Below are 72089 nucleotides of genomic sequence, written 5' to 3'. Positions count from 1 at the left end.
TTAAAGGCCTGTAAGCAATGTGGACTCATCTCATCCCATCTTCTCTTCTCTGCTCCCCTTCTCTTCCCATCTCTTAACCCCTCTTTGTGTACATGTACTCTTCTCTCTCTCATCCATTTTACTGTCTTTTTAATCCGCCACACCACTGCCATCCTCTCTGTGCCTTCCTCCCTTCTTCAGATGCAGTATAATTATCTGGTCATCATTATCAGAATCATTCTGTTTCCTCATTATAAACCCATCTGCTCTGCTTTGCAATCCAACCAACACGACATAAACACACAGCGCAAGAGTGCACTCACACACACACACACACACACACACACACACACACACACACACACACACACGTATACATGCTATCTTCTCTCTTTCTCTCTCTCTCCGTCCCCACACTGTCTCATCACTGAAGCCACTTGAGTGACTGAATACATCAGTGTAACTGGTGTGAGGTAATTATGTTGAGAGTGAGGTAAAGATGTTGGACTAATCTACTGAGATCCACAGAGGAATAAACTCTTCCAAGCACCCTTTCTCTTTCTGTACTCTTTTAAAAAGGAAAAAATACTGTTTTCTGTGATATCTTTGAATTTATTAACTACAGTACCGTACAGTACTACAGCACATTCTGTTTTTACCATCTGCAAAATATCCATCTGATTAAAATATTTGAGAAATGACTAGAGAGTAGCATGATTAGTGGGGAAAACATTTGCTGATTTAAACCCTATGACACTCAAAGGCAATCAGAGTAACTCACCAACAACCATCAAACCAGATCAAGACAGCAGAAAACCCAGCGCCTCTCATTTAGCTGCCAAGAGGCCGTGATGGGAAATCATCTACGAGGCATGCCAGTCTGTCCTCACAAGAAAAACAATGGTACAGGTCTAAATTTCAGGGGGACAAAAAAGGCCTATAGTTATGTTTACACCATCTAGCAGCCATGGGGGAGGGACACAGTTCAGATGTCAGTATAAAGTGATTTGATGAGGTGATTTTTGCCTTGTTAGGAGGAGGTGGGTTATGTTGTGGACCCCCCACAACTGTACACAGCTGTGCAATTCCTGCCAAATGAAACACAATGTATTATTTCCCATGCATGTGTCTTTTACTGATTTTTGCCAGTCCCTTGTTATCAAAATGTCATATAGTGAGTGAAACAACACCTCTCTACTGTGTGTATTACAATCCTCTGTTCTGTCTGGAGATCAGTGAAATGCATTGCTTAACAGGGAACAGCTTTGCCTGGCTTCCTTTAGAGAGAAAAGTAAAAGTTTTAGCCAACAAGGTCAATTAATTTTTCATGATGATTGGGCAAACATCTATTTACAGCACCTTTGTATTGATAGTATGGGTTAGGGTTATTGTTGTCTTTATAGCATATTTCTGATACTGTATGATCCATTGAGTGTCTTAGTCATTGTTGTTTTGGAAAAGGTTCTATACATCATTTACATATTTCTAGGGAGCATAATCACTCGGTTGTCTTAATTACTTTGATATTGCACAGAAATGGCATTCACGCTCATCATTTGTGATCTACAGTGTGTGTACTAGTGCCAGCTATTGGGCTATTAGCTGTTTAAGCATTACAGCAACATTCCTCAGTGACATGGTGTTAATATCCAATTAATTGTAATTTTACACACAATTGGGTGTATCTAAAAACCTTCCTTTGTTCTATGATGATGAGTGTTTATTCATTCGATGATCAGAAGAAACTCACAGGCAGTCATGTTTTAGCCTGTATAGATAATGTGTGATCTGCATTGTTGTTTCTTGCTGTTTTCAATGCTATACGTTTAAAGATGTCTCCTTATAGTGGTATGAACATAATTCCTCTGTTACTAATAGCCAGTGCTTTCAGCTCCGAGAGGTTTGCACATGTTGTTGTACAGTAATTGAAGAGAGAAAATAAATGGCACCTTGTGTTGTTTTGTAGTCCACAGAAGCCTTAGAAATGCTACTGTTACTGACAAATGGGATATATGCGCGAATGAAAAGCATTACCACGGTAACAACACTCGTCCATTCTGGTTTGCGAAAACAATTAACTATGGTATATCCATGTGATCGCCATCGTACGCCTGACTCGCTTCCTCAGTCATATTTACCAGGCACTGCCAATGCAAATCACTGGAGTTGCTTTTCCCCTGAGAAATTAATTTAAAAACACTGACCTCATCACACCTAGTGTTTATCAAGAATAGATTTGATTAGGAATTTTAATCCCTTTGATTAGATAATTTAAGTTTTAGCAAGGTACATAAGCCTATTGAAGTAAAAAGAAAAAAGGTAAGCCGGTAGAGCTACTGTAGGGAAAGGTGGGACAGCAAACCAGTTAAATGAAGCATAATGAAATATATAGAAGAGGAACGTCAGTAGTGTAGAGTTAAACATTCCTAGAGCATGAAAGCTGCAACAATAATTCATGAATCTTAAGAAAATTATTTCTGAGTCCATTTTTCAAACCCATATGCATGAGTAAAGTGCTAGCAAAGTAAAGTATGTGCCAAATATAAAAATATGATTTAAACTAGAATACTGTGAATTTCTATGTAGATTAGTGAAGTGTAAAAATGTCTATCAAAGAGCATTTTACATGGTTAAATGTTGCTGTGATGACCTCTAAAAGCTCTGGTCTGACAGCCAAGCATTTTAGCACTACAAACACACTACAGTACCTTGCAGTGGCAGAAAGTTAAGTGCTTGTGTGTGTGTCGGTGTTTTTGTGTGTGTGTGTGTGTGTGTGTGTGTGTGTGTGTGTGTCGGTGTTTTTGTGTGTGTGTGTGTATACAGCAGGGCTCACTGTGATCTGGCCGCAGAGTAACATTTGATCTCCCACTCTGATGTTGTGTCATTGACCATGCTCACACATATGTGCCCAGTGCACTTAAGAACACTAACACTTGTACCTACAGTACAAGCACACACACATACATATGCACACACTGTCAAAAAATAGAAGCTTTCTGTTGCACTCTGACACATATAGAAACACTCAGCAGTTAAAGGAGGATTACAGCTATATGTGGCATGGATCAAATGGAAAAAAAAAGCGTGATTATCTTGGATATAGCGGTATCAGCATACCATGAAGATTGCTCAACCAAGACGACAATATTAACCCTCCTGTCGTCCTCCCGGGTCAAATTGACCCCGTCTCTTTTGACTGTTCCTTCTTTCCTTCCTTCCTCCCTCTTTAATTTTTCCTTCGTTCTTCCCCTCCTTCCCTCTTTCTTTGCTCCCTCCTCCTTCCATACTTCTTTCCTCACTTCCTTCCTTCTTTCCTCCCTTCTCTCCCTACTTCCTTCCTCTTTTCCTGTCTCCTTCCTTCCTTCCTTCCATCCTTCCTTCTCTTCCTTCCTCTCTTCCTCCCTCCCTCCTTACTCCTTTCCTTCCTTCTTTCCTTCCTCCCTTCCTTCTGTCCTTACTTCCTTCCTCTTTTCCTCCCTCTGTCCTTACTCCTTTCCTTCCTTCCTTCTTTCCTCCCTTCCTCCAATCCTTCCTTCTCTCCTTACTTCCTTCCTCTTTTCCTCCCCCCCTCCTTCCTTCATTCCTTCCTTCCTCCTGTCCTTCCTTGACCTGAGGACAACAGGAGGGTTAAGAAACCATTTATAACAGAAACTATCATTTTGAATGTGTTTTTAATGAAAAAAAAATAGCAGTATTTCTGCATCTTTTTCAAAACAAGTAAAACTATATACAAAGGTCATAATTTGAATATTGAACACAGAACAGATATATTACTATACTACTTATATATCTAATGTCATGATACATGTGTAGTTAGAAGCACTCCACTGCATTATTGTCAGGGGTGATCAGGGTCTAACTATCTGTAACATTTTGCTTTGGGGCCCAATGTTAACCACATAATGGATGGCTTCAATCATTTACCTTTTTAAAATACAACAAATACATTTAACTCTTATAATATACACTTATGAATTAGAGCTGACTCTGTTCTGTCTGAATTCCTCTTGCACTGCCTTTATTATTGTTTTGAATGACATTAACCCGGGTCTAAGAGATGATCACGCTCGTCTTTTAAAAAAAACTTTCTTAACTTTTCCCATTGTAAATAATTTATCCTGTACAATAATTTAACAGGACATTTTTGTAAAAGTTCACAATATAAACCTAGCTGCTACTGCTACATCATGTACCTTACACAATGGGTCATAGACAGACATAGACACATATCCACCAAAGACAAGATGGACATAACATGGCATGACATCACCCACTAGTTTGTACTGGAGCCAATTTGAAGCCCAGAGTAACTGCTTATGGTCAGTGTGTGTTAACATTAGCTCACTAATACAGCAGGTATCATTATCAAGTAACATTAAATGTACTGAAATATTGCAACAATAGTCTAACTCAGTGTAAGTCCTACTGTAGAGCCAGAGAGCAAGCTGTGAATCACAACTGTCAATCAACACCCACACAGCAGATGTCAAAGCTACTAATCATCTTTATATCTTATTAATGGAGCAATAATTTTCAAAATGGCCACCAGCACATTCATTAGAGAATTTAGAGATTAAAAACCAAAATGACTCACTGAAGAAACAAAAAAAAAATTGATTTAGTAATTAATGAGAGAAGTCTATTGGAGTCAGTGACTGTAGTCTGTATTACATTTTAAAGGAGTTGTTAATATCCACATGCAAATACAAACTGACGGAGACATACACACAGCTGAACACACACACAGACACCACACACCACACACACCACACACACACACACACACACACACACAGTGTCCCAGCTGTGCTAGGGATTAGAGATTAGGAGGGAGGAAGAGGATGAATCTATCTAAACACAACAGTCCATAGCATTACCCCACAAACATATCTCTCTACATTTATCCTAAATATCAGCAGAGATAAGCTGGCAATGCACACATTAGTTCATATCCATGTTCTCTTGAAGAATCCTCAGACTGCATGCCAGCAAATAAGCTTCTTACATCTTTGATAAACAATTGCAACACCATACACCATATGAGCCCACTGATAACGTCACCCATGTTTCCCAGTCTAGATACAGCACTGTAGCTTCAATCAGATCTCTCTCTCTCTCTCTCATTTTGTTTCATTTGCTCTCCCGCTTTGCTTTTGTGGTATTGTTTAAATAGAGCCACAGTGTAAAAGCGGTGGGATTAGGTGGTCTGTTTGATGTTTTAATTTACTCTGCTGTTTTCTGACTACTGTGTGATTCTGTAGATTGAATTACATTATAGGGAAATAAAATATAGGAGGAAAAAATGAATTATTCCTGATTGACAGAAGAAGTTCCAACACATTCTCATGACTAAACTGCCATATTTGACAAATTGGGAATAAAATCGTGTTGCAAAATTTCTAGATTTGTCCAAGTTTTGACTGTGGGAGGATTTTTTTTGCATGACAGTTGGGATTACTGTACTGAAATCATGATGTTATTTTATCTTATTAAAGTTACTACAAGCGATTTCATTTCGTCTTTACTTTAGTGACTCGTGTGGACAAAAGTGGTACTACCGGTCTTGTCTAGCGCATGCATTTGTTTTTGAAACGAGTAAAAGAAAGATGCTGCTAATTTTTAATACTATTTTTCTTTTTCGAACCCAGCTGTTCCAGGATGTATAACGATGATGTAACATATCTATTAGTGGCTATGTAAGATTAATAATTGCAGAAAATAATAAAAAATAAAGCTAACAACAAGTATAACTTCACTTTTAACATTATCAAAAGGAGAGAAATGTCCTCCCCCATGCTACAATGCTACAATGCTACATGCCAGTGGTTCTCAACCTGGGGTCCAGGTACCCCCAGGGGTTCTTGAGATGGTTCCATGGGGTTCCCAGAAAAAAAATGGGAAAAAATTAGCCCAATGAGATGATATATATTCTGTTCATAGGTTTCCCACTCTTTACTGTTAATCTGTCAATCTATAGTATAGACACTTATGGATTAACTACATCTTGTTGGATTAGGATCCTTAAGACTACATCTCATCAAAAACAGGTCAATTTGAGGATCCTTGACACCAAAAAGGTTGAGAACCATGGCTACATGCAATATAAACATAGGCTCTTCTGGTCTGTGTGCCATAAATGTGTCTGATTTTGCAGGAAATCCATCCCGGTGGCAGGGATTTACAATAACTCTACAGAAAAAGCCAATCTTCTCGCTGATAGTCTTGATTGCTTATGTAGGTCATATAGAGGCATCATGAGATTATTCCATAACCAGTTAAAAAAATCCTTCTAGTAACTTTAATGAATAGATGGAAATTACTCATTTATGAAACCTAGCCATCAGCCATCATATACTGTATGTAGCCTTTACTGAAAAGAACCGGTTGAATTGTGCATAATAGAGGATATAATTTTTTATTTAGCTGCAGAAGTAGAGAGACAAAGAAAGACAACAAAACAGAAGGAAGGTGATAAATGGAGGGTAGAAAGGAGTGAGGAAGGAGCTGATAAACAGACTTGGAAACACTAGAAAGAGACTTCTCTGTGCATAAATGATATATTGCCATTTTTATCTGTCTAGGGTCTCTTGGGGGTTCAGTGTCAACCAAGATGACTGTCTATGAGTCACTATGATAGATAGGAGCCAAACCTATTCTTGTTCCAAAGGAAGTGATCCCTAAAACACCTTTTGACTTAAAGCCCTCAAATGGAAACACTAAACAGCAGCATTGTATAGAACAGAACATTTAAGCACTTCCTCTTGTAGTTTTAATTTATAGGTAATTGTCCAACAAGGTCTTGGGTAAATTACCCTGCATGTAAACACACTGACAACGAGTGTGTGCAGGTGGTAATGTCTGGTGTATAATCGCTCAGTCCCACCTCAAGGCCAACTTTGACACATGGTTGATGATGACTGACAGCTGCCTTTCATGTCCTCTCCTCGCCTGTCCTTTCTTTGCCTTATCTTTTCCTTCTCATTCACATCTGTCTTTTTCCTCTCTAGCAGTCACTGGTGTCTGAATGAATGTGGAGGGAAAAAAAAGAAAGAAAGAAAAATGGAAATGGAGCCAAAGTCAAACTGGAACTTCTGTGTTCTGTCCCAGAAATTAGAAAACCTCATTTGAAACTGTAACTACACTAATAACAATAAACCCAGCCTTGGAAGAGAGCCTTACTCAACAGTATGCCATGTGGCTGCTTCATGTAGTTAGAGAAAGTATCTATTATCTCAATGTTTATTTAACAGTTATGTTTTCTAGCTCTTTTGTCTTTAGTGAACATTATTTCCCATAAGCCCTAGATGTTCGCCGACAGAGGAGATGCTTACATAAATGAGTCGACAGGTCACGGCTAGCTCATATCTTTGACAATAGAGATTACAACTAGTGGAAAAACATGATTTTAGAGGAACGTGTTGGTGAGTTTTATGGATGTCAATTAACCTTTGTGTCGTCCTCCCGGGTCAAATTGACCCTGTCTGTTATGACTGTTCCTTCCTTCCTTCCTTCCTTCTTTCCATCCATCCTTTCATCCATCCATCCATCCATCCATCCATCCATCCATGCTTCCTTCCATCCTTCCTTCCTTCCTTCCTTCCTTCCTTCCTCCTGTCCTTCTTTCCTTCTCTCCTTCCTCTCCTCCTTTCCTTCTTTCCTTCGCTCCTTCCTTCCTTCCTTCCTTCGTTCCTCCCTCCCTCCCTCCCTCCCTCCCTCCTTCCTTCCTTCTTCCCTCCCTCCTTCATTCCTACCTTCCTTCCTTCCTTCCTTCCTTCCTTCCTTTCCTCCCTCCCTCCTTCTCTCTTTCCTTCCTCCCTCCCTTCCCTCCCTCCATCCTTCCTTCCTTCCTCCTTCCCTCCTTCCTCTCCTTCCTTCTTTCTCCCTTCCTTCCTCTGTGCAGTGGATAAACAAGAAAGCGATTACACAGTGCGAAACAGAGTATGCCACTCGGAATAATTGTGTTTCCAGGCGGGATTTAAAGGTGGAGACAGAGTCAGAAGTGTGAAGGTCTGGTGGGAAAGAGTTCCAAAGGCGGGGGGCAAATCGGCTGAAAGCTCTTAACCCCATGGTAGTTAAGTTGGCAGATGGGGGCAAAGAGATGGATGGCAGCAGAGGATTGGAGAGTGCTGGAAAGTGTGTAGATGTGTGTGTGTGTGTGTATCTTCATGGTGCCAGGTTGTGAAGGATCTTGAAAGTGAGGAGCAGAATCTTAAAATCTCAAAGTCAATGCTCTTGATTGCTCCATATACTTAAAAAGGAAAACTCCTTTAATTTTACACTTCATGAGTATTACCCAACCTGTGAAAACAGCTGTGTGTTATCTACTGTTGCACTGGTGGAGCTCTGTGACATCTGCAAAAAAGAAATAAATAACCCTTCATGAAGTCTTTAGGGGCTGTCAGCAGGGAAAAGCCTGTGGTTGGGTTTAACAAAGAAATGAGGAGCTGCCTTTTGGGAAATATAGGATCAGTTTTTTAGCACTTGACCCACGGTAAAAACTCAACCTGATGATATCTGCATAGGTCTCTGCTGTATAAATGCTGATCAGCAGAGGTGCAATAAGTACCCCTTTACCTACAGTACAGTATTTGAGCCTGTACTTAAGCTTTTCATCAGTCTACCCTAAAATGAAATTCACATCAGATTTATTTGTGCTAATAATGGTAGCCAGTACATGACCTTGACTAAATCATCGGTAGCTTGTAGACCACATAAGTGATATGCTACACTTTCATTGGTGAAATGGATTCCATCTCCCCTGCAAAACATACACACGTACAGTCAAGAGTAGGATCTTGCACCAGCCTAACCCTCACTCTATCTCCCAACCACTTACAGCACCACTATTTCTCTCTATTTAGCCTGTCCACATCACCAGGGAGGGCTTTGTGTTGGGCATGCGTGTGTGTGCGCGTGTGTGTGTGTGTATGTGTTCTACCACAGTGAGTTGATAGGTTGTGATAGGTCTCAGGGAGAAAGCCAGACCACAGCAGTTAACACTGACCTCTCCATTGCTTTCTCTCCACCTCCCACACAACAACACCACCTGTCTCCCTCTTACTGTGTGTGTCTCTCTGTCTCTTTTTCACTGCCTGTCTCTCCCTCTCTCCTAAATTTCCTCTCTCTTCTTCACATCCTGCATCCTATATCTTTATTTTTTTTTACCACTATAACTGCTCTGTATATGTTCTCTGCACTACCCCTCTTTTTGTACCTGATCCTGGTCCATTCATTCCCTTCCTCCACCTCCTTCTCTTTTACCTTACATATAATGTGATAACAGCAATCTTGCAGGTTCATTGCATGTCACACTGAGATGGGTCTGATGAACACTATCACCGTGCGCTACGTAGTCATTTTGTAAGTTTCAAGCATGTATGACCTTGAGATATTAGGTCTGCTCCTTTCAAACTATGTCGCCCATTACTCTAACCCTCTTCTCTCCATCCTGTTAGCCCTTTCATTCAATTCAATATTCTGACACTTCTTCCATTTGGTCATCTCTCTCTCTCCTCTCTCCCTCCATCTGTTCCCCCCCTGCTCTACATCCGTCACTCTCTCACTCTATTTCCCTCATTTAATTGTCTCTCCATTTCCCCCGCTCATGTCTCTATTCACTACATCCTTGTTTTTTTGCATTCCACACTTTCTTATCTATGTGAATTCATCCTATAAATGACTGTCTAAATTTAAACTTAATTCAAATACGCTCCCTTTCCATGTCACCATTTCTTCATTGGCTTCCCTTTTTTTCTCTGTCTCTCTCTTCTTTTTTTTTTCTATTTACCCTCCCCCCATTTCTCATCCCTCCCATCCCTATTTCCTTCTGTGTCATCTCCTCTCCTCCTCTCCTCTATCTACCTGCTTCTCATTGCCTTCCTCCACTTCGCACTGGTCAGGGCTCACTCATTTGTTCATCCACCCTTTGCCAGTTGTATGTTAGTGAAGTGATAATGAGAGGGGCTGGCTGAGCTAAACTTGCAAATGACCTAATCAACCTTCACTAATGACAAAAAAAATAAAAACAACCTCCATTTATACACACATACACACATTTTGTAGCATTGAGCTATAGTCACTGTGACACATCATATATTCTGTGGCCCACTGCTCAACACTTGACTTTCCCCCGGACCCTCATTACTGTGCAAATTAAGGGGCACATTTGGTCTCTTACTATTTCATCCACTATCTTTGTTTTTAACACCCTTATCATTTTTTATCCTTGTGAGCTTAGCTTGTTTGTCTGTCCTATCTTTTTCTATCTCAACAAGTGTTTTGTGTGTTTTTTTTTATTATAAATCAGGTTATTATACTTGCAAAAGTGATTAGTGACAAAATTTCATTTATGTAAACCTTTTCGCAATTTATTGTCTGTCAGATACAAACAGAAAGTGTTGCTCATTATTATCCTTTTTCCTCTTACACAAATCTAATCCTCTGCCAAACCCTCTTTTATGTGATTATTCTTTCAGCAGCCTCTCTATCTCTATTTCTCTGTCGCTCTCTTTCTCTGTGCCCCCTTTTCAACTTTTAATTAATTCACTGAATGCTTCCTGGCATGACATGTAGAAAGTAGAAAATGAAGAGCATTCACTAAGGCTCATATTCAGGGTTGCGATAAGCACACATAATGGGGATTTATCTGCAAAATTGTGGGCGTTGGCATTCAGTCATAAGTGCTTGTGAGACACCTCTGAAGCTGCTACATGTGCTCGGCAGAGTTCCTCAAAAGACCGTCATTTACCCCAAAAATATCCACTATTTACAGCGTGATGTCTTCTTCGGAGACAAAAATGGCCTGAGGATAGTGGCCACTGTGCGATTTTGATTAGACTTCCATTCAATATCCACTATAAAGACAACAATTTAAATTAATTTATCCTAATTATAACATAACTATATTGTATTCAGCGCAGGCAACCTCTTACGCCTCGAGCCATTTTCAAATTAGAGCAGTGGATTATGCCATCCACTTAAGAGAAAACAGTGCATTGTTGGGATAATGAGTGAAGAAAACAGTGATGATGATGATGAAGCCATTACATACTGTACATACTGCACAAGCTATCAGGACTATTTTATGCATCTTTTTTAGACCGTCCGAGCTTATAGAAGTATATCAGAGGGAATGTCATTGGTCTACTGAGAGTGCCAGCTAATTTGGCACCTAGACAGGTGTACAGTAAGAAAGAGGTGGCCTGATTCAAATACTTGCAGATGCATTGCCAAAAGACAGTGCTACAAGTGAAACAGGGAATACCTTCTCATCTAGGGCGAGGGACATCGGCTCATGGGTTATATGCATCAACTCTAAACTGGTGCCAAAGAAATACCTTCATCATTATTTTAAAGTAGAGAGAGTGTGTGGAAATGTTTTCCAAAAATGTTTTTATTTGGAGCTTGAGACTAGTGAGGAAAGGATGCTGCAGTTCCAATGAAGATATTTACAAAGCCTTGATTTTTAATTTTTTTACAAAATGAAATGATTCATCCCCACCTCAATAATATCTGTGCAATCCCTAGGCAAATGATTTTGAATTTACACCCCATATTAGTTGGAGAAATTGTCAGTTTCCTGTGTAAAGTCGTGTTACAGCCTGTTTCAACTACTTCTATTCAATATTCATATCCTGCATTTTTTAAATCTGATGTATTTGATATTTTGGTCATGCAATGGGAATAGGAGTGCCTGTTTTAAAAGTTGTGAAATTTAGGTTCTTGGAAATGAAATGAAATAAAAATAAAGAGTCGCTAACTTTACACAGGGCTGCTTAAATTCCTGAATGTCACTTACGCAGCATTTCAGCTTCTCCCTTTTATTTTACTTTGTTAAATTTCCCATAAGTTAAATAAAAGAGTCTAGAGTGACTGTGACATTTCCTGGTCTATCCTGGAGGCTCAGCTCAAAATCCAGGGAGAGAGTCTGAATTACTTCCAAATCTTTTCACAGCCCACCTCTGAGACATACACTGAGCAGACAGAGCGGCTCCTGTAAGCAAGCAGAAGTAAGAACTGATTTATTTATGGTATTTATTTACTGTGTCTCAATCTGAAGTTAATCATTTCACAGATCTTTATTCATATATCCTTCTCAGGGAAATTAGTTTTTAAGCTCAGAGTCATGGTTGAAGATTTGTTCCAGATTTAGATCATCATTTTCATTTAGTTTTGTGAAAATGAGAAAAAAAGACAGACAACAATGTGAGGATGTCCCAAGCTGTTAAGGAGTTGGCAAACGTGTCCACAGAATTGATTTGATTCTTTTGACATTGCAAGGGGCAGGAGTGTGTAGATTACAGATGATTACTTGATCTATTTAACAGATAGTGATAAGTGGTTGCATCATGCCCATCATGAATTACCGCAACCAGGTCTTTTCATAGCCGTTAATTTCATTTTCACTGGCTGGATAGCTTGCTTCAGTTCACTTTAACCCTCCTGTTGTCCTCGAGTCAAGGAAGGAAAGGGAGGAAGAAGGAAGGAAAGGAGGAAGGAAGAAGGAGGGAAGGAAGGAAAGGAGGGAGGAACCCTTGTGTCGTCCTCCTGGGTCAAATTGACCCCATTCCTTCTTCCCCTCCACCCTTCTTTCTTTGCTCCCTCCTCCTTCCATCCTTCCTCCTTTCCTTCCTCCCTCCTTACTCCTTTCTTTCTTTCCTTCCTTCCTTCCTTCTCTCCTAAATTCCTTCCTCTTTTCGTCCTTACTCCTTTCCTTTCCTTCCCTTCCTTCCTTCCTTCCTTCCTCCCTTCTTACTCCATTCCTTCTTTCTTTCCTTCCTCCCTCCCTCCCTCCTTACTCATTTCCTTCCTTCCTTCCTTCCTTGTCTCTTTACTTCCTTCCTCTTTTCCTTAACAGGAGGGTTAAATGCATTTTGACAGAATCTACATGACACCATGCTATATCAGTGTTTAATTCCATCAATTTAACAGCAATAAATAAAATAATCCAAGATGCTACCTGCTCAGTCAAATTTATCTTCAGATTTTCAATCCAGTACATTTTTTTCTGGAGTTTAGATGTCATCATACTTGTAGTTCATGTACAACTGACACATAGAGTTATGCATCACTGATTCACTGTCAATCTAACAGTATGCATTGCCAGCTATATTACACATCACTCCCCCAAATTAGATTGAAGGTCTGTCAAAGAGTAATAGTTGAGAAGGAAATTTCCTTTTTTTTCATCAGTTAAAATATTTGCATTAATGTGTCTTCTACCAAGGTAGTCAGAGTTAAAGAGAAGTTGTCAGTGTGTGAATCAACCTCCACCCACCACCTGTAACCTTTTCCTTCCCACTGCATTATTTCAATGTTATACTGCTGCCTCACATTATTGATACATTGTCATACATCACTGCCTTACTTTTCATAACAATAATTACAAAGCCGACGTTACAGCAAACTGCATTTTTTTTTATGCTAAGGGCCCATTGTAGCTCTTCTTGACTGTTTTGTCTATTGACAGTTTGAAATATGAGTGTGCACTGAGTCAACTCGACAAGCAGCGAACCGCAGACAGTCGAGTGACCACTTTCAGCCGCAATAGTTCAAGTGTGAGTGATTGAGAGTGAAGTGGTTGGTGGATGGAGATTTAACTAGTCTGTTAAGCTGCAGCGGCGGGTAACAGGGCTATTCTAACACCAACCGATCCGTCTTTTAACTTCAGGGCTAAGTGGGGCCAGGGCTAACTTAGCAAGGTAAAACTTCAAAGCGGCGTTTGCTAGCAGGATTTTTGAGGTACAAAGGTGAACAAAAACTGCAGGTAGTTTGAACAGAGGAAGAGAAAGACAGCCACATAAACAAGGGCACAGGGATAAAAGAAGAAAGAGAGACAGTGTTGCATCACATGAGGCTGTTTAATGTCATCCTCAGGCCTCCCTAAGGGGATGTACACACGTGCAGACACATACACACACACACACACACACACACACACACACACACACACACACACACACACACACACACACACACACACACACACAAACATAAGACCACTGTTCTCCTTCTTACCCTTGTTCTCATTTTGCTGTCACCTTTCCAGCTATCCCTCATAACCTAATTCTTTGCCTTCCATTCCTGTTCCCTCTATCCTCCCTGTGTTCATCTCTGATTTTTACACTTATTTTTAAAGGATTTTCTCTTTTTCACTCTATCATTGGTATATTGTGACAATTTAATCTTGCAACCAGTGGCTCTACAATATTGGCACCCTCAAAAGTATGGGTGAGAGAGACAAAAAGCACACAGGGAAAGAGAGAGAGAGAGAGAGAGAGAGAGAGAGAGAGAGAGAGAGAGAGAGAGAGAGAGAGAGAGAGAGAGAGAGAGAGAGAGAGAGAGAGAGAGAGAGAGAGAGAGAGAGAGAGAGAGAGAGAGAGAGAGAATGTGCATGTGTTAGTGTGTTGACTGGATGCCAGTTGGCCTGTGGTGCAGCAAGCTGTCCTAATGAAGTGATCCTATACAACCCTCCAACTACTCTGAATTTGTTTTAAAACAGCAAGTGCACAGGGACCCGAAATAATCATTTTAACCCATAATAGGAAATAATCATGGGAATGATAAAAAAAAAAGGTGAGATTTGTAAGATGCTTACATCAAAACAAGAACAAAAACTAATAAGTTCTTTGGAAGTTCATATAACAAAGTGTATCTTGTTGTTATACTTGTAAAACAATAAACTACAGATAGTACATGGTGAGGAACTGGTGAGGCTTTGAAACTGTGGAACAATTTGTAGCAATCAAAGCTAGCGATTTCTCCAGGGTTTTTAGGGGACTATTTTATCTCCTCATAAAAAACTTTGAAGCTTGACCTAGACTATGAAAAAAAAAATGCTGTGCTGTCAAAATTGGTCCACAGGGGCCATTTAAAAAAGAAAGACATTGGAGCAAGGGAGTGTACTGACACACCAATGTTCAGTAATTTATTAAACATCAATGCAAATGCACATTTCTGCGTGGTATAGTTTATCATTTTGGATTTGTGCCAGTAGTTGAGTTCTTGATGATGACTTTCACATCCCCATCAATAAAATAACTTTATTGCTATAGTCTGGTGTTTGATTTCCTTTTTTACTGGGTTTCACTTTCATCACCCATAGTTACAAGAAATCAAACTCCGACTCATGACCCATATAAACAATTTACAATCATTAAATAAATGACAATAATAAGTATCAGATGCTAATGCTAGTATCAGATCAGCTAATAATTCATCTAATGCTTAGAGACTAATCAACTGACCTCTAACCAACTAATCCCAAGATCAATAATTTTACTGAGAAAGAAGACTTTATCCACTGAATGTTCATCTAGTGCTACCACCAGGTCAACATTTTAATTAGTTTTAATACCAGTTTTATGACCAACTTAATTACATTCCCATTAGCCTCAGCTGTGTTTAGAGCATGTTACAATATTAGCATTGTGAGCATGTAAGCATGATGATGTTAGCATGTGGCTCAAAGCACTGCTGTGCCTAAGTGGAGCCTTGCAGAGCTGCTAGCATGGCGCTTAATCTTGGTAGGACCTATCTCTAGAGCAGGTTCATTAAAATGGGGACTAAACTGTTTCTCTGTGAGGCCACTGGCAGTACAGAAAACTGAGTCAGCTATGCTTTGGCTAATAAGTGGCTTCCTTCTCAGACTAAAAGGCTGGTAAGTTAAACATGGATACAAAAACTACTCTCTTAGTGTGAGTTTGGTTTTTTGACATAAGCTTTGAGAAATCTGCCTAGTGGTGAGTGTGTATTTTTTGTGATGAAGGACTTAAATGTCATGTCTTTCGTGGCTTTTGGCCCGTAACTTCAATATTAAATTGTCACATTAGGTTGCAGCATAGAGGGCAATGTCTGTTTTACATTAAAACGTGGCAGGCACACATGAAAGAATTAGCTTACAGCTCGTTTCCAGAGTGTCAATGGCGAAAAACAGCAGAATCAGCTTAAATTTCAAGATCGTCATAATCACAAGACAGGCTTGGCTGTATGTCAGAGACTTAGGATCCCTCCTGTGACTATTTGTGTGAGCACTTCCACATAACTAAACATGTGATTGCATGGCAGAAATTGCTATGAGTGGTACTTGCTGCCAGCAGGCCCATTACACTGTATATGCATAATTGAGACTTTCTAGTGAAAAATAAATGGCTTAAAAAGTCATTGCAGAAAGGTGAAAAACATGCTTATTTTTCTCTTTTTTCTTTTTTTCTCCTTTCATGTGTGTGGGGGGTTGTGTTTGATATTCCTTGCATGAGAGGTAAACTTCAGTCAGACGATTATCTTTTCATTACAGCAGACTGTTGAGTCTGTGTATGGGTCAACACAGGTGCACAGATGTTCACAGATGTTCATGGGTTTAGTTACTGCAATACGCTTTTTTTTTTTTGTTTTAAACGTGCATGTAAACAGCTTAACAGGATCAGTTTTAACCTGAGTATGCAAACAGTGGATGTACTCTGAGAATCGCTGTCAGTGTCACACCTGGCTGACAGAGAGAGAGAGAGAGAAATCTGGTAGGAAGCAGGAGAAAAATCATTAGCCAGACAGTCAAGCTGTCAGCACTCCTGCTGAGCCTCCACTGCTAGTCATGTGTGTGTGTGTGTGTGTGTGTGTGTGTGTGTTTGTGTGTTTTAGAGAGTGAACACAGCTGCATGTGTGAGATGAAGCTGCCCAGCTAGAGTAGCTTCATCTAGCACTCTGCTCAGGAAACACACACCATCAGCACACTACATAAATAATAGATGGGCTTTACATGATATATTCACGATACACAGCCTCCACACACACACTGACTAAGAGATGTGCACAGCCTGCCACCCATGTAATACGTCTACACACACACACAACCTCCTGTGGTTGTTCAAAGAATTCAGTCAGTGAATAAGTTCAAAATGGATCTTCTTGAAGTTTGTGTTTATTAAGAAAGACCTGATATGCTTTCAGTTTACCCAGTGGTTCTGCAGGAGAAAAAGAAAAACTTCAATCCTAATGGTACTAATCTGATTCCTCTGCCATTTCACTCCCTAACACACAAATATTTTTTAACTCCACTACACTCCTGACTTCATTAAATAGCCTTCAATGTGCTACGGGCGGGACTGGCACTGTTTCAATATTATTCACCAAGTAATTGATTTGTTGCCAAAAGAATCTGGCAACAAGGACTGCCATTGTCCTTTGACATATCCCACAGGATTATGCTAACATGCCAAGTATAGTTTATATTGAGTAACAGAGTAAACAAGATGTGAATACTAAGATGCCTCCTCCTTTCCTTCCCCTCTTATCCATATCATTCTTTCTCTTCTGTCCTCTGGCTTTCTCTCTCTCTCTCTCTCTCCTTCCCTCGTATCCGTCTCCCACACTCAGGCCAGCCCATCTATTCAGAGAGAAGAATATCAAGTAATATGAGTTTAATCTCCAACAACTGAAAAGAAAATTACTTATTGACAAACACTTCTTCTCTCGTCACAATAAGATTATTTCAATCTTGAGTCACGGCCACCCCCACCACTCCATCAGGCTTACTGTGTTATCCCACTTGACTTCTACTGCAGTATTGCCAATCTGCCACCTGACTCTAAGCTGCTTTTCCCTGCCATTACACCAGCTACATGAGTAAAGTAAAATATGCAAGCAAAGCTACCTGCACACTGAAGACATGTAGTGTAAAAAAAAGGTAGGAAAATAAAGCCCCTTTTTTTATACACTGTTTCTCATCAAAGAATCTGAGAATTTGCTGCTGGAAGTGTTTGCTGCAAGTAATGTTGCCACTGCCCCCAGGCTCAAAGAATTCTAGTGAGACAAATGTTTCATTGCAGAGAAAGCAAAAACAAAGGTGAGTGTGCCGATATGCTGACTGGGGGTAATAGCTGAAAGCACATAAATACTAGAAAAATGAACAATAATGATAAAGAGATGAAAAAATGACAACAAGAAAAAATGAAAGATAGAAGGCAGTGTGTAAAACCATGTGAGCATTAGGGGCGGGTAAAATCATTGAATATGAAATATTTATATCAATATAAATAACATGATTGTCCGTATCATATTAGGGTGTAGCTACCACACTAAAAAAGGAAAAAAAATCAAATGTATATCCACAGTGAGTGCTTCAAATTAGAGCTCAGTCGATAAATAGTCGTAAAATATTTAATTGTGATTAATTGCATGATTGTCTTGAGTTAACTTGCGATTAACTACAAATCACACATTTTTATTTAATTTTATTTGTTCTAAATGTACTTTAAAGGAATATTTGTCAGGTTTTTTAATACTCTTATCAACATGGGAGAGGACACATATGCTTGCCTTAGGCTAATGTATGTTTATTATTACTGAAACAATCCAGAACAATGAAATGCTGAACCACACGCTCAAAAAAATCTGCTGAAAGCATAATATAACAAACCACTTGCTGGCGAAGCATACAGCTGATACAGAGAGCCCCCCTCCCACTCGCCTAAGGCAGACCAAACTAGATAGTTCGACATACTCCGGTGGTAACTCAATTCACAACGGCAATAAATGCAAATAACTTTGGCCTTGTGGATAGAACTTCTGGCAGGGCTTTGAAGCTGAATTTACCATTTATAAGACCTTTTTCTATCTCCATTTCTGCTTATTATCCAAAATGTTGCTGCTGCATCGTTTCCTCATTTCCCAAACTACTGGCTGGGCCAAGGGTCAAACAAATGTGCACATGTTAATCACACATAAACAAAATGAAATAACATTAATGCATTATTGATGTGTTAACTTTGACAACACTACTTTAAATACACCAAAACAAATATGGGTGAAAAAAATTAAACATCACCAAATGCTAGACACCAACTCTACACACTACACAAAGTAATTATACAATTCCTATGCTCCCTACCTTGCACTATGGCCTCAGGAAATCTAACCTCATCTTAAATCCATTAAATTGATGTAAGCTTAAGGTTAGTCATTTATTTGTTCCCACCTATTTACTAACAGGCAGGCGTGTAGTGTAGTGGAGGTGACTCTTAGCAGCGGTATAAAGAGTTCCTTGTGTACACAGCTGCTAATTAGCGCTGTAATTTCAGGCAGACCCAATGACAGTGCAATGAATGGGAGTTTAATAGGTTATTAGAAGCACTGTTATAATCTTGGTTTTCACCATGGAAGCCAGAAGAACAAAGAGAAAAAGAGAGAGAATGTCATGAATAAAAAAAAGGCTCGAAAAATTATCATCTGAAGGTTTTTTTTTATGTTCAGATGTTCAGACAGTTGTTTCATCTAGGAGCAGTGCAAGATCCAAAGTAATCTATTGGTTGTCAGTCTTAGAAATAACTCACAACTTAGCAGCGGCTGTCTCGCTCAGCTCAACACACACACACACACACACACACACACACACACACACACAAATACTTACAGAGCACATAACCATCATATCTTATACATTTCTCACACCTGCACTCACACATCCTTTCACTTCCCTACTCAACATGCAATATGAATAACTTCCTTGGTTAAAGGAAGGACACGGCTTTAATTTTAAAGCCAGCTTGTATGCTGGTATAGATCCCTAATGCTTTATATACAAGATATTAATGTAACCATGCTATCCATATATAGCTAGTTTTCCATCCTACTTAAGTGTGATTTATATTTTACTACCTGAACCCTACATCAACCCAACATTCCCGTCCATAGAAGAGGTCACTTACAAATGATTTGCACACATCAGATGCAAAAGGGGTTATGTTAGGGTTAATGGTACGGTTTCAATGAGTTTCAGAAGCAGAGAGAGAAAGATCAGACTTCTTCAATATGGTGCTAATGGATGACAACTGAGGGAGGTGGACTGATGACATGAGTTTTCTTTCAGATATACTTTTTTTTTTACAAAATTAGTATATGTTGAATGCCAGTAAACATATTTTTAAGCCTATAACAGAGGTGTCAAACTCATGTTCATTCAAGGGCCACATACAGCCAAATTTGATCTCATGTGGACCGGACCAATAAAAAGATGCAAGGGAGGAAGGAAACAAGGATGATAAGTGATAGGAAGGAAAGACAACAGGAAGGAAGGACGGAAGGGAGGAAGGAAGGAAGAAAGGAAAAGGGATTAGGAAGGAGGGAAGGAAAGACAAAAGGAAGGAAGGAAGGAAGGAAGGAAGGAAGGAAAAGGTATTAGGAAGGAAAGGAAGAAAGGAAAAGAAGACAAGAAAGGAAGGAAGCAAGGAAGGAAAGGAAGGAAAGCAAGAAAGGAAAAGAAGATGAAGGAAAGATGGAAGGAAGGAAGGACGGAGGGAAGGAAACAACGACGGAAAGAAGTAAGAAAGGGAGGAAGGAAAGAAGGACAGATGACAGGAGGGTATAGGAAGGAAAAGAAGACAGGAAGGAAAGTGGGCCGGATTGGATGCCTTGGCGGACCGGTTCTGGCCCACGGGCCGCATGTTTGACATCCCTGGCCTATAACATCTGGTCAGTATTTATGCATGGGTCGATGATACATTTCAAGTCACAGTTTTATTTGTGTGTGTGTGTGTGTGTAACAGCATGTGTGTTATACAACAGTATGTACACACACTACACATATCCCACTCACTTTAAGCAGCAGTAGTTAGAGCAATATGTGAGAGTAGCCTTGGGACAAAAACACAGTGAGCTTCAGTGTCTACCATTTGCAATCACATTGTTGTACAACCCTGCGCTGGAGGGCACCCATTTACCCACCAATGCAATCTAGCATCTCACTGTTAGTAAAGTGAATGCTATCACACTACTCGGTGAATGGAGGAGGAAGAAAGAAAGCACAGGCTGTAGGAAGAATCAGACAAAAAAGAAAGGCGGGAAAAATAGAAGAAGAAGAATAAATGAAGTTCACTGAGTTAAATTGAATAAAAATGACAGAACGAGAAGAGAAATGTGCTCTGAAACATCTCCTCCTTCTGCCCTATGTCTTTCCACCTCCTCATTTATATTCCTCATCTCCTGGTCTTACTGATCAGTTTCCGCTGGATATCGATTGCTGCTATAACTGCACAATACTCATCACATGCCCTCTGGAATCACTCTCACTCTCTCTCTGTTTCAAGCTTCCCTCTCTTCTCTTCACAGGCTCTGTTTATTTCCTTCTCAGCTGGTTTAGATTTCTGAGTGGATTATTTTATTTCTCACAAATAAAAAATAAAAAATCACCTATGACCTACCTAACTCTTCAACCTGTGCTATCCTTAGGGGCATAAAACCAGTAATGGACTTGTACTGTATATCTTTTATTACCAACTAATCAATATAATTGTAAGAGCCAAACTCTGTTTACTCATTTATTTGTACATTATGCTTTTTGCAGTGTAACTGTTTAGGGATTTTATATTGCCGACCACTCAGAATTTGCTGCTCCCAGCTGAATCCCAGTTGGTTTCCAGCTGGCTTCCATCCAGTTTCCAGTCCAGCCTATCCTCACCAGAAAAAAGACAGCAGATATCTAAAATTCAGGCCAACAAAAAGGACTTATAGTTATGTCATCTAGCAGCCATAGTAATTATCACTCATGGAAGTGACACAGTCCAGATGACATCAATATAAAAAGACTTGATTAGATCATATTGCCTTATTAGGATGAGGCAAGATTGGGTGAATGTCGAAATAGATGCCAAAATATGGACTTTGCTACAGGAGACCACTGTTTCCTATGTGTCAGGTTACCAACATTGTGGTCTTTACTATTGCCATTAAAATAAAGTTTGTGGAAGTATAATCCCTATCTCCAGTGATCATTTTAACCCGAACCATGACCTTTCCCTAACCCTAACCAAGTGGCTTTAGTCTAAACCTAAACAGACCTTACCCGGAGCGTCACACTGGGTCCTGCTTTGATCTGGAGCCATTTATTGGTAGGAGGCGAGCTCAGAGATTATTTTTAAACTTCGAGCAGAAAGCAACAGTGAGTGCTCAGTTTGTACACATGCTATTTTGACTGCCAACCTCACCCAGATATTTAGAATAACAACATAGACATTACAAATTCAAAATCAGCCAACATGGGCAAACAGGGTAAGTGTTTAATTTAGGGTATAATAAGGTTGAATGGACTTTTAGCTACTTAAAATAACCCGACAGCTCTGATGGAGCACATGATTTATCCGTAAGCCTGCTTTATTACACCCTGTTTCACTGTATAAACCTGGAATCTGTGTGGAACAGGTTACCTTTCGGATGAGTAGCAGAACACAGGACATTAATTATGTTGGCATGGTAATGAAGTTACTGCTGTTGTGCCACATGTGTAAATGTGCACATCACTCTCTCAGTTTAAAACAGACTTATACTGCTGTGTGGCACTCCAGCCAGGTGTGTACATTTGTGAAGTAAAAGGAAAGAAACTGACACACCGCCAGCTGTGGGCAACACAGAGAACATCAGTGCTGATGTCGCTATAACATCCCAGATACATCCAGTGACATCTGAATGACATTGATGTAAGATTCAGACGTTAATCTAAAATGTTTCAGATGTGAGTCACAAAAAAAGCTATATTCTGATGGACATTTGAACAGGTTTGATGTGAAATACTAGAGAAGTAAAAGCTAAAAAATGGCTGTTGGTTTGTGATGTTGACAAGCTCTGATGTTACAATACATCATAAAATTCACACTTTCTGCAGTTTACATTATGGACCAATCTCTGTGCTAAAATGTGGAGAAAAGCCTGAAAAACAGGAAACCGCTCTCCTCACTGTAAACAGTAACTCTTCTGCCTGTAATAGCCTACATCCATGGCCTGTATGCACCTTGTTATATTCATCCCCCTTTCTGTGACGTTCCATGTTAAGTTCCACTCTGTTAAATTACTGTAAAATACCAGTTTTGAGAAACAAAAGCAGTGTCAATCCTCCGGTCCTACAGGATGGAGACAAAGCTTTGGCACCATCCATAGCTATTGTGTTCACTGATGTTGTTGACATGAACACAAATGAGGCGCAGCAGGTTTTTTGTGAATGCCTCATTCCCTGTGGCGATTATGCGCCCGCATCATACACATCAAATATTATAAGAACAGCTGATTTCAGGCTCACAGCTGGGTCAATGAAAATGTCCAGCTGCACTGGGCGTAGTAATTGCTTCTCCTTGTGGATAGATAGAGCACTGCAACTGGTTTCCACGCAGGGTGTTTCGGGGGGGTTATGAGTTGGGGCTGCGTTCATTTTGCCATCAAGGAGGGGTCTCATTATAACCAAGTACTCAGCGGGGATCTGCCACAGATCCAGACGGGCCCTGTCAAGGACCTGTCATGGATCAGCCGGTAATTCTAAGTGGCTGCATCTGTATGGTTGAGACTAAACAAGGTTCAGGAGCCCTGTTTAAAATAAATACAGAAGGGCTCTTTGAGAACACAAGCTGACCGAAGGCTGGAGTACACTGCAGGAATGTAGCCTGTGGCCTTGAAACAGAATGGATTTTATTTGTCAATTTCATTTCAAAAGCACCAGCTCCACCTGAGCATTGAGTGATTACATAAAAGGAAGAGTCAGGATAACACACTAAGGCTGATTGTTTATGTATAACACAATAAGGCTTATTGTGGTCTCTTAAGACATCAGTTATAAACTTTGCATTGAAATTCTCATAAGTCATACGGTGAAACTAAATGATGATTTGATTACCAGTATGATAAACCATTCATTGTTGTCAAGTAACAATATAATAACAATACACTACAGCTTAACTTTTCATTTATCTGTTTCATATGTTTATAAGAGTAGCTTATAGAAACAATATTACAGAACAAGTATTTAAAAAGAAAGCATCAACTGAAACTTAAAATCTTTTTTAGTGGTGCAAAGGCCCAGCCAAACACCAGGGTCGCATGTCATACCCCTCTCTTTATGTTTCTTGTCTCTACACTTTCATCTATTAAAAAAAGGCAAAAATAATAATAAAAAAATAGTTTCAAGTCCCTAAAACCCTTTTCACACAGGTCAGTCATATTCGTCTGCATGTTCACACAGAATATATGATGCTAAAGGCTAGCATGCTAATAGCTAGCTACCTAAAAACACTTTTGCTAATAAAAAGTGCATAGAGTTTATTCAAGAAAAGTTCTGTATTTGTTTTAACATCAAATACTGTCTCACAACATTGTGTTCCTTTTTTTGTCATGTAGAGCGTGAGGAAGGGTAAATAACAGTGGATTGTGTAAGACAACAGATAAGCTCGGATAGTTTTCTCCATTTTATTCTCTTACACTGCATTTTCTCAAAGGTCAGCACTGTCAGGAGGATTTGCTATTGGTCACCAGAAAGATCTGGCAGGTCTAAGTTGAATTTTACTTTGACTTCTAATTAAATTTGATATGAAATGTTGGTGTGACCAAGTCTAAAAAATGTAGAAGTGCATATTTGATGTCAACAGAGTTAGATAACTTTTAATATAAGGTTACATTTTCTCTAGGAACATCTGGTGAAGCGGTTTGACATTTATTTTCCAATGCTCTTATTTTCTACCTGTATTTCCCTCCTTTCTCTGTTCCCTGCCAATTTCTCAGAAGGGTTCCTCCATTTCGTCATTCTGACTTCCATATCTCCCTGTCTTTCTCTGTTTCCTGTTTCTTAGCTTCATCCCCAGAGTGCTGCTTTTATCCATCTGTTCCATCTATGTTCTCTATACTGTAACTTCCTCTGTCTCGCTTTTTAGTTTCACATGTCTTTGCCTGGCTTAGAGTTATGACAATATTTATTTCAGCCTGCATGATAAAACCTGAAGAGTGAACCATGTAAGTTTATGAACAAAAACTTAGTTTGTATGGCACGTGTGTGTGACTTTATCTATTCAAGCTTTCAACCTAGTCTAGAACACATTTCCCTGGAAGGAGAGAAGGAAGTGCAGTGCAGGGAATAGATTTGAGCAGAAGAAAATCAGCTGGTAGAAGAGGAGAGGGGAGGAGGATCAAGAGAAGATGTGAAGATAGAGTAGGAAGAAAGAATAAGAAGATGAAAAAGCAGAGAGGAGGTTGAGAGGAGGGTGATGAGAAGAGGAGAAGAGTGAAAGATGGAAGATGGAAAGGAGGGGCAAATTGTACAAGGACCCCTGCTGGTCAAACAGGATCAGTCGCTATCAGGTTGATGAAACTTGTGTGTTGTCCCAGATGTGTATCTGTATGAATGTGAAGATGAACATCTGTCAGCGTCAAGTGCATTAAGTCTAGTTGAATGTGTGTGACTGTCAAGTTAATGAAATCTGTGTGTGTGTGTGCACAACAGTTACAGTATCTGTTATCTGAACAATCAAGAGCTTCAATTTCTTTCAGACAAGTTGTCACCACCTCTGCACATATAACACACACATGCATGCAAACACACTTGCAAAGCCCTTTGATATCCCTTCCACACGTTCCACACATAGAGATGCATACAGTAGATATAAAATATAGGAAAATAATGTTGAGATAAAAAGGGAAACATTTTGTGAAGGGAGATGGTAGGAGGGAAGTGTTTCAAGTTGATCCAAGTGATGGAGGAGGAGGAGGTACCAATGAAAGAGTATGAACGAGGCAGCAAGAGAGAGCAAAGAGAGACTTTGGAGTACAACACTCCATTGTAAATCACTTCTGATGTCTATTAACTGCAAACACAAGAGTGCAGAGCAGGAAGTGTGGGTACAGGACAGGTACAATTGTTAAGTCTCTTTAGTTTTAGGTATTTTACATCAAGACCCACAACAGGAACAAGATACCTAATCCAGTCACACAATAGGCTGATTGGTGGTGCAACTTTGGGTTCTCCCAGCTCTGATCTGAGGATCTGAAGCAGTCCCCTTGCAGCTCACAAACCGTTCCCTCTAATCTCTGAATTACCACTTACTATCAGGTTGTAATTCCACCTTATTTTCCCCTTGGCTTCCAAAAGCGATTGAGATATCATGGAAATGCAGCAGGACAATTTGGCTGTCCCTGTTCATAGGGTCCTCTGGGACACAACAGAAAGCCTCATCCAAAAGAAAATTCAGTCTGCCTCTCTATGTGATGCAGGAGAAAAGACACAGGAGGGGGGGTGGGTGTTGGGGGAAGGGTTTGAAGGGCATCAAAATAAAAAGTAAAAAAAATCCTTGCACATGGGTACACTGTTGCTTACGTTTGCCTGAAGCTGGCATTACGGCCCCATTAACACTTACATATGATGTGATCTGTACCTGGATACATTATCTGAAGCTAGGTGGCCTTTCAACTTCAACAACTGGGATGATTTCTTTTTCAAGAATGTGATCATGCTGTTTAGATTGCATTTAAACCTATCTGAGATTCAATCACAGTGTGAGTCCGACAACCTCCAAATGTGGTCTGATTGCATGATGATCACACATAACTGAGACGCATTAGGCCATTGCAGTGCGTTTGGCCCTTGTCGGCCACCATACTTAATGATTTGATGATCTAATTAAGGGCTTTGGATACTGACCCATGATCAGACCAAGATCACACACTATACAGTGTTAAGGCTACAATGCTCTGCTTGAAAATATGAGAGAGCGGTTAGATTTGCTTGATCTCTAAAGCCAGAAACAAATACCCCAATGACTATTAAGGGACCATTAAAATAAATAACAACAGCAAAAACACCTCCTATCTCTCACTATCCATCTCACCCTCACTTGTGAATGAGAATCGGACTTGAGGAAACAACATGATCCTTCACCAGAGGACCCAATTCACTTTTTTTTCCTTATAGATAACCAGACCTCAGATTTGTTGAATGCTCACCATTATACTCTCTGCTACACCCTCTCAAATGCTGGGGTTCACAGCTTAATGAAGTACAGTGTGTCATCTGTGAAAGGCAGAAGTTCAATTCAGGGTCTAATATGGACACTCTTCAGTCCTTGGCTGAATATGGAAATCACAAACACAACAAGTGACAAAGCTCAAACATGACTTTGATCGAAAGATTCAGATGCAGATCTTCTTGAGATGATGTAGAGATCAAATTACAAGTGTAACAGCAACAATGTCACCCCACTACTCTCACTCCAGTCCAAAAAGGCACGGTATCATTTGTTTTGCATATTTGTAGATGGCAATTATTTAATTGTGAGATTTTGATATTCAATAAATCAGACATCCTGCTTTTGTCCCGAATGGTGGTCAAGCCTAAATTTTAAACATTCTTATCAAACTTCAACTCTGGTCTAAAACTTAAATGTGGTCATGCTGGTGAGTACACAAACCTAATGCATAAGAATGTTACTATACCTTTTTAAAATGTTTAACCCAAAAATGTTGCTTCTGATGTGATTATAGGAGTGAAGGAGAACAATTTAAGGAAATCTAAGTGAGTCCTATAGTATTAAAATTCCCAGAACATCTTACATTTGATCTACTCTGACTTTCTTCCGTCATGATGGCAGTGAGCAATACTAAAAAGCTATGAATGTCATTTCATTGAAGCGTTCATTTCTGATATCAGTAGCGGAAGTTAAACAATACAACAATAGTTTGCATACATCCATTAGCCGTATTTGTGACTGAATATGAACTATAGGCCTACACCCAATTATCATAATACACGACCCATGCCATAATAGCAATATGCTCATTACCATGTTAAGATTTATGTAGTATTGAGTGTGCATATATGTGTGTCTGTGTGTGTGTGCCTCTAAAACACAGTCAGTGCAAGAGAGATAATTGGAAAAAAACAGTCTAAGCAGCATGCATTTTTAAACACATTTGGCGATATCACTGGAGACGTGAACGGCTTTCTATTATACAATCCATTAAATCATTAAAATGTGAAAGACAGAGTTAAGACAGAAATACAATTTTCTGTCATTGAGGTGGCATGGGACTTCAAATGAATCCATTATTTTTGACAGCAGTAAAGTTGTCAGGAGAAATCGAGGGACGGCTTCCACAGTTTTTGAATCGCATCAATTAAAATCATGCAAATAATTGTGTTGAGATTTCAGTGAATTTCATAGTTGCAGTAGATTGTTTTCTGTCTAATTACAAGAACCTTTTTATCCTGTTCTTCACATTGAAATTGAATGAATAGTTACACACACCATGAACACATATTCTTTGGGGAATATGGGAAATAACGATTAAGATTCTCCTGCATACCCCATCCCCAATGCACTTCCTCCTAATGGGAACTCCTGGCATCACTGCTTTCTTATTAAATAAAACACTGTTCAGCAACAGATGCATTTCTAGGTCAGAAGCAGGGATCAGAATTACACACACACACACACACACACACACACACACACACACACACACACAGTCCCTCACTAATATACATAATCACACAGTGTGCTTGTCACAAATGTATGTAGCAGGTAAGTACTAATGCGACAGTCAACAGTGAATTTCAGTGCATAATAAGACTGCCTGTGTACACTGTGGCCTGCCTTTAGCCTAAGGAGCTCACAGCAGACAGAGTAATTTAAATTGATTTTGCATTTTGCTACATAATTCTTTAGGGTGCCTTGAAATACAGTATATAAAAAAACAAAGCAACACCTGTTCTTTCTTATCTCAGTTTCCAAATTTGCTGTTGCCAGCTCTTGTGTCCTTGACTTTGGGGTGAGATTGTTAACTGTGCAAGCAGCATGGCTGTAAGCAATGTCAGTCTGTTGGTTGGTTCATTACAGTGATTACTATCTTGAGAATTATTGAATGAACAGCCATTAATCTCTGTATAGACATTCATGGTGCCCACAGCATTGGAGAAATACATCAGCATCTATTGGAGGGTATGCATTAGATCTTCTTGTATTTTTTTCAGTTTGAAAAGTCAAAGTCCCCCAAATGAACTAGCTGCATCTCTTCTACAGTTGAACTGCCTATTTTTTCTGGAGGTCATGAAAAATATTGAGAAGATTTTCTTGGATTTTGACTCTGCTCCAACAATAATGGTGACAGAAATAAACAACAACAAAAAAAAGCATAGCATTATCTTTTATGATGTATTTTCAGTACTGTCAGTTTGTGCAATCTCAACAATCATTAAAACAAGAGGGTGTTTTTGTCATATATGTTCAATAGCAAATCCTGTTTCTTTAATATACGTTGACAGGTGCATCTTTCAGGCCAGTTTAAAACTACCTTGCTTGTTGCAAACAGTCAGGTAATTATATGTACAATTCATGATTTTAAAAGAAAAGCTCTTGTGATGGAGCAAGTCTCTAAGGAGAAATGAGGATGTCCCATATTTCTCTGCACTACTGTAAGTAAAAATGTGGAGAGAATTAATATCCAATGTAATGTCTGGATAGTCTTAACTTATTATATGGTATGCTTTTGTTTGCCATCCTACACAAAGCTACTATTAACTATAACCTATATGTGTGTACTGTATGTGTATGTGTGTGTGTGTGTGTGTGTGTGTGTGTGTGTGTGTGTGTGAGTGAGTATAAAAAAGCAAAGATTATCCAATTGTATCACTCCATGAAAGCCTGGTAATTACAAAGTATTTCAATCCATGAGTATAATTAAAACAGAGACGGCCAAAATACCCTAAAGGCATGTTTGGATAACTGATAACAATTTAGACCAGTTCATTTATCTTACTTTGTGTTCTTTTTTTTCTCCTAGAAAATCTCTGTCTATCAAAAATTTTAGTTGTTAATGCCAAGAAAGCAAGTCCCTTCAGTCACAGGATTTGATGACTACTGTTAACTCCTTGTAGGCGCGACATTTTCTGAAAAGGTTAACATTGCCCCTGGAGATGAAGTGGGAAAAATTTGGGTCTTCTTCAGTTAGCAAATTTTGGAACTATTATAAAATATGATTCATACTTTGAATAAGTTAATTTAGTTCAATGATTATGTGCAACAGTCTATGATCATTTATCAGTGCAGCTTCCAAGAAATACAAGATTTTGGTAGTTGACAAATGATATATTTAAACCCACCTTCACTGAACGTCATACACACCACACATGAATAAACACTGAGGGGCTATCTGGACTGTGAAAGCTTTACTGACATTACTCAGCTGCAGGGCAAAAGACCCCCAAACTCAGCAGGGACATAAAGATGAAATATGTGGGTATATGGAGCAGATTTCATAACCACAAATAAATCACATTGGATGTCTGATCTCTCTCCACCCACTGTCACCCTCCTATCTGTCTCCCCTCCCTTCCTTAACATCTTTTTCTGTCCCTTGATGTCTGCAGGCAGCTCTGAGACACATGTATCTCTGGCAAAGCTATTAATGAACCACACAAAGAAACACAAAGACATGCACACACACACACACACACACACACACACACACACACACACACACACACACACACACACACACACACACACACACACACACACACACACACACACACACACACACACACACACACACACACACACACACACACACACACAGGTTTTTCTTACTCCTGGTCTCTTTATTCCTACACATAGGCAATACCTCTGCACTTTTTTCTTTGTCTCACTTACACATGTACTGTGCACATGCAGATGAGGCTAAAGGCCTTTCTATCTAGGGTCCAGACCATGTTAGTCCCAGACCATGTTAGTCCCAGACCATGTTAGTCCCAGACCATGTTAGTCCCAGACCATGTTAGCTTTGGAGCAATGTCAGAATGTGACACCACTTACATAAGCTAAGAGCTCCATCTCCCTCTCTGTGCATCTAAGCTCCCACTAAACAACAGACTGTAGTTTCAATCTATAAAAGAATATTATGTACAACACAATATTTCTCTGAATTCATAAGCAATAAAACAAACGTTCCCAATACCATGTACTAAGGGGTTTTACTGCTGATTGTTGTTTTGCTGGCTATGTTAGTCAGCCATTGCTAAGAAGTGACTTTCATCTTTAACCTTCCTGTCGTCCTCCCGGGTCAAATTGACCCCGTCTGTTTTTGCTGTTCCTTCTTTCCTCCCTTCCTTCTTTCCTTCCTCCTTTCCTTCCTTCCTTCCTTCCTTCTGTCCTCCTCCCTTCCTTCTTTCCTTCCTCCATCCCCTTCCTTCTTTCCTTCCTCCATCCCCTTCCTTCTTTCCTACCTTCCTTCCTTCCTTTCGTCCATCTGTCCTTCCTCCCTCCTTCTCTCTTTCTTTCCTTCCTCCCTTCTTTCTTTTCTTCCTCCATCCTCCTTCCTTCCTTCCTTCCTTCCTTCCTTCCTTGACTCGAGGACAACAGGAGGGTTAAAGACATTTAATCAAGAAACAACTTGGGAAATTGAGAGGGCATTAATGAGTCATTACACTGAGTAGGCTACTCACTGCTCAACCTTTAAAACTAAACTGTTTGGTTTGATTTTTTGCTTAAATATTAAACATACTATGCATAGTTGATATATTTTTCAAAATGATGTTATCATACATACTCTTTTTCTACAAATAAGAGACGTTGTTTTTTAAGACACAAGTAGTTTTAAATTACCTCTAACTTTGCCACAGAGAGATAATTTGTTTATAATGGTGCAGAAACCCACAGTCACAGTATTAGGTTGTGGAATGCAATATGGCTGGTTTGTGACGCACTCACAAGAAGCCAAATAAAACCACTTGCATTACATCACAGCCCTTTGCAAAATAATTATTTGGACTACGTTTTTCCTGTAGTGATGAATAACAGGGATGGGCAGATGGATGGGTAGATAAATTAATTATAGCAGCAGTGATTCATTTATCAAATAAAATATATTACAAACTGTCAAACCAAAAACTGGCTTTAATGCTGCATACTACATTTACAGCAAATGTATAATATTTACTTGTCTCAGTACTTGTCTCAGCTTTGATTATTTTCTTATAAAACATTAAACAGCATTATACTAATGGAGTGTATGGCGAGAGAGCAAGAGAGAGAGAGATGATAGCTTAAAAGCCCACTTTAATGCATCACTTATCAGTGCCCATGTTCTGTATATGCCTGCGACCGTCTTGATCACTTATAAATCCACTTACATTTACACAGCAGCATAACATTGGGTGATGTGTTTTCTGTGTATGTAGCCTATGTGTGTGTGCATGTGATGTGTGTAATAGGCTCTCCTAGAAGTCTTTGCTAAGCCTGAGAGTATTGAGAGCTGACACTTTGGAATAAATCTACGTCTACTCTACGTCACAATATAAATGCTTAAGGAGCAAACAACAGTCTAAGAGAATAGGAGAGAACATACTAGATGAAATCTCCCAGTGTTTAGGCTTTCATGGAAATAAAACATATGTGATATTAAATATTGAGAGAGCCCATTACCTTAAATTACAGTGAGATTAACACAGAGCTTACAGCCCCGCAGCTTTATAAGCTCCTATAATTTATATGATGAACCCACTGCTTTAAAGCCTTTGAAGCTCAGTGAATACTCCAGTCTTAGGATGAATATGTAATTCTTGGACACACCGTATTAGAATAAAACACATATATGTCATTTGAAGAACTTAATGGTATATTAAAAGAAGATTTTCAGTGGTTATCATACTGTATGTAGATCAAGTTTGAATATAGTTTTAAGAAGCCTAGAGGTTAAAGGTCATCAGTCAACTGAATAGCTAAGGTGGTAAATCCCAGCAAAAGTCTGTTAATCCTATTTCTTCAGTCTTCATGTTATGAGTGATCTGTAACAGTTGAGGTATTTTGCATTATTTGATATTGCTTGGCGGACATATTTTCAACTATTATAATTTAAATGTTTAAATGCGTGTATGCTAGCTCGTCTCTGTTCCACTGGCTGAAGACAATTTCTGGGTTTAGACTTCAATTATCTTCTGACAAAGACACAATGATTTATTCCTGTGACAGGATGTGTCTTTTATATGCTGGTTTTAGCCGTCCACTTAAATGTAATTAATGTGTGTGAATTTTGTGCCAGGTCAGATCAGATCAATTCAGTTAACCTTGTTTTGTTCACCTTGGCTCTTGGGAAGCGAAATGTTCAGCAAAGTGAAAGTTCGAGTTAAAGTGAAAAGTTGAATTGAGAGAGCACACTGTATCTGTATCTGTTGATGATCAGTGTACATACAGTATGAGGAGTGTGATGATTCAGTCATTAACCTTCGTGTCGTCCTCCCGGGTCAAGTTGACTCCGTCTGTTTTGACTGTTGCTTTTTTCCTGCCTTCTTTCCTTCCTTCTTTCCTTCCTTCCTTCCTTTCCTCCCTCCCTCCTCTCTTTTCCTCCCTTCCTTCTTTTCCTTCCTTCATCCCCCTTCTATCCTTTCTTTCTTTCTTCCTTCCTTCCTTCCCTTCTTCCTCTCTTCCTTCCATCCTTCCTCCCTCCGTTTCTTTCTTCTCCCTCCCTCCATTCCTTCCTTCTTCCTCCCTTCCTTCCATCCTTCCACCCTCCTTTCCTTCCTTCTTCCTCCTTTCCTTCCTTCTTCTTCCCTTCCTTCCTTCTTCCTCCCTTCTTCCTTCCTTCCTTCTTTCCCTCTTTCCTTTCTTTTTCTTCATTCTTCCTTTCTCCTTCCTTTCCTTCTTTATTCCTCCCTTCCTTCCATCCTTCCTTCTTCCTCCGTTCCTTCCTTCTTCCTCCCTCCTTTCCTTCCTTGACTCGAGGACAACAGGAGGGTTAAACTGATGTATTGATTATAAACTATGATGAATTTTCTGCATTAATATAATATAAGAAAACAAATGTACTGCATTACTTGACTTCAGCAGTGATTTATATGTATTGTTTTATAATCTATTAGGCTAGGTTTTTTTTAATGGGGGCCACCATGAAAACTAACATTAATGATGCTGCATTTATCAAACATAGACAAGGAAAGTGACCAGGAGAATTTCAATGATCCTTTCACTATGACCAAGTCCAAAGATGCCTATATTTTGATTGGTGTGTTAACGTCATTGAATCATTGAAGTACTGTAATACACCATTTCCACCAGGATTTAAGCAGCAGTTATATAGTAGTTCGGCTCACACTTCAATTAAATTCTTAACCACTGAATGTATTAGTTGAGAGGCTGTTGAATATTATCCACACCTGACTTGTATTGACCAACTCCTTATGTGTTGTAGTCTCTCTCAACTCCCTCCTTTCGCCTTGGGATGGTTTTGACAGGCTTTTTTTCCCATTTTACAAATTTTAAAGTGTTAAAAACTTGATGTGCTTCTTTTTTGCATCATTACTGAGCCGTGTAATATGATTTCTTTTTGTTGTTTTTTAAAGTTACTTATGATTGCTTTTTCCATATTTTAAATGGCCCCAAAGTCTTCAGGAGACTTTGCTTTATTTTTATTTAATTTTCTTTTGGATTGAATTATTACTGCCCTGAGCAAAATAGCTAGGCTCGCATAGCATTTACACACTATGACTGTTTTCATATTAATGTGGCACACTGTGAGGAAGAACTTTACATAAACTGATGGGTATTACAGTTCATCTGAAGAGACTATGGCAGGCTCTACTCCCCATGGGGCATCGTGTATGTTTTAACTTAACACTGCACAGTGACAGTAGCTGCCAAACCACACATTTCTCTGGTGCTGAACATCTCTTGATTCTCAAAACAACATGCAGACAAGCAGCTTCAGGCTTATTCATAATGACTACAAGTCTGGCCAAGCTTGCCGTCTCGTTCTTTCTCTGCGTACTTAGGTCTGTGACAGAAATGAGAAGCTTCTACAAGTGTTTCTACAGTGCAGCTGTTAACACAGCCAGAGCGGGTAATAAAGTGACCCATTTCCCCGCAGACATAAGTCTCTTTGCAACAACTGTCGCTTCAGAACCTTTCACAATCACATGTTATGACGTGTCTCTGTAGCCACAACAACTGGAGACACGCCATGATAAAGTTTTAAAGAAGAAACTTTATTTAATCAATTTGAAGTCTTGACTAAATATGCATAGTACGGAGTTTGGAAATCAGTGGTATCAGTAGTGTATGTGATGCATGGTGGGATAATGTATGTGTGTGTGAGTGTTGTAATGTGTATGAAAACAAAGCAAAGAAATAAAGCAGCATAACCACAACAAATGTGAGAGAGAGCAGAACTGCAGCAGCAGCAACCGACAGAGGAGTAAAGAGTGGCAGCAAGTCAGAGAGAGAAAGTTGCAGGCAGGCTTAACTAACCTGAGAGCACCCTGGGGCCCTTAGGTGTTCCAGGTAACACTAATGATCCACCTGCAGGGTGAACAGAGAGACTTATGAAGCACACAGCCACACAAGACGGCACAGCAGGGGCCCTCACGCAGGATAACACTACAAGAGCAGCTCAGAGGGAGAGGATGGGACGGGTTACAGTGAGGAAGTGAGAAGTCACCCAGTTAATGCTGCAGGAAGAAAAAGAAATGTATAGGAGTGGAAGAAGTGAAAGGAAGAGAAGTAGAAAGGGGTTTGAAGTGAGAAGAGAGAGAGAGAGTGTGACAGAGAGAGAGGAAGAAACAGAGTTGCAGTTGGATGTGCTGACACTTGCAGCTTGTCATCACACACCAAGGGATTTTGATTTTGGTTTGTGCATGTGTGTGTGTGTGCACATGTGTGGTGTGATATTTGAATATGCACTGCCAGCCATCACATTTAATATAGGCACATGTGACAGCTCTCTCTTTTTTGCTTCTTTCTATCTAAAACAGAATGCTCTGAGGAGCAGGAAATGTCATTGCTGCCTAGCAACCACGTGGTAGCCTGTAGGGCTATGGCAATATGACTTTTTTTCCCCTTCTATTTCCCTTTGCCAAATTTCACACTTTCCTTTCATTCAAATGCATGGCCAAACCATTACGATGGGCTAGAAACAGGCCAGTGAATGGCTTTCAGACAGATTCATGTGTATGTGTGTGTGTGTGTGTGTGTGTGTGTGTGTGTGTGTGTGTCTGTGTGTGTGCATACACACGCTCACTATTCATGTATTCTGATCAACTACAAGCATGCAAAGACAAATGTTAGTTATCCCCCAGCTATCTGCACAGTATGGCTAAATAAAATAATAAAATAAATAAAATAGTACCTCTCATGTAAGTGCTTTGTGCATTCACATATTCACAGTCAAATATGTTCTGAAATACAAGATTGACAATATTGAGACTTTGGATAGAGTTTACTTCTGCCTGTCTCCAATAGATTATTCAGTAAATATAAACTAAAGTCGACATAAATCATGCAGCACTAGAGGTCAAGTTGCTGCACCCTTTTAGAGATGAATTCATAGTGATTCAATAAACTTTTCCCTTGAGGAGTTTATTCTGACAGTCTGTATTGTCAGTCTTTTTTTAAGGCAAGGTGTAAGGTTATGATTGTCACTGCAAAGGCTTTTCCATCTGCACCTACTCAGACACAAACATACTCAATACCATATGAACTTTACATCAACTTTCCATTTATGCAAACAAATTGCTTCTCCAGACAACAACTTTCATACATAAATAAAACATAAGTATGAAGCATACACGCAGGGTCAAAAGGTTGTGTTGCTGTTCAACTGAATATTACAGTGGCTATCTAAACCACTCTGAGTGTATGTTGGTGCCAGACCCACAATCAACCCTTCAGGGATTAGCACTGCACTAGAGTCTAGAGTTGCATGGAAAGTGTACTGTATATGTATTTTTAACAGCAAACAAGTTCAACTGCAGTGCAAGGAAACAGGGTGACCGACAGCATTACATTTATCAGCGCAGTGCAGAATGTCCATCTCAAATACTGCAAATGGTAAGAGGTGTGGATGGATGAATGTGACGCTGACAACAAGGGCTGCAACACATGGTGCCAATCTGTTCATTAGACACATTGGCCTTGCCATCAGGAGCAATTCTGGGTTCAGTATCTTGCTCAAGGACACTTCAACATGCAGCCTGGAGGAGTAAGAGATCGAACCACCAACCTTCCAATAAGTAGATGACCTGCTCTACCTCCTGAGCCACAACTGCCTCAAACAGCAGCAGAAGCAGTTTTTGAGGAATGCCTGTGCCTCTTGCAACATCTGAATACAGGGTTAGAATATCAATATATCAACAGTTCAGGAAATGTATTCCTGAATTTAAAAAAATTATGAATGTTGCAGTATGCTTGGGCATTGTTTTAAACACATATATCTAGCATGTCTTACCTAGCCTACTGAATCACTAGAGGTAAAACAATTTAGGATCTCAGTGTATGTGAATGAATTATTAGACAAGAATATGAAAGTGTTTATACCATCGAGAATTCCACAGATTAATTTGTTTAATTTAGACTGAACTTTTACTGTGAAACGTGAACTATTACATAAACAGCTGTACTTCTCCAATCACTTCATGTATCTGTGATCTGATATCCCCTTGGGTTTGCCCTAACAGGGAAAATAAAACCCCAGTTCCCTTTTGTTCTCTTCTCTCTTACACTTTTCTCCTCTGATGGCTCTCTGACCTCCACTGTGTCGTCAGCTCAGAGCAGATGCACCAAACTCTCACAGTGACGATATAGCCTAATTAAAATAGATTCCTGATTAGCTCAGTACACACCAATAAGCAACAGTAAACATGTTAATTTAGCCAGAATCTATGACACAATCTCTGCCTGCTAACTTTACAAGCAACAGGGGCAACACAGCAAGTTAGCATCAAGCTACTAACTCTGTAAGGAGAACAAAGGAGTGACCGGTTTCCTCCAATCTACCACATTGCAACACTGCACAGCAAAGACTGCATTCAACATCGGAGCCACAATTCTCATTCCCAACTGAATTGCCAGCTAAAAATGAGCACAGCTAACAAAGTACATCAAAGAACCCTCTCCCTTCATTCACTGGTAACATTAACTGTGGCTAGCATAGCGTAACAGTGTACACGGCTAAGCACACGACATTCTAACTCAATGGTGCAGGAAAAAACTAAGGTACAGTATATGTTGTTTTAGTATTACAAAACATTAGATAACTGTTTTAAACAAATTAAGACATCACAAAGACAGATGCAATATTTTATTACAGTGCAGTGCAAAAGGAAGTGAAAATTATTCAAAATTACAAGTACATAAAAATAGACATAAAAATACAAATGTCCACGATGCTATTTCCATGATGAAACTGCATGTGTCTGTTGGCATGTCTTGTCTTGGACTTGGTGACAGCTGTCCAGGGTTTCAATGATAGTCTATTGGCAATGTATGAAAATAGAGGTGAACTCTGCCAGATAGCTTCTTGTACTGTAAATGACATCTGAATTACTTGAATAAACAATAAAAATAGTAACTGCCATGAATATGTTTAGTTGCCAGCATATCATCTCCACCTAGCTAAAAGTAATGTTGTCTAATACAACGGTCCTCAGTAAATCCTCACTTCATAAAGTTTATAATGTTCAGGTTATGTTGAAAGTGTTTTCAAATTCACATTATGGAGGCTGCAGTTTGTGATAGATGTGGTTTTGTTATTGAACCTAACCTCATTGATATAATGGGGTGGACACAAGATACAACAGTATACGACACTAACAGTTTTTCAACACACTGTAAAATCTGGAGTCTCTAAGATGATCATAGATTTGAAACAACTCTGGAAAACTTTAAACAAAAACTGAACATTATCACCTTCATAAATGAATAATTTGTTTACAGGACTGTTATACCAGACTGCATTAGTTGTAGCTCGGTGACCTAATTCACTGGCAGCAGAGTGTCTGACTTTATTAGATGTTACATGTACCTAAACTGAAACCTAACAGCTTGCAGGTGGCCCAGACCCTTGAGGCTCTCTGCTCCAGCTCCACAGCATGTCCCTCTGTCATGGCCCGTGCCCCCCTGCGGATCATCAGAAGAGGTTATAGGGCTGATGAATTCCTAATTTCCTTTTGTGAACTCTAATTGATAAATGACGTTATAGTTGATTGCATTGCCATGCTGAATTAAACATATTATACTTGCCATTTAGTGACATTACTGAGCAATGAGATTAAATGTAGTGACTTAAATATATGTAGTGACTTATAAATGCTTATTAGTGTGTTCAAAATGTAACCCTCCACTGCAATATATCTCTATCTCTCTAATCTATTTCATAATGTCACAACTGTTTGTAAAATGCATGCAGTTCTTACCTGTGAGGATGACGTTTTGTATGAACACTGTAAAATCCAACAGATGAGCCTCTGTTATTTCCAGTCCCATGAGAGAAATCGAAATGGCAGCTGCACACATTCATGAGGACGCAGGTGAAGGGCGGGGTGGAGCTACGGAGCAGAAACGCGCACTGGAGTAGGAAACAGAGCTGCTTCCATAGGGGTCTCATACTAAAGCTAGCTTGATTTCCAGAAGTTACCTATCTCAGCTCTAACAGTGTAACAAAAAAGGGGGAACAGATGTGGTGACACAAATAGGCATTACATTGTTCAGTGGATCGTGACCAAAACATGTGGTAAGTTGTTCACTTTGCCGCATGTTTTGAAGTGAGTCTTCAAGGATGATGTGCTACAGTATGGAGTGTTGGAACACCCCGATTCACCACATCTCAGGGTAAAAGAACAACATCTGTATGGAGTTTAGTTGCATATCCACTCTGCTGGTGAAAAATGTTAAGGAACAGTCTGATAGTGCCAGAGTTTGGGCATGAAAAAAATAAAATAAAATTCCTTTTGAATCATCCCTGGTGCAACTACTTTAGTACAACTTTAATTGCTTTTGGTCAAAGAGATTCTTCTTAATGCTACTTACTTCAAACTGCAGTAGATACAACACACACATAGACACACATACAAACTGCTTTCCAAACAACTCTCACCCTGCTTTTTTTTCCAGAACTGAATTATTGTGTTTTGGACAATATATTTCTCACTAAGCCCTCGAAAAAGTTTTCAGTAAATGATCCAATTAAGAAGTTTAGGCCCTTGCTTTGAAAACAAGGTTCATTAAAACATATTGTTTCTCTTGTCATACGGGGAACCACAAGGGATAGGTCCATGACCTATTTTGGTTCTCAATACTGAAGTGGTGAAAATCCCTTGTCTTTGGGTGTGTGTGTGGTGAAAATTCAGGCTGAACTGTTCTTTTCTTTGCTGTGGGGCTCTCAGGACAACACAAAGCACCACAGAGATACTGAGAAATAGAGCAGAACCAGCAAAATTAGATCTTTCTCCAGGCTCTACCATAACTGTCTCCTTCCTTAAGAGCAAAAAACACAGAGAAACTGAGAGACAGAAGCAATGAAAGTCACACAGACATTTGTATTCCACACAACAAGGGAGTTTATGTGTTTCAGTTTGGCACACATTGTAAAAATATCAGCATGACTGACATTTATTTTCTGGTCACTTGAATGATGTCTGTGAAACTTTCCACATATTGTGACTGAGCATGTAATCCAACAGCAGTAAATGCTTTTTGTGAGTATCTGTGACAGCACGGTGAGACAGGAGATCATCATGGAATAACAGCTGGCTATAAACCACCATCTTTTCTCGTCTCGTCTGTCTCTCTTTTTCCCTGCCGCCCTCTCTGTCTCCCTGCCTTCCTTTTCTTTTCTCTCAGGCTGTCTTTGCTGTCTGCCTCTCTTCACGTCCTCCTGCCCACAGCTTCTCTGTATCTCTTGCGCTTTCTTTAAAAACAGTTGGTGGTGTGAGCGCAGGCCAGTGTGAGAAATCTATAACCCTCCCTTCTCCTTTTTTTCTTATATTTGCCACTTAAACGCATACTTGTGATGCAGGTCATTTCCATGCTGCTGCAATCAAAGGGAAAAAGAATCAGAATTGAGTTTGAAAAATGACTATTCATGAACTCAGAGCAAGTTTCTCTTGACTCTTGTGTCATTGAAATTGCTCAGCACACCTGATAAATTTTGCATATAAAAGAAAAATGTTAGTGGAATGGACAGCATTGTCAGATGGTCTGCTGAATTAATGGATGGAAGGCTGAATAGATGGATCAATGGGGAGCGAACCGCCCAGACTGCGCCTGCTTTAATCCTAAAACACAATCCCACTGTCTTGTTTCTCTCCCTCTCCACCCCCCACCCGGTTCATCCCTCCATCCGTTCCACCTGTTATGGCTATTTTCTGCAAGTGTGTGTGTGTGTGTATTAATCCTGTGTTCATCACATTCTCTGACACACTAAGTCCTAATGTAGCGACGACTAATCCAGATGCAGTCCTGCTGTGATTCAACTATAGATCATAGCACTTGTGAATATGAAGTTGCCATTTGCGTGCAGATGTAATCAACTTACACCTGATTGGTTGGCAGGGGCAGATTGTCCCGTCCCATCCCACCTATTGTCACACCTGCATTCAAAGATTACATCCCATCATGGTCGCACACAGATCCTGCTGTTTTATGTAAAAATACAGCATATAACTTGAGGACAGGATAAAAAAAGCTAAATATGCTAGTCTATGTAGCTAACATTAACCTTGGTGCTATAATTTTCTGTGTAGATGGTCCAGCAGCTTAGTGATGTATGATATGAGCTGTTGAATTAAAATGTGTCCTGTAGTGATGCTGTGGTCATCCTCTTGCCTTCCTGTGCAGCTGCTCTGTGCAGACTCTCTCATCTCAACTCAGGACATTGCATCAGCACTCCTCTGCCACAAACATTTACAACTGTCTTTATAACCATGTTGCAGTAAAAATGTGTCTATCATTTAGCTAGTAACCAACATATTATAGATATACGTAGCTGTAAAGGCAGCCCATTCTGGATGTAATCCTTGAATGCAGGCCAGTCAGATTTAAGATGGTTTTATTCAATCTTGTGACGGGCTTATTGCTTGGGTAGAATATGGTTTCAATCAAAACTATAAAGTACAAGTGTCAAGACACACTGTAGGCTTTGTGTCAAGGTAAAGTCCCTTTGTGAAGTAAGCCAATTTTATTTTATTTTATACAAGTGAAAATTTAAACATATGAGTTCAGATTTTTGTTCTACAAGCTCTTGCATTTCAATATTATGATATTTACCTTCATAATAGATGCACATGGCCATGCTTATTTGCATGAGATGACTGTTGGGGATTTTTGAGTCATGAATACTGAGGAGTTCCTTGCTTTTATATTTGACCATTAGTTCTTTGAAAGGCAAGTTTTCTATTAACTCACATGACTAAAGCATTCCAGTCACTATACAGTCTGCACTACTCCCAGTGTCAAAATCGTCTAGCTCCACTGTGATCTTTTCTGCAAATTTCACACAAAAAATACTTTACTTGTTAAAAAATGGACAATGAACAATTCAAGGCTCCTGCAGGGCACCAGGTCAGTGCTTTGACAAAGAAGCAGTGGTGGCCTTTGTGTACTTCTAGCAGTGTGATAGAGGCAGGTGAAACTGAATCTACACTTAGTGCCACTAGCCAGCTGGCTTCACACTATTGCTGCTTTACAGAGGCCACAGTAATACGGTGTGTGAGCCAACATGCAGACATAGTTCACAGCAGTCACACTGACTGACACACACAGAGGTGAGCAGCCTTTCTGGAGCCAGATGGTGACACAGAGCGGCTATTTATAGCTTCTCTAAAGAGGAAAAAATGGAAAGAAAAGACAGTTAGAGAAAGGAGCTATAAAAGCAGCATGTCACAGCCAGTGGCATTGGTGTCTATGACGTGTTTCTATCTGCAATATTGATCTTCCTGTTTAAAATGCTCCGTTTGAAACCTCTGGCAGTTCTGACAGTGTAAACGGAGGGACCAACTAAACCTCTGTCACATTCAGATTCAGGTTATTGCAGTCAAAAATATCAAATTTAATCAGCTATGCAGTGGCAATACCAAACTGTGAAAAGCCTAATATGTGAAAATGAATGTTAATGTTCCCTCAATAAGCAAGTACACAGTGTTTGTTTTTAAATTTTATATTGAGTTTGATCCATGCAGAGTCTGATAATGACTACTAATTCAATGAGCCATTTTTTTCTCATAGTCCCCCCATTTCAGTGTGCCAAAAGTAGGATTAAGATAATATTCAATAAAGCAGTAATTTTTTAATTTTGTTGTTAGAAAATCTGGCCATGCAGTGACTCATCCGAAACCCATTAACAGAACACATTAAGGCCCATCATATTTTGTTTGTTTTGCTGGTTTTACTTCCTTTTTATTTGCTATTATATGTACTGTAAGATTGTTTTTTTAATTAATGAAATTAGGTAAATGAGGTATTCATACCCTGAAACTGACTGCTAGACTGCAATTTAAGATAAACCATTACAAAATTATACATTCTCACTTTATTATTTCTTTGTTCTGTAGTTTCATTTTATAGATAGTGCCCAACATGCCATAAAAAACAGGCTACATGCCACACTTGGGGACAACATCTGTCAGGGAAAATAGAGATAGGCAGATAGCAAAGGATACCCAGTGCAGATATCTATTTTCCCCCACACAGTCGTTTCTTTCTTATTTAAAAATTTAAAGCTACAATATCCAACTTTACTCTGTGACCCTGCAAATCCATGTCTTAGTTCCCATCTGTACCTGAAAATGGCTTCTCAGTGATGTTCAGTATATTTTGGGTGCACAAATTGGTGCAGTCGGTTGGTGAGACATGAGCCACTGAGTCACGAGTCACAGGGACTTAAACAATGATGGAAAGCGGCATCAAGTGAAAGAACAGCGAGGCGTAATGTGTGACTGACAAGCACTTCTCAAAAACACGTGTGAACATCACTAGCACCTTTCCTATTGCGAACCCTCTTTTTTTCCCCTTTCTTTTTTCCCTTTTTTTCTCCATATGCAATATATTCAGAAAAAGTTGTTTATCATTGTTTATCCCAGCCCTACTTTTTGGAGGCATTCTAGTCTAGTAATAATTATCAACCAATTCAAGGCTGACTCATATATCTTCATTAATCTTAGTGATAATTTAACTGCAGTGAGAACAACATTGATCAGCTGGTGATTTTAAAGGCGATCAATGACAATGATCACATGAGAGAATCTCAGAAAGTTCAGATTTGATTGTCATCCTTTAACTTTTCTTAACCCTCCTGTCGTCCTCCCGGGTCAAACTGACCTCATCTCTTTTGACTGTTCCTTCCTTCTTCCCTCTTTCTTTAATTTTTCCTTCCTTCTTCCCCATCTCCCCTCTTTATCTGCTCCCTCCTCCTTCCATCCTTGCTTCCTTCCTTCTTTCCTTCCTCCCTCCCTCCTTCCCTCCTTACTCCTTCTCTCCTAAATTCCTTCCTCTTTTCTTCCTTACTCTTTTCTTTCTTTCTTTCCTTCCTTCCTTCCTTCCTTCCTTCCCTCCCTCCTTACTCCTTTCCTTCCTTCCTTCCTTCTCTCCTTCCTCCCTCTTTTCCTCCTTACTCCTTTCCTTCCTTCCTCGCTGGGGGGCGGCTGTGGCTCAGGAGGTAGAGCGGTCGTCCTTCAATTGGAAGATTGGTGGTTCGATTCCCGGCTCCTCCAGTCCACATGTCGATGTGTCCTTGGGCAAGACACTTAACCCCTAATTGCTCCCGTTGCTGTGCCAACGGTGTATGAATGTGTATGAATGGTTAGATTCCCTCTGATGAGCAGGTTGGCACCCTGCGTGGTAGCCCCTGCCATCAGTGTATGAATGTGTGTGAAAGGGTGAATGACTTGTCATGTAAAGCGCTTTGAGTGGTCACACAGACTAGAAAGGCGCTATATAAGTACAGTCCATTTACCATTTACCATTTCCTTCTGTCCGTCCTTGACCTGAGGATCCTTTAACTTTCTTAAAGTTAAGTAACCTTTTATGATTAAAATGAACTGCTATATGTACTGTTGGTCTAACTAGTATAATTACAATTTTAATTATATGAATCTTCTTTTATTCTCACTCAAGTTCTCCAACAGTATTCAACTAACTGGATGAATGTTTGAATTTACTCATGAAGCAAATGTCAAATGGTAAACTAAAATGATTTATTGTTTGCCCATCCCCAGGGAAGGGGTGTATGGTGATGGGATGCTCACCACTGCCATAAATATTAAATCACCAGACAGCCTGTATAAAATGTTTTTGTCATTGAAATCCCACAGGACATAACAATACTTGCAGAATACTCAATGAGCCAAGACTGACCCAAACACCAGCATTCATTTTGTCAGCACTTATTTGTATTCCCCAATAAGCCACATTCATAACGGGGGGAATGTTTATGTTCTGTAGAAAATCTGTTATTTACTCAATTGATCTTATGTCAATATATAGGCAGTTATATGAACAGTAAGAAGGTTATATCAAAGTAATAATGGCGAAAGCAAATCCCAAACATCAAGCAAAAGCAGTGAGTCATGTTATACTGAAGTATTTAAGTGTTGTGACAGTGTTTTCCACAGAATCAGATTCTATCTTTAGTAGTAGCTAACCGTGTAGGGGGGATTGAGGTAGGGGTATAGAATAGAATATAGACATTAATGGGATTTTGCTGTTATGGTAATAGCATCAAATTATTGAAAATGCTGCAATAAAAGGAAAAAAAATGTTCTAACTTTAAACAACCTTACCATTTCCGCCATTTTCATTTATATTTTTATTGATTTATTGACTTTTTTATTATTATTATTTGTATGTATTTATTTTTTTCTTCTAATTTATTCTTGGTTATTGGTATGTTGTTGTTTTTTTGGTGTCTAGAATAATAAAAAAAAAATAAGTGAAAAAAAAATGTGCTATTTCCGAGTTTGCAGGATGCACTTGAATGGAGAGTGATGTGACTGCAGGGTAAAAACTCAGGGAGAAGCCTGAGAGGAGGGAGTCTGAGGACAAGTAGGTGCAGGTGTGTCAGCATCTGTCTGAGAGTGTATTAGAGAGTACAAGAGGTGTGTGTGTGTAGCTCCAAAAATACAAAATCAATTTGTGGTTGGTTGCCACAAATAAATTAACATATGGGAAACCCTGCATGATTATTATTATCATATTGTTACAATAGAATTATGTGACTTCTTCTAAACATATTATATATACTGTACTCAGTTTGGTTACAATATATACATATTTAATGCCTCACAGAAAATGCTGCAGGCCTAACAGGAAATTGAAAAGTCATGTGGCTAAGTAACAGTTATCTCTCTTACAAAAAGGTTGTATGTGTATCATCATTTAAATAAAATATCTGATGTCATTTATTCCACTGTCCAAATCTAAGTTATTTATGCAAGTCTGATTGTGAGAAAGTTTTATTTACATTATCATAACATGTGTTTATTATTTATGTGAAGCATTAAACTCATCTACAGTGACAGCTATTACCATGCACCTCAAATATAACATCTGTTGTTGTGTTGTTATTCATGGTTCCCAGACCTTTTTCTCTGCACCTGGATACTTAAAGCATGGCAGGAACCAGTTGATAGATTAAGCTTTTACAAAAGTCAATTGGCAAAACACCAAATGCAACCTTTCCCTGTCTAAAAGCTTTAGAAAATACACATTACATGAGATCTATCTATCTATCTATACATCTATCTATCTATCTATCTATCTATCTATCTATCTATCTATCTATCTATCTATCTATCTATCTATCTATCTATCTATCTATCTATCACTATCTCTCTCTCTCTCTATACATCCATATCTAGGGGCTTTAGGATGCATCCACGACCGAGCTTTTAAAAATATCTATCACTCAGGTTTCAGAGGTTATTAATGGAAGCTTTTTGTGCAGTATCTCTTGCTTCTAGGGGTTCTTCTACTTCGTGTTGTTTGATTATATAACCATCAACAAGGTGCACGATAAGTGACTACTGCTACTCCTGTCCATATCTGAACTTAGAACTGATCCTAGCAGTAAGCCAAGGCCCTGTTCTTCAAAATGAGCATTTATCAGGTTAAAATAATTCATATCCAGCTAATGAGTAAAGAGTTGATCACATGTTTGCTGTCACATAAGAAGTGTTAAACATTCATTGTGGGCAAAGATCCCTGAAGATTTTCTGTGTGTTCCTATATTGTTACTGTTACTGTTACTGTTACTGTTACTGTTATTGTCACTTTCATCACTGTTAGATGATTAGATATCACCAGTGAATATGGTTAGACTGCCAGTGATGGTGCTATGTAAATAGCTTCATTAAAATATCTCGAAAAGCAGCTTTAACTGCATAAACATGCTTGAGTTGATTTTATTTTTGCCCAGAGTATCCCTAACTAAAGTTGAATTGGTTATTTTTTTCTGTGTAGACAATTTTTCATTTTGTTCATTTATAATGATAGATGGCCCTTCATTCTAATATTTAATTGTGAGAATTACACCAGCTGATTATAATGATTTATCAATAACGTTCATGTTCTCAACTAAAATCACTTAATCCTAACGTTCTTTCATTACAAATCTAAGAAAGTATGAACATTTCACCACATAGCACACTGACAGTGAACACTTAGGATAGCACATAGGTGTCTTCTTCTGAGAGCTTGTATGATAAGAAATAATGACTCTTTTTTTGTTAGGAAACCAGAGAGGCATATCGGTGTTATGGTGTGTTTTGTTATAACTGAAGTGATGTGTGTATTTCTATTAATACTGTTACAATTCAATAATCTTTATGATCCAGGGAAATGGGGGTGTGAAAATAAGAAAGATTATGAACTACTCAACGGAGAGGCAGAAGTTATACAGTACACCAGATTTATTAGGACTCTTACCTGAGAAGCAATGAGCCAAATCAGGTGTGATACTTTTAAATGGTTTTGGTCTGCCAATGGTGGTTCCAAGCTACTTGTGAGGATTGCAAGTCTCAGGGCGTCTAGGATCGGCAGAACTCAATCTTGAAGTTTACATTTTGGAAAGGTTCAGTGTGGCTAGTGTGGCTTACGTTATTCAAAACCACTATGTGCACTGACTGTAATCAGAAATAAATGGGGGGCACGCTTGAGCATGTGTAGTGAGTAGACGTGTCTTCCACAGCTCCCGCAGCAATCTATCAAAGTTATACATTTTGGACCTAGTAACCGTTCAAACCTCATTGGAAACACACACTACTAAGAGACTTTAGTACTATATGAGTGGATAAATGCCTCCCAAACTGGCCAAATAACAGAGTGGAAGAGCTATAGTACGTGGCAACTCGAACACCTCGGCTAACATAGGCGCAGAAACAGGTGCTAATGCTAACAACATGGAAACGCTAGCGGATGCAGTAACTGCTGTACAAGCCAACTCAATTTTGAGTGTGACTTACTGATATGGAGGACGGTCTGAATGAGTTCGACAAGAAATAAATTAGGGGGCATTACAATGACAGGAGAATAAATTGAGGTACACCTTGAAATGTGACTTAAAAATTGGCTTTTATCACCAGTAATTATAAGTATTTTTCTTTTATTAGTATGCATGTTGTATGCGATACCTATACTGACAATATTGTGGCAGCCCTTTGCCTCTTGGTTGCTTATCACAGCATGCTCCCATATTTAAGGTTGTGATGGGGCTTGTACACTTACATTGAGAGGCAGCTGAATTTCCAAGATCATTTTAAAATCCAACTTGTAAGACTTCAAAGTATGTGCTTGTGTCTGAATCACTGGTGGTTCGGACCAATCAGTGTCACGGATTGAGCTGCCAGGGTGAGATGGTAATAGATGGTGACAGACAGATGGCTCATCCAATCACCCGCCAAGTGTTTTTTTTAAAGTGCCTGCTCTTTTCCAAACGGTTTCCATGGATGACATCTCAGATGGTTGTGTGTAACAAACCATCTGGTGCATCAGGTTAGCCTCTAACTGGAAAACTAGTCCTTACTGACTTGATTTGCATAAGTGTGCTTAATGAATCAGGCACAAAACTTGTTAAAGCTGCTTGTGATAAGCCTGTTTACTGTGTAAATAGTGTGCCTTAAAACAAACAGTGCCTATTTTTCTTGGTTTGATGTTTTGGAAAAGTACCAATCTATCAGCCAGCTAGACTATAGAATATGATTTTAGTGCCACAACAGCATACAAAGACCTCACCGATTTGTAATATAGCATAATCTATCACTATCCAGCAACCGGTATAAAGCTTCTGGTCTCCATTTTTCATCTAAAGTGTTTTATAGCATCATGACAGCATGGATAGTTACCCTAAGGTAAGGCTAGACTACACTAATAAAATATCACTATAGCAGCTGCACTTAAAACGGTTGTACAGACCCAATTACTACTAGACTAGAGGAAACAAAAGAATGAAGACAAGTGAAAGAGAGAGAAAAGAAGTGATTAAAAGACAAAGAACAAAGCAAAAGCAAAGGACAAAGACACAGAGAAAAAAAAAGAAAGACAGAAGGAGATGAGGCATGAGTTGTTTATGAGCTACCCAAGGAGAGGTCAGTTGTGGCCGGTAGACACTCGTTAATCTGTCATTACTCTCATCAGGCCTCTGGCATCACTACACTGGCACTGTCCGTGTGTGTGTGTGTGTTTGTGTGTGTGTGTGTGTGTTTGTCTTTGTGTGTGTGTGTGTGAGTAGCGGGTCTGATTGGGATTCTGGTCACTGGCTGGGGAAAAGCTGAGTCACCATGGTGACCTGGAACCAAGGAGGAGGGCAGGGGCAGGAGAGAGAGGGCTTAGAAAGAAGAAGAGATAGTGGAGAAGTGAGAGGAAGTTAAAGATGAGGGCAGGTGAGAGAGGAGCGTGCAGAGTAATGAAATACTAAGTCATAATAATGGGCCATTGTCTTCTTGTCCGGCTGTTCTGTGAGTAAGTTATATAAAAAGCATAGTGTCTTGTTAAAAAGAAAATGAGCCCTCATAATGAGGAGGCCCTCTATTTGGCTGTTTCACCTTCATCCATCTCACTTCTCTCAGACAGGAACACAAAGACTTTATCTTGCTCTTTCCAATCATCCTTGTCATAACTTTTCTCCTGTCACCTTTATTTAACACAAGGGAGGTTAGACTGGTTCATTAGCTTTGATTAGATCTAAAAAAGATATTTCTTTTGGAAGTAGTGCTAGCATTTTCAATGTACTAAAGCTTTTCACCGTTATGAACACGTATCCAACATCACCAACATACTTTGCATTAACCCTTGAGTCTACCTTCCTCTCTTCCTTCTTTTCTTTCCTCCCTTCCTTCCTTCCTTCTTTCCTTCCTCCTTTCCTTCCATCTTCCTCACTTCCATCCTTTCCTCCATACTTCCTTCCCTCTTCCTCCCTTCCATCCTTCCTTCCTCCTCCCTTCCATTCTTCCTTCCCTCCTACTTTCCTTCCTTTTCCTCCCTTCCTTCCTTCTTTCCTTCCTTACTTCCTCTTTTCCTTCATTCTTCCTCCCTTCCATTCTTCCTTCCCCCTTTCCTTCCTTCTTCCTCCCTTCCATCCTTCCATCCATACTTCCTTCCTTCTTTCCTCTGTCCTTCTTTCCTTCCTTCCTCCCTCCTACCTTCCTCTCTCCCTTCTTTTCTTTCCTTCCTTCCTTCTTTCCTTCCTCCTTTCCTTCCCTCTTCCTCCCTTCCATTCTTCCTTCCTCCTTTCCTTCTTTATTCCTCCCTTCCATTCTTCCTTCCTCCTTTCCTTCCTTTCTCCTCCCTTCCTTCCTTCTTTCCTTCCTTACTTCCTCCTTTCCTTCTTTCTTCCTCCCTTCCATTTTTCCTTTCCCCTTTCCTTCCTTCCTTCTTCCCCCCCCCTTCCTTCCTTCCTTCCTTCCTTGACTCGAGGACAACAGGAGGGTTAATCTTGTATTTTTATTAAACATTCAGTTATTTTTTGCTTATCCTGGGCTGTTTTCTATCTGGAATCTATACAGCTATAATAACTCATTTTGAAAGTGACAGTGATTTCAGACAAACAGCAAAGAGATTTGATAAATGGTTGCACTGGCTGTTGCACCATATAATATGGACATTCAATATATTTTACGCCCTCAAAATGTGTTACAATTTCAGTTTATTGATACATGTAGATGAATAATGCCCTCATTCCACTTTTTCGACTGCATGCAGATGTGTACTTTCGGTTAGTGTACCAGCCACATGTGATGGCGATCGATTCCACTACTATGAACTATTGGCTGCCAATAAATAAATAATAAGCTTTATAAAGGCAGGATATTTACAGGGCTGTTTCCATTAGATTGCAAAGGTGTTCCTGTTTTTGTTTTTGATAGTAACTTGAGCCATGTTTGTGGTAAAACCTGTGGCAATTCAAAATCAACTGAAATTTCTGTGTGTGTGACAAGGATAAAGTCGCTCCAAGTAATTTGTTCCCTTTTAAAGCAAATCAGCTCTGGGGTTTGGAGCCAACACAAACCATCCGTTGAGTGAAGACACTCAAAATGCTTTTTTTTGAGCAGCACTGAAAATAATACAGAATTTGAGTCTTATTGGCAACACTCGGAAAGATAAAAACTCTCTGACTAGCACGATGCCAAAATAAATTACAATACCCATTATCATCTCACTGCAGAAGACATAAGCTCTAAAAGGTTGCTTTCTTTGAGCACATTATTTTTTTATATTAAGTGTGTGCCGACACGGCTCCAGCATGCAAATAATAGAGATATTCCTACGGTGATATCTATAGCATCTACATTCCTCCAGTATCCTGTCCACTCTAAGGTTTAGTTTCCTCATGTCAACCTGATCCTGATGACACACTCTTAATAGCTCTCATCCCACTGGAATACTGCAGCACCTCTGGGAGTCAGTCAGATGTCAGCCTCACAGTGGTGCAAAGCTACTCTGAAGCATAAAGCAGAAGCACAAAACATAGAACAATGCTGCTTTTTGACACTGTGCTTTATTGTTGTTGCTTATATGTTGATATTTTCTATTTATATATGAATTTCAATAGTCCTTGGCTAGCTACCAAAGCTGGGTAAACATTTTTTTTAAGGAATGGGAAAGCTTTTTATGGAGTAGTGGTGGACACAGTGGTGCTGAAAAAAAAACAAAACAAGAAAAATATTCTATTATACAATATAGTGTACAGAACAAATGCAATATGCATACACAGCTGCCATGAGTAGAAATAATGAACTCATCAATACCTTACAACAATATTCCCTATTGTCACACCTGCAGGTGCTTTGACTAGCATATTAAATGTACCTGCTGGCCTGAACTTGAAAGGTGTTTTTTCCTCCTCATATCTGACAGACATTTAAAACACCTGTGCAGACAAGGAGACACACACACACACACACACACACACACACACACACAGTTCTGGCCCACTGAAGAGCTTCACACCACTGCAGACATTGACATGCCAGTCACTGGCTATTATTGATTTTCTTTTAAGGTGTAAAAAAGGTTTCAAACCCCTGTATTGACGTAACCTATATCTAACAAGAGGAACGGGCGTGTGAATGTGCATGTGTTCAAGAGACAAATACAAAGTAAGAGAGAGAGAAAATGAGTGATCATACAGAGTGTGAGAAAGAGAGAGACAGACTGACAGATATTGTGCATAAATACAAAGAATTGAACAGTGTGGACTGTTCCAGTAGAATAATGGGAGTTGATGGGGATCAATTGGTAAATTACATGCTGCACTGATTACTAATCTATAAAGTGCTGCTCTTCCACACAGCTGAAAAGAAGAAGGCCACAGAGACTGCATCAGTGTATGTGTGTGTGTGTGTGTGTGTGTGTGTGTGCATGTGTACAAGAGATCTCATATGTTTTTCCCACACACACACACACACACACACACACACACACACACACACACACACCAAGTGCAGCGAGAAATGAGTCTCTGTGTGTTGCACTGTCAGCAACACTAAATTAGAAGGCAACCAGACTTTTTCACACTGAAATGCAATACCTGAATCGGAAATAGGTTTTCTACATTTCCCTCTGTTGTTCATCAACACACACTTGATTTAATTTATGGAAGAGTTCCTGAGGCATATCTCATCCATTTCAGGGCTCCTAAAACATGTTTTCCTTTGTGGCTGCTTTTTTTTGCGCTTCTTATAATTTGGTTTAATTTATGACAACAACCGATGAGTGATTCAAGAAGGAAGACAGATAACAGAAATCTAGAGGCAATACTTTTTTTTTTACCCTCTCTTAAGAGTTTAGACTTCCATTAAGATCTCACCAAAGCTTGACAAGGGGTGGTGAATACTCCTGTGTAATGCCACCTTACTAAATTTCTTCTGATTATAAAAACACACAATCTAATGTAACCCATGAGCTTTGATTACGTGTCATGTATTTTTTATCACCTTGAAAGCTAAATTTTGTATTTGAAGTCGTCAAATACAGTGTACATGGATCATATCAGTTAAAATAAGTTGAATTGAAACAAACTGTTCATTTGATCAGTTTTGGATAAGTAGCAATATAAAAAAAGATGGTAAAAATTCTCATTAACATATTTCTATTACACAATAAAATGTTTATTTATACTTCCCCAATAGCTAGCGGTGTCAGTGCACTATAAAATGTTTAATTATCTTTTAAATGCATAAAGCCGGTTTTAACCACTGGCAATTTGCTAATGCATGAAATATTATTGCTCCTTTCATAAACAATGAACAATTAAAAACAAGCATTATCTTAAAAGTCTACACTCCAGGTCATTAATTAAATAATCATTATCAACAACTGTCAACATACCTGGAAGATTACAAGTTGTCTAATTAATAATATATGTATTAATAAAACAGTGAGGATTAAAAATCATTTGTTGTGTGCACACAGTTACGGTGGTAGAACACACACACACACACACACACGCAAACACATACACACACACACACACACACATATATACAAATAGCCTTGCCTTCTCATTGACAGTTTACTGAATATCACTTTATCTTTTTCAACCACAATGAAATAATCATTGTCTGGTGCCATAGATAAAGCACTCTCCTTCCCTCAGCTCCACATCACGTCTGTTCATCCTTCCTGTGTCTCACCTGAAGCACAGCGTTACAGCTTACTTTGATTTGCAAAACAAAGAAACAGGCATCTCCTTCTGAAATATGAGGCACAGTTGAAAGAGTGAGACCTGAATGTAAAATATAGCAAAACATATCCGTAAAATGGGACCCATAATGGTTCTGTCTAATATCCTAATATCCATAATCCTAAATGAGACTCCTTAAAATATAAATCCAGACTCAGTGGAACCAAAAACCAAGAACCAAGGTACAATTAGCAGAGATAAGCCGAGGTTCAAAGGTAAAAAAAATATGTATTGATATTGGTAATCCATCCATCTGCATAGTTTTATATTTAATATATATATATATGACTTTTATAGGTCACCAAATAAAAATTGAATGCATGTGAAAGTACAAACCCTTGTTTTAGAGAACAGATGGGAAATACAAAATGTATTTTCCTTCCTTAAAAAGGACAAAGAAAATCTCTTTGGCACTAACTTTCAGATGACTGTACTTTGCTCAATGCATTATGTATCCCCAGTTGAATTCAATGTTAACTAAAAGGGACATAAAATGAAGGAAAAAAGAGCTTCCAATGTGCATTGATGCCTCTTTTAAATACAGTTGCCCAAATCTGGTATGAAAATGAATTTGAAAAGGAAGAGAAAAAAATATGTTAACTTTGGTTCAAAGCGACAGTAATTTTCTCTGATAATTTGAACCCGGGGATGATATCAGAGCAAAGTCAGCATAAAGAAGATTTATCACATGCAGTTTCTGTCATCTTGTGCAGTGTAGTTTAAAGCCATGAACATTATTCCTAAAAGCTTTAACACACACCAGTTAGTGTGGACTGTAGGGTGGATTTTTACCCAAAAACATATTTAGAAACAATCATTAAAGTCTTTACAACTGTCCGGTGTGAGCGGTCCAGCACACTCGGCTCTGGAGTCCAATTTCCCCACTGTGCAATCTGTCACAAGCCATTTAACCAAACTGTGTGTTCATCATTACTTCCCTCATCAAACTTCTTAGTAATCATTTAATTATTCATTGTTCATTATGCATGAGTCAAGATAAAGACAATTAAAGTCATAACCCTTAAGATTTTCATTATACTGTATCAAACCTCACTTTTGATACATTATCAGCAATAGCAATTTGATGTGCTTTCTAATTAATTCTCCATGTAGTAGTTTTCATACAAATTGCAATATCAAACCACAAATGGATGTGTTGGACATGATGTGTAGAAGACAATATTAGTGCTTAGTGTTTAGGCTGTCCTGTAAAATAGATTTTTAGTGTTATGGGATTCAATAAAAATATAATTTCAGTTATAATACAGACTGCAGTTAACTAAAGGTGTCTAGGAAAGGAGCAATAAACACAGGAAGAAGATGCTGAAAAAGGTAAACTGGACAAATATAATGTTTTTTTGTTATGTTAGTTCAGGTCAGACCTTAATTTGAACATCCCAGTATGAAAAACACTACAACTACGGGAGCCATGTAGTTCAAACTTGCAGTAGAAGTTGGGTTGGATAAAGGTTAAAGGATAAAGGTTGACCCCCCCCCCCCATAAAGAAATCACACCAGAGTTTGTTTGGGACCAAGCTAAAACCACCTTCTCTAAAGGGTCTCAGTATGGTTGGTGCACACCTTAATACAACTGTACTGTTTGGACCTAGGGTTGCAAAGGGGTGGAACATTTCCGGTAAATTTCCGGAAAGTTTCCGGTAAATTTCCATGGGAAGTTAAGCTGGGGAATTTTGGAAATATTCCAAATTGGAAACTTTCCATGGGAATTATGGGAATTTATGGGAATTAAATGGGAAGTTATGGGATATTGCATGTAGGGGGCGTGGTCTCAGTATGCACAGTGCATGTAGGGGCCGTGGTCTCATTATGCACAGTGCATGTAGGGGGCGGGGTCTCAGTATGCACAGTGCATGTAGGGGGCGTGGTCTCAGTATGCACCGTGCATGTAGGGGGCGTGGTCTCAGTATGCACCGTGCATGTAGGGGGCGTGGTCTCAGTATGAACAGTGAATGTAGGGGGCGTGGTCTCAGTATGCACAGTGCGTGTAGGGGGCGTGGTCTCAGTATGCACAGTGCGTGTAGGGGGCGTGGTCTCAGTAGCCCTGCAGTAAACAGTGTGCTATGTGAGCATGTGATAGCATAGATATTCAACTGTACTGCATGATATCTGGTTGTTTTAGTCAGGATTATGCTAAAATATTATTTTACACAACTATATTTAAGTTCCCTAATAAGAACATACCTTCAGTTTAGTACATTCCCGGTTTATTCCCGTTAATTCCCATGGAAAGTTTCCAAGTTTGAAAATTCCCGGAATTTTGCAACCCTATTTGGACCTGCCCAAATATATTGCATATTGCTTTGATATCCTGCCACAGCAACAAAGCCATATTTTTCATTACTGTCCCAAATCTGTACTGGACTATAGATGTATATGAGTGGCTCAATGAATTATAAAACACTGTTTAGCATCACAATATCTCCATTGCAAGGCCAGCACACACACTCATTCCCCCGCAGCTCTAAAAGGCATGGTAACAGACAGCTGCAGTTAACAAATACTGGGAGTTGCTTGACAGCTCTCTGGCAGCTCAAAGTTCAGATACCTGGCAGAATGTGCCAAAATCTGTGTTGTGTACATTTGCATATAGTGCTGTCAGAGAAACAGCTCTCATATTCAAAAACTCCACTTTTCATGTTTTGCTCGAAATACAAAACAGATGTTGAATAGATAAATGATTTGGGGAATTTGCTCAACACAATACAAACTACGAACATGACAGCTACAGTTGTGGCAATTCTCACATGATAATCAAATTTATGAACTGTTAAGCTATTGTGGTGCTAGATCTTTGGAATAATTATACTATAAGTCCCATTTTTTATCCTCTTGTCATCTGGGTCATTACTTACAGATTCAGATCACACCGCCTGAATCTCTATGCAAGGCATGTCAGTAAAAGTTAGATGTAGTCTGAGCTCTACAAAGGACACAGAATGATGAAACTGGATGTTAAGTAAAGTTCAGCAGAGAATAATTTCACTCATCATAATTCCACACTTATCTTTACATTAGCTTGTTTCAGTTTTTCACAGGATTATCAAAAGGCACACTAGAACTTTATTGTAACAGCTGCCAGCTTGATGAGTTGGCAGCAAAGCACAACAGCTGGGACAATGACTTTTACAGCTCCCACACACACAAAAACACACACTGGACGCCATGTAACAGGAGCTATAACAGTCCTGTGAGTACTGATAATACCTTTAAACCTGCACTGAAACTGAACACTAAAGAGAAAAAATCCACACAAATCAGACCAATCACTGGTTTGTTTGGATGCAGCAGCTTTTAATGGCTGACATGTTGGCTCCACAATCCTACCCTATATGGCTGTTGCTGGGTAATATGTGCTTCACTATAACCTGATTTATGGAGTGGTTGGCACATCTGCAGCAAACAGAGCCCCTGTCCATAGAGAGGGGGCATCTTCATCTGGATTAGAGCAGGCTGAGTGGGAGGCCCCAGCCAGATGTCTGACCTCATCTAGCCTTGACTGGTCCAGTGAACCAGTTGATGATCCTGGATGCCATTTATCAAAGCCAGGATAATGATAAATATGTAGCTTATTGGTTAATCCAATTGCAAAAAAAACATCAAACTCCAAGAAAATATATTATTAAATAGTATATTATATACTATTACTACTATATTATGAAAAAAACAACAACCAAGGTCTTTCTAAAACAGACTAAATGTTGCATTCAAGATCTGCTACTGGCTCTTGTCGTGCAAACACACTGGTGTTAATAGCTGACAATATAGTGTAGTGAATGACTTACAGTAAATCCTATTGAATGGCTACAGTGAAAACATAACTGTAAGTGGCACACAAGAGGTCACACAAGATCCACATTTTTAATGGATCTGAAGCATTTGCATGTTACTTTTGCCCTCGAGACAGCTTGTACTTATATGTCCAAGAAACACACCTGCATACTTGACAGTCTGACAGGGCTGAATACCATCCGTAGTTACAACAGACTATGATTAAAAGTCTGTCATATAGATAATAACAGTCCCCATGGTAGAAAAAGTGCGCCGCAATTACAATGTGTGCTATCAGATGTGCACTGAATATTACAGTCTGGTTATATATATTTTATATGAAACTGAATTACATTTAAATGCACTCATTTTTAACTAATATTAAGAGTTTTTTAAACATTTTTAATTAACTGAAGATGAAAAGTCATCTAATTTGTTTCATATTTTAATGCATCTACTTTATGAAGTAAGTTGAATTATTAAACATATTAGATATAGTATATGCTATCACAGGCCATTACCTTTATAAGGTCATAGTCCACACTTAATTTAAATTAAAATCTAAGAACTATGCACAACAGCACTTCCACATACTAAGTGGTGATGATCCAACAAAACAAAAACATGATTTCTGCATTCATCAATATATCCAAGTGTTAGTCACTGCCATCCTGTCAAAGCCTCTGAAGTTGTTGAATGCTGGCCAAAAATCCTTGTTTTATGTTTGCTCGAATGACGTGATGCTCATATTTAACTACCCAGCAGCAGATATTCAGATTTTTATCTTAAGAGATATCCCTTGGGACATGTTTCAATTAAAAGAAGGAAAAAAAAGACAGAAAAACCCTCTGGAAATCTGATTAACTTCAAAACTCTGGTGGAACAGAGTTCAACAGTGGGCAAGTCAGTCAAGCAACTTGTTAATAAAGATCATAATATCCTATTACGGGGAGGGGGCGGGGGGGGGGGGCATATCACACAGGGACATATCAAACAATTATTTTGAGAGAGCATTTGACAACTTTATTTATGGCTTTCTATTAAACCCATATATTTTTTTGCAACCTTAAGGCACTATGCATTATTGTCAGCCTTTTGTCATATTAGTTGCTGCTTGGTCTCTCTTTCACACATACACACAGGCACTACCCTCTGCCACTGTCAATCAAACCATCATCAAATATGCATTAGGAGTCTCACTGGCGCCTGGAAAGTAGAGAAAAATTAGAGTAGTATGCATGTAAGAGACCTTGCATATTTGAGTGCAAACTTGCATGAGTGCTTGAACTGTTTTGTGACAAAATAACAGAATATATATATATCTGTGTAAGTGTGTGTGTGTGTGTGTGTGTGACAGAGAGAGAGAGAGAGAGAGAGAGAGAGAATGTCTTGGTGCACATGTTGAAGTATCTGTGTGCTAAACAGCGTCTGCAGACTGAGCCTCCACTCTGCCAGCCTCACATCCATATTCAAAGGAAATCTAACCCACATTCTACTTTTGTAAAAGCTCCCAGCCCCCCATAGTGACTAGAGGATTGCTGTATTGCAGTGCATTTCTAAACTGAAGTAAAACTAGGAAGTTGCTCAGAAAAAAAAAATCCAAAGATGCAGAGGGGAAAATCTAAAATCTTTCCATTTACATTTTAAAACAGTTGAGGGTTGACTAATGTTGGGACTACATGTGGTTTAAACACTGATGTAATACTGTAGGTGGTCTGAATAACACAGCCACATGCACACAGGAAATCTGTCATAAAATATTGTCTTTTTACTGTGACATCATCCTGAACATTTCTTTAGTTTCTCTAGTTAATTACTGTTTCAGTGGCTGAATGAAATGTAGTCATGGGACCTTTCAACAACATAATGTTCACATATTACAAATACACTGGGCACTTTGAGTGCTGTATATTTGAGAGGGAGCCAGAGATGTAATTTCTGATTTTAAATTCAGATATCAAACCACTGACAAGCATTTCAGAGAGTGACCATGGAGATGATTTCCCCAGTGTCTTATGAGGGAATGGTAAGTATGTAAGCAAACTACACAGTGAAAGTACAGCCAAAACTACAATGACTAGTTGAAGAGCTCCAATGTTGGTCTTTTATAGACAATTCAGTAAAGTCATGTTGATCAGATAAATTGACCCCCCCCCCCCCCCCTCTTAGTTTCTTGGTCCATCACTGGCCTCTGAACAAACTACAACTACTGCTGAGCTTGATAAACCTGCCTGCTAGGTCCTTAAGAGCACCATTATCTACAGTAAATTGCCCTCTCAAGTCAAATTATATCTCAGACTATCTTGCAGACTATCAGGCTCACAGTGTTTCAAGTGGACCATTTCAACCCAGCAGGGTCTGTCCTTTTAGCCTCTGTTAATAAACACTGATGTTGTCAAATGCTGAGCGGACTGCTTCAAGGCAGAAGGGTTTGACTGTCACTTCAACTAGTCTTTTCAAAACCAATGTCAATGTGTAGTTACAAATGACTTTAAGGTGACATCCTCTCATAGATCACCTGTATTAAAAGGAGTTTACATAACATCCAGTGTGATGGTAATGTTTCCTGTTGTTAGTAGCATGAGACAAGGAAGGGTGTTCAGTGCTTAGGAATTCCTCAATAAGAGGTGGGCTCTGTACTGTATGTGCATTAAAAGGCATAAAGTGTATGAAATATACTATACAGTGTGCATTTGTTCCCCAAACAGTTAAATAGAAGACAGATGTCTCTAACTGCAGTAGCTTTATATTAAATAGTTTCTCAGTATTTTGGGAGGTAGTGTTTTGTCTCAACCTAGTTTAGCTGAGTTCATACTATTATCTGAGTATCTGCTCACCTTGAAAATTGAAGTATGACAATACATTATCAATTTAAGATCAGTAGCCAATAGCTTTCAACTGAATCTCCACATCTCTTTCAGCAGTGGGCTGGTGAGGATTGTGTGATGTTTTTAATGTTTTCATGGGCCATCAAAAGATTTCACTACTTTATTTTTGCATTAGGTACTCCCTCTGTTGTCATATGAAGAATATGCTCTCTGTAAATGTTCAGTAATTATTATAACTATTATGTTATTCACTTTCTTGATGTCCTGCACATCTATATATAAAAGCCCAGATCAGCCTTGCAAAGCCTGCCAGTTGTGGTGACAGTCACTTTTGGCATTTACAGTGGATTAAAATGCTAGATGAAACATCCATACATCAATCAATGCATACACATAGCATTTAGAAGATGGTGCACATGCTTTCTGAAGCACACACCAAAGAAGGAATAAACTGTAGTTAGACACACATAGATGCATGGATACCACACATGAGAATAATCAACTTGCAGTGATCAACCTTCACACTGGAAGGTCAATTCATTTATTTTACTTTTTTCAGGCAATCATCAAATTAAGAAATGATCAATAAACTTCACTTACATTTTGACCCTACAGGTAGTCACTTTTTCTTTTTTGTTAATTCTGTGATCCAGTTATACAAAATCTGTTTCTGGGGGCTACATCTTGTGCTCATCTTAACTACATTAACCATCCAAAAACGTGCAAGGATGTATGACTGGAAGAACTATTAATGATTGAGAATCATTTTTAACAGATCAGTATCAACTTTGAAACACCCGACCCATCTTCAGTTCTTTATTCATTATTAACTACTGCACGACACTCATGACAGATGTCAAAAATCTCCCTGGACTGTAAAACTGGACTATGCAGTTTTAATGAAAGACATCCACACTGACAATATTGACAAGTAACACAATCACAGCCACACCAAGTGACATTTTTAGGGAAGTCTTGCAGGTTTACTATACACTTCTAAAGTATTGCTGTTGATTGAAGCATGGATCTTAACTTTAAGTATTTCATTCACACTGGGATTAAAGCGAGGCTGTCCAAATCCTATCTAAACGCTCTCAGCTCCAGCCATAAAAAATTTAGACTGGCACCCTACTGTCCATGGATATTATACAGCACATATTAACATCTGGCCAGGGATGCCAGTTGAAAATTATCCCTTTGGTTAACTTTGGCCCATTTTACATTTCTTTTCTGCTGAATAATTTATACTGTCTATTTAAACAGGCTAAATAACTAATACATAATACCAGAAAGCTTCCATAAACTATTTAAACATGCAAATGTTATCAGATTTACCATTTTTAATTGAGGCATTTTCTGGTTTACAGCGTGACGCATTTGTATGTGTTCATTTACAAATGAAAAGTCAAGCCACTGTGCCTGCAGCATGAAATATAGACAAACACTCATGCTTGTAAGATATAGCAGACTGATCCAACAGACACAGAATGACAGATCACTCTACCTAAATACTCTGGGTGCAGATCTCTAACATACACAAGTTCATTTAAAAGCATTTACGTACACAAATACACACCTCCTTAAAAAAAGAGGAAAGCAAAGTGAGAGCATGACACAAGAAGAATGAAAGATGGTCACACAAATTACCACAATGGAGAAAGCAAGTAATACGAAGATGCAGATAAAAGATTTTTTTTAAATGAGTGAGTGAGTGAGCGAGTGAGTGAGTGAGTGAGTGAGTGAGTGAGTGAGTGCAAAATGGAGTGAGCAGAGTGAGAAGAGGATAGAGATGGAGTGGGGCATCCATCCATCATGCTGTGCTGCCTCTGTCAGACACTAGTAATACATGAGGAGAGATAGAGGAGAGAGCACACACTCCTCTTCAATCTATCTCCACTCACTATCTTGGTTTGCTTGTCAGGTCTGCTCTGTCACCCCAGACCAAGACAATTACAGATGAGAGGGGAAGAAAGGTGCAGTTACACATAAACACATGGAGCCAAACACACACACACACACACACACACACACACACACACACACACACACACACAGGCTCAGATTGGGCAATCTGGCAATTCTGGCAAATGCCAGATGGGCTGACCCAGCTAGTGACTACCAGCAGTGTGGGAATAATAACTGTAGGGGGAAAAAAATTCAACCATCCATATCAGAGGTAAAGCAGGAAGTAATCAAATCAAGACAAAAAGAGTGAAGTTTGAATTGAAAATAACGTTAGCCTAGACAAATGGATAACGGTCTCAAAAAGTGAAACGGTGGAGCAAAAAATTGGTAAGAGACACAAAAAATCCTAGCTTTTTAAAAATCACGTGGATGCAAAATGTTTTACTCATTCATTTCCTAGCACACATTTACTCGAAATATCAATGTTACTGCCACACAAAATCACATTGGCATCAATATGCCTAGCTACAAGAATAAATTAGAAGAAAAAAAAAATAAATAAATAAAAGTTTATACCCTGTTTCTGTGTATTAATCTTAAAATCAATAAAAAATAAGTGAAAAAAAATATGCCTAGCTACAGTGATAACAATTACAGTCTACCACAAAATGAAGAGGTGGAGGAAAGAAGAGGATAGATGAGCAGGCTGGTTCCAATGGAGAGCAGGTGCAAGAAGAGGAGGTCACTGATGAGGACAAGTGAGAAGTGCGTGACAACCTCCAGCAGATGATACTGCTAACGTTAGCTCATGTAGTGACAGTGTTAACAGCGGAGCTCTATACCTGACCTTCTCCATTATGCAAGCGGTATGCACGTGCTGCTTTTAAAGTTTAAAATTAATCAAGAATAGATTACAGAGCGCTACAACTTGAAGTGTTCATGCTTATAGCTCTGATGGAGTGTATTGATGAGAAGCCTTCTCGCTTTTCTTAACAATGATTCAAAGTGCTTTACAAAAGAAATTAAAGAAACTAAACAAGGCAGATGAAAGTAAAGCAATGAGGAGCACAGAGCACAGAAATAGGAGACAGAGACACAAAAGTAATAGTCCATGGTAAATCAAATAACAAAATAATAAAAAAGTAAATGCAAAACGATAATTAGAGCAATTCAAACTTTTCCAAAAGCCTTCACAACGACAGAAGTTTTAAGAAAAGTTTTAAAAGCTTGTGTGAATTCAGAGGGCAGTGAGTTTCAGAGTGTGGGGGGGCTCTGACCGCAAAGGGTCGATCACCATTTGTCAGCAACTGTGATCTTGGAGTGACCATCAGGACTTCATCTGCAGACCGTAGGGGTCGAGGGGGCATATACCACGTCAACAATTCTGAAAGGTATAGCTCGGAGCAAGACTGAAAGCCAGTAATAAAATTTTAAAATCAATATGAAAGCTCACTGGGGATCAGTGTAGGGAGGCGAGCGCAGGGGTAATGTGCTTGTTATTTTAATGTAATGAGGCGAGTAGCAGCATTTTGGAGTAGCTGGCTGATACCAGAATAGAGTACGTTACAGTAGTCAAGCTGAGAATAAATAAAAGCATATGTACTTTTTGAAGGTCACTAAAGGATAGAAAGGACCTGATTTTGGAAAAGACAAGACATTATTGACCTGGGTATCAAATGGAGGTTGGCGTTCAGTATTACCCCCAGATTCCTTGCAGCCTGTGTGACATCTAGGGGACCAAACAGAATGACCTCTTTTTGTAATTGAATTGAAGGAAGTTTTGAGACATCTAAGATTTAATACCGCTGAGGCAAGGTTAAAGATTATCTAGGCTGTTTGGAACTGACAGTTTTAATGGAAAATAAAGCTGAGTGTCATCAGCATAAAAGTGGTAAAACACGTCATGCCTCTGCATGTAGAAAACAAAAGGGAGCCAAGAACTGAGCCTTGAGGAACCCCCACAAGTCAGCTGAGCCGTAGTGGAGGTGGAATTTCCCAAGGCCTCCAAAAATGTTCTCTTAAGGAGGTAAGATTTTAATAAACTGTGAGCTGTGTCCTTGATGGAGAACTAAAATCAAGCAATCGCCTCTGTCTGCAGCTAAAAAAAGGTTGTTACTTTAACAAGAGCTGTCTCTTGTAGTAGTGCTCTAAAACCTGAAACCAGTTAAAAACTATATTGTCATTCATAAAAGAAATCAACTGAAAAGAAAATAAGAGATGATATTATAAGAGAAAATAAGAGCTTGTAGTTGCTTAAGGAAAGAGGGTCCTAATTGTTTGGGTTTTTTACATTTTTTTTAAACCAAATAGTGTCAGTCACTTTGAATACTGATTGCTGATGCATCAGATCCGCTGCACACACAATGTCGGAAGATCGACTACAAATAGCTCACATATACCAGATCATCATAGGACTGTTTCTATTCCATGTGAAAATTAAGTTTTAGCTATTTTGTTTCATGATGACCGCATTGCATTTTGTCTTTGACTGCATTTATGATATATGATGATGTCATAGTAATGTAATGCCTCTAAGTATACCTGTTGTTAGCTTGTCAATTTGATATCTCTTGCTTAGCTTATATGTTACGAATAGCCTGATATTGCTCTATGTAGACAAATATCCCCAGGACAGAGTCCGACCGCACACAAACACACACACACACACACGCATATATTGTATTGTAAGTAAATTGAAGATGTGAGAAAATGACATATCCTGTTACGTACATACACACAATTATGTAATATTCAAATTAAATATAACAATCTGCATTTTAATGAATGTGTTATACAATATCAAAGTTGTTGGTTTTTCAAAGTTTCAAAGTTTGTCAAATCTATCACAAATCCTTTAATTTAATTTATGGGAAACTTTCATTTAGAGGATAATACATTGAAAAAGAGAAACTTCAGCTTTTCTGTTGCAATGGTCAGGATTAGTTAATGAAGAGTGTTAAAAACAATTGTTAAAAAATGAGAATTCAGTGCATTTATTCTGTAACCTAAAATAAAACTAAAAGCCACACCTATTTAAATGCATAACGTTAATGCACAGTAATCATTGTAAAAGCTGCACTCACCGTATAAAAGCCTCTAAGTAAAAGGAATTGATTAAGGCTTTTATTTTAAACCAGCTGCCAAAGTCTTCAGCTGCAGTCTGTGCTAGCACTGTAGCTAGTATTTAACTGAGGTTGGATGGCCACGTTCTGGGTCTGAGTGGAAGTTTTCCCCAGTGATTTATTTGAAAGATGTCCAGATGTCAACTGAAGTTTGGAGGAACAATCTCCATATACACCATATACATAGTGATGGTAAACAAGCTTGCTCTGGGGTTGATGCTGCCCTCTAACACACATCATATTAATAGAAAGTACCAGTGGGCCACTATGGTCATAAAATATGCTAATTTAATACTGTGATCATGATATTTAATGCAATATTTTATACCCATGCCTAAATGTGACCAGACATGGTAGTGCAGTAATAGCATATCTACAGCAGTGTTGTAAAAGGCACAAGATTAGGACTAATGCCTTGGCCAGTCATAGCCAATCCAATCAACTCGTCCAATTCCCTTTAAGAGCACTTTGCTCCCTGCAAGAGTTTTGAAGCTGTTCAAGATTGAAGTATCCACACTGGATGACAGTTGTGTAATTGCATATGCAGTTTATCCACACGCTACAAATACTAGTTCAGAACAAAAAAAACCCAAACTGCTGCTTCAAGTGGCTGAATGACAAAATAATAATACAATCCTCAAGCAGGTGTAGATTGCTGACATGTTAAGTATCACCCAGGCCAGGGTCCAGTTCCCTTTGAGCCCCTCATAACTAAGTGAGCTGGACAAGTGCACAACATAACAACATAACATGTGGCAGCCTGTACTTAATAATGCTAATAAAAGTATTCTGCGGATGACAGATCCAGAATTAAAACACACCAAAATACACACTGTATGAGACTATTAATGTTACTGGTACTGTGAATAATAAGGAACAAAGGCAGAGAGCTGCTGCTGCACACCAGAATGTTTCCACAGACAAAGTCAGGACCTAAAGGTGGGTCAAAGAAAGATAAAAATAGATCCCCATATTACTCTTGACAAATATGTGGTATCCATAGCTACTGGGAATAACCGCTCCATCCTACGTACAACTCTTTATTGTATAGCAGATTGTACAGAACCCTGTTCAGTACTGCAAGGTGAACATGTTCAACTTAATGTTTGCGTTGATTTACATAGTCATAATAAGTAGGCAGAATCAGCTTTAGGATGTGACAAAAAGCATTAGCATTGAAAAAAGCAACGACCAGCAAAATCTGTTACTGTTGAGGTAAAAGAAAAAGAGGATAATAAAACTGTCGCCCCAAGAGATGAAGTTTTGGAAACTTACAGGATACTGTGGTTTAGCTGAGCAGTGTTATATCTGCCTGCTCAACACAGCACCATTCTAATACCATGCTGCTTGGCATTCAGCACACTGCTCGCTCCCTCTTGCTCTCTCTCTCTTTCTCCTGGCACCAATCCTAGCTCCCTCTCTTCACCTCTCTCTCTCTCTCTCTCTCTCTCTCTTCCTCGCTCTCTTTTAGCAGCATCTCTCACCCTGCTCTTCTCTCGTAAGGTGGGATTGCGCCACAGAACCAGCATCTGTTGCGGCCGTGCATGCACACAAACACACGTGCATACACAAACCGTTGAGACATTTAAACCCCTACTGTAGTGGACAGCATGTTGCTACGGTGAGAGCATCAAGAAGACATATTTTGGAAATTAAAACTATAAAACATCATGATGCCATATCACAGTCTTAACACCTCAAACTTCAAGGAGAAATATTCTCACCTTATGCGTCTCTTTTGCTTCTCATTTCTCAATCCCCCTCCCCCCCTTTTTTTCTCTTCTCGTCACCATGTTCTCTCAATCCTTCTCTCCTTACTGTGCTCTGTGCTTCACCCCAAACACAGTATTTGCTCTTAATTGACCTGCCTGGTTGAATAAAGGTTAATCCCCCCCACACAAGTCCTGTGTTCCAGTTTGTCTTCTTACTACCTCCTCTGCCTTTATCGTTTGTACCTTCCCTTTTCTTTCATCTGTTTGTTCGTTTTTGCATGCCTTTCCTCACTGCAACATCACTCCCCTTTCATCATCTTGCAAACATTCAGGCTTTATTGCAGACACACCATACCACCTCCATCCTTTCATGATTTCATTTCATTTGTTCGGAAGTAAAAACACGTTCATATACAAACCCTATGCAAGAGAAAATCAATAGGACAGCTTTGATTTTTGTGAGGGGGCACAAAAAAATCACCACAGAAACTGCAAAACAGAAACACTGCATGCACACTGCCGCAGTACTACAGTGCACTTGAATGTTTCCATTAATGAAAAGCAATTTTAAATTATACGTCATTATTACTGTTGTCGCTATTATAAAAATAATCAGGGCCAGCAACCGCCTGCAACTCTGAACAGGAGAAGTGGATATCAAAAATGAATGAATGAATGAACACACAAATAAACAATGTCATCAACAATAACAACCTACTGTGGAAATGATAAATATGAAAATAGTCCTCTCAGTCTCTAAAGATGGAGACAATGTTTGCCTGCAGAACTGAATCCCCCTAAAAACTCACCATTGCATTTCTTGATGATATTCTTTAGTTGAATCAGATGAGCTTTGTATAGGTGAGGGATTAATGAACTAAAAATGGCAAACTTATTGGTGAAGTGGCTCCAATATTAACTAATTCCACCCACTCAAAACTCGAATCAACCGATGTGAATATCCCATCACTTGACCCTCGCAGCCAAAGACAGGTCAAAAATGATATCAGTCACAAAAAGGTTTATATGTGAGGACAGCAGGATAAACCCAGTCTGGTCCACACCCAACGCTGGCCTTGTTAATATATCCATTCAGCTGATACTGCGTCACTGCAGGCACTTACATGAGCCTCACTTGTACCTGCAGACCTTCACATCACTCACAAAACTGTATTTTCCTTCTCACTCTAAAACTCATTGACTTTCTCTGTGTGAGTTCCATTTCCTGTCCGTCTGTCTGTCTGTCTGTCTGTCTGTCTCTCTCTCTGTCTCTCTCTCTCTCTCTCTCTCTCTGTCTCTCCCTCTGTCTCTCCCCCTTACAGACACATCAATCAATTAGACTTAACACTCCTCCACAATGTACACTTCTCTTCAGCTTCATTATTCAATCTGACATTGACAAAGAGCGAGGTATTTTACATGGTGCCAAAAATAGAGGGCTCTACTGTTCAAAGTTGGATTAAACAGTGCCTGGATCTCTTTGCTAGCTGATCAGAAATAATGAGGAATCATGGCCACTGAAGGGTCAAGACCACACTAATAAGACATTACAGTCTGTCAGACCTATGCCACTCTCGGGTTATAGTTATTTCATCCAATATGATTTTATTGATGGAGTCAGTCTCATATTATGTATCAGTAATTAGAGCGCACAAAACAACTGGACTGGTTTTATCTAAATAATCACACAAACACAAAAACCAAACAAACCTCTAAATACCCTTCTTCCTCTTCTTGGACTCAAGCCAACACAGTTCAATAAACTGAAATATGAAGATGAAGAACTCTACATTGTCAAAGGTGGAGTCTGACAATGAGTTCTCCTATTTTGCAGAAACGGGACGATGAAGTGTTAAGGGACTCTCATATCCTAATTGTCACATGCCATTTCCCATCAGCCCCCTACCTCTGCTGAACTCAATTTCAAGCCAGCAAAGTACTCCCCACCCTTTGCTCATTTCAGGCGGCCACCTGAGTGATAGGAAAGCATTATACTGTACACATGACTGCAGTGTTGAAGATGATATGAAGCACTTTTCTCACATCCTCTGGCCTGAGTTATCCCTCTGGTATGTTTTTTTTTTTTCCGGAAACTTTCAGCCTAAACCTCAATAAGCCAAAGGGATCATGGAGCGCCACTTTCACAGCCAGTTTTCATACTGTAAATCAGGGTCAAACGAGTCTCTGCCCTCACACTCTGCAGGAAATTTCTGCCTTTTCTGAGCTCACTTTAGAGACGGTTGTGTATGTGAGTCTGCCAATCCACCCTGTCCTTACTTAATCCAATCTGACATCTGATGTTTAAGGCCTATACAGTCTGGTCAGGTATATTCTAGTAGGATTTGTCCACTGCTCCAATGCAATAATCTGATTTTCATTGCCAAGATGCATTGCTCCATTATAATCAATGTAACCAAAGTACAACAAAAATTTCAGAGCCATTGATTTTTCAAATACTCCAAATTGCTTTATATGAACACCACATATGTTCATAGGAACCTCAACTGTCTCTATTGTCCTGGTAAACCTGAATAAAACAGCTTGATATATCAATGTTTCCCAGTAGATTGACACAATGTATCTTATTTGATTTTAATATTTGACCACCTGTGTGAACTTCGTTTCCATGGCAATATGGTAATATTCTATTTATTCATGTAAAGTAGTATTCATCAGTTAGATATGAAGATGACATGACCAGTACATCTTCAAGTAAGACCTTGACCAAAATATAAATTATAACCCAGAAGCACAATGGCATGAGATGTCAGTAACCACGGTGATTTAGGGAATACCTGGCTCAACACCCTCCATGACCACATTAGCCACTAATTACACACAGGCACGATTGCAGTTTTGTTTTTGTATTGGGAATATTTGCCACTTTTGAGTCTCTAAGCTCATTGGTAATAGAACCTTTTTGTCATTATTTGTGTTTAATTATAAATGTCATGGTGGAAATGGAGTTGGATACAGGATGCCAGCATGTACTCTTTGTGAATCCATTTACATCCAACATTTCCCATTGCAATACAGCATCTGGCAAGATCCTGATTAACTGTGCACTAAATGATAATATGCATTAAGACTCACTGCAAACTGAAAGTCTTCCAAGATTCTAGCTAGGCAGTATTAGGAGCCACATGCAAACACAATGGATCAAGACAAGCAAGAATGAATGCTCGAAGGAAAATTGAAAATATAATTTCCTTCACATCTGTATCAAAACAGGGCTTCAGTTAAGCCACAGGTATACACATTTGGAGGCAGACACAGAAAAAACTGGAGAAAGACTACCTCCAAACCTCATTTAATCTTGCACGTGTGTTTACATGTGTTTTAAGATGGCTTAGAGCCATTGCAAGACCCCATCAAAATGCAAATGGTGGTATTTAGGGTGGAGAACACAGGTAAGGAGGAGCTGACATTGCAAACTCAGTTGTTGGCCGTGCATGTGCAGCTTTCTCTTCAGCTTTTATGTGGTTTCCCTTCTTTTCTCTCTCTCTCTTTCTCTCTCCCTCTGTCTCCATGGTGCAGCAACGACCATTACGCAGCAATCCACTAGATAACGCCATACAGTACAGCTACAGCATAGCACTGTTAGAGTATTCTACATTTGGCCCCCAGCTCTCTATTGTTGGAGCTCTCTCTTTCTTCCGGGATCATCTCAATGCCAGCTGCAACACCTGCTCTCCCTATCTTTTGTCATTCCTCTCCCATATCTTCTTGGCTGTACTCCCCTGCTGATCCTTTTTACTCTCCCAATCTATTTCATCCCATTACCTTCTCCTGTCCTCTTATTTTCTCCTCTCACCTTTCCAGCAGAAACACCCTCTCTCCCCTGCCATTATGTCCACTACCCTTCCTCTAAACACCTCTCTCCTATCATCCAGGCCATCTCTTCTCCCTGCTCCCTCCATCTCCTCATCCTATTCTCTGCCCTCTCTCCCCTAACAACCCCTTATAAGTCCCTCCTGTCTCACTCCCCCCTCTCCTGTGCTCTGCTCTGTTCTCCTCCCTGGCTTGCTCCCCTCCAACTTAATTCATTGCAATCTTCCCCTTCTTCTGTATCCATCCATTCTCTATCCCTCTTCTGTTTTCTCCTCAACTCCCAGATCTCCTCTTTCCCTCTTCTCTCCTTTCCCATTCTGTTTTGTCCAACTGTGTATCCCAATTGTATCCAATCTCTGCTCATCTCTTATCCTATCTCATCTCCTCAACTGCTTCTTCAGACCTATTTCTTCCACACTTCCCATGCTCCACACCCCCCCCCCCCAACTCAACATCTCCCCTCTCCCCCCCTCAACACACCCCTCCCCTGCATCCTCTCCCCTCATTTCCTACCGTTTTTAATCTAGAGAAAAGGATATCACCATATTTAAATCGTACGGGAAAGAAAACACCAGCGCCATTATCTCCCCATCTGCCTTCTCTTCTGCCTGTCTACTCAACTCTGCTCCTCTAAAATTACAGATCAACCACTCGAAAACGATGTGGCACAAATTAGCGTGAAGATACCTGAATCACAAAGTGATAGAGGGATGAGAGAAAAGGGGAAATTGAGTGTGATAATCGGACAGACGATTAAAGTAGATAAGGAGACTGCCCATACCTGCGCGTCCCCCTTCTCCTCCTCACCGGTGAGGTAGAGGCTATTTTCTCCTCCGGTTATCTCCCCGCTCTTGTCAAGGTAGATGCACAACTCCAGCTCAGTAAAGAATATGTTAAATAATCCTCTTCCTGGACGGACAAATATTCAAACCAAATAAGAAATCATATCCACTTTTTTTTGGTCTTGCACCGGCGTAAGGCTGGCCACGCTGCGGGGCTTCTGGTGAGGGTGGCGGGGCAAGCGAGGCGTTTCAATTTAGTTCCCGTTGAGTTTGCATTAAAAAACCAGGTACGGGTACACGACCGGTGGCAGCCCACAACCTACAGCAATCCACTATCCACTGGAGATCCACTGGGACAGGTCTGTGAGAGTGGGAAAAACGCCGTTAAACCGGCGCACTGTCGCGTTGCGCACT

Source organism: Scomber japonicus, chromosome 6, assembly GCF_027409825.1.
Source record: "Scomber japonicus isolate fScoJap1 chromosome 6, fScoJap1.pri, whole genome shotgun sequence".
In the NCBI taxonomy this organism is placed as follows: domain Eukaryota; kingdom Metazoa; phylum Chordata; class Actinopteri; order Scombriformes; family Scombridae; genus Scomber; species Scomber japonicus.
This window is presented reverse-complemented; position numbering follows the sequence as displayed.